This window comes from Oreochromis niloticus, linkage group LG18 (genome assembly GCF_001858045.2).
Source record: "Oreochromis niloticus isolate F11D_XX linkage group LG18, O_niloticus_UMD_NMBU, whole genome shotgun sequence".
NCBI lineage: Eukaryota > Metazoa > Chordata > Actinopteri > Cichliformes > Cichlidae > Oreochromis > Oreochromis niloticus.
In genome coordinates, this window is record NC_031982.2 from 34,644,051 (window position 1) to 34,712,206 (window position 68,156).

General features: G+C 46.2%; 6 protein-coding genes across 13 annotated transcripts in view; 3 read left to right on the top strand and 3 right to left on the bottom strand.

Moving 5' to 3' along the window:
* Positions 1-12,534: 12,534 nt before the first annotated feature.
* Positions 12,535-23,927, bottom strand: rpp40 (ribonuclease P/MRP 40 subunit). Of its 2 annotated transcripts, XM_003458114.4 has the most exons (8): positions 23,667-23,926; positions 19,458-19,602; positions 19,055-19,123; positions 15,734-15,829; positions 13,678-13,800; positions 13,436-13,601; positions 13,221-13,355; positions 12,535-13,143 (listed from the first exon to the last, which is right to left on the bottom strand). In XM_003458114.4, the coding sequence occupies exons 1-8, from the start codon at positions 23,784-23,786 to the stop codon at positions 12,945-12,947; spliced, it is 1,053 nt and encodes a 350-aa protein (XP_003458162.1). In that variant the 5' UTR covers positions 23,787-23,926; the 3' UTR covers positions 12,535-12,944. The 2 variants fall into 2 exon arrangements, with proteins under 2 accessions (XP_003458162.1, XP_005476951.1); XM_005476894.3 differs by lacking the exon at positions 15,734-15,829 and having other exon boundaries at positions 23,667-23,927.
* A 79-nt stretch (positions 23,928-24,006) lies between these two features.
* Positions 24,007-42,159, top strand: riok1 (RIO kinase 1 (yeast)). Of its 3 annotated transcripts, XM_019347870.2 has the most exons (18): positions 24,007-24,208; positions 24,811-24,982; positions 27,265-27,367; positions 27,679-27,748; positions 27,833-27,875; positions 28,042-28,134; positions 28,211-28,323; positions 28,436-28,516; positions 28,742-28,828; positions 35,845-35,982; positions 36,056-36,159; positions 36,262-36,368; positions 36,460-36,525; positions 36,603-36,719; positions 36,800-36,853; positions 37,053-37,181; positions 38,264-38,417; positions 42,063-42,159. In XM_019347870.2, exons 1-17 carry the CDS (start codon positions 24,156-24,158, stop codon positions 38,372-38,374), a joined length of 1,641 nt encoding a protein of 546 aa, XP_019203415.1. In that variant the 5' UTR covers positions 24,007-24,155; the 3' UTR covers positions 38,375-38,417; positions 42,063-42,159. The 3 variants fall into 3 exon arrangements, with proteins under 3 accessions (XP_019203415.1, XP_013121507.1, XP_013121508.1); XM_013266053.3 differs by lacking the exon at positions 42,063-42,159 and having other exon boundaries at positions 38,264-38,508; XM_013266054.3 differs by lacking the exon at positions 42,063-42,159 and having other exon boundaries at positions 24,811-24,970; positions 38,264-38,508.
* Positions 41,845-45,023, top strand: LOC100689806 (inositol monophosphatase 1). Its single transcript, XM_005476890.4, has 9 exons — positions 41,845-41,932; positions 42,063-42,159; positions 42,479-42,612; positions 42,820-42,924; positions 43,378-43,423; positions 43,494-43,602; positions 43,684-43,792; positions 44,306-44,457; positions 44,534-45,023. The coding sequence occupies exons 2-9, from the start codon at positions 42,100-42,102 to the stop codon at positions 44,680-44,682; spliced, it is 864 nt and encodes a 287-aa protein (XP_005476947.1). The 5' UTR covers positions 41,845-41,932; positions 42,063-42,099; the 3' UTR covers positions 44,683-45,023.
* A 4,422-nt stretch (positions 45,024-49,445) lies between these two features.
* On the top strand, positions 49,446-56,923 carry LOC100712427 (inositol monophosphatase 1). 3 transcript variants are annotated; one of them, XM_003458125.4, is made up of 9 exons: positions 49,464-49,579; positions 53,379-53,455; positions 53,914-54,047; positions 54,257-54,361; positions 54,769-54,814; positions 56,115-56,223; positions 56,319-56,427; positions 56,498-56,649; positions 56,719-56,923. In XM_003458125.4, exons 2-9 carry the CDS (start codon positions 53,393-53,395, stop codon positions 56,847-56,849), a joined length of 849 nt encoding a protein of 282 aa, XP_003458173.1. In that variant the 5' UTR covers positions 49,464-49,579; positions 53,379-53,392; the 3' UTR covers positions 56,850-56,923. The 3 variants fall into 3 exon arrangements, with proteins under 3 accessions (XP_019203420.1, XP_003458173.1, XP_005476952.1); XM_005476895.4 differs by lacking the exon at positions 49,464-49,579 and adding an exon at positions 49,637-49,792; XM_019347875.2 differs by lacking the exon at positions 53,914-54,047 and having other exon boundaries at positions 49,446-49,579.
* A 60-nt stretch (positions 56,924-56,983) lies between these two features.
* On the bottom strand, positions 56,984-65,734 carry si:dkey-181m9.8 (E3 ubiquitin-protein ligase RNF31). 3 transcript variants are annotated; one of them, XM_005476898.4, is made up of 17 exons: positions 65,556-65,734; positions 64,447-64,537; positions 64,286-64,351; positions 64,030-64,196; positions 63,708-63,832; positions 63,404-63,630; positions 62,931-63,328; positions 62,668-62,850; positions 62,494-62,592; positions 59,888-59,977; positions 59,683-59,785; positions 58,537-58,655; positions 58,088-58,201; positions 57,940-58,006; positions 57,775-57,868; positions 57,525-57,693; positions 56,984-57,389 (listed from the first exon to the last, which is right to left on the bottom strand). In XM_005476898.4, the coding sequence occupies exons 1-17, from the start codon at positions 65,598-65,600 to the stop codon at positions 57,267-57,269; spliced, it is 2,280 nt and encodes a 759-aa protein (XP_005476955.1). In that variant the 5' UTR covers positions 65,601-65,734; the 3' UTR covers positions 56,984-57,266. The 3 variants fall into 3 exon arrangements, 1 of the variants encoding a protein (XP_005476955.1); XR_003214821.1 differs by lacking the exon at positions 56,984-57,389 and having other exon boundaries at positions 57,679-57,693; positions 58,088-58,182; positions 59,603-59,785; XR_003214822.1 differs by lacking the exons at positions 56,984-57,389; positions 57,525-57,693 and having other exon boundaries at positions 57,793-57,868; positions 59,603-59,785.
* Positions 65,735-65,794: 60 nt separating this feature from the next.
* Positions 65,795-68,156, bottom strand: part of lg18h7orf25 (linkage group 18 C7orf25 homolog) — a 3,689-nt gene continuing 1,327 nt past the window's right edge. Inside the window, 2 exon segments of the mRNA XM_025900209.1 lie at positions 65,795-66,890; positions 66,893-67,287. Coding sequence (XP_025755994.1) covers positions 66,025-66,890; positions 66,893-67,271 — 1,245 coding nt within the window. The 5' untranslated portion in view covers positions 67,272-67,287 and the 3' untranslated portion in view covers positions 65,795-66,024.

The following is a 68,156-nucleotide window of genomic DNA, read 5'->3' on the forward strand; positions in this document are numbered from 1 at the left end:
TCAGCTCAGGTGTGCAGGGTTCATACGCCTTTTTCAGGGTCAAATTGAAGCACTTTTTAAGCACTTTCAAGGTCCCTTTTCAAGCTTTTCCAACACACACACACACCCCTGCAAAAAAAAGAAAAAAGAATGCATGTTTCAATTCGCATCACCTCAGTAAGACCATGGGAAAAATAAAACAAATCATCCTAGGTCAGGGGTCGGCAACCCGCGGCTCTTTAGTCCTTATACTGCGGCTCCGGGTGGTTTGGGAAAATAAATTAGAAGTATTTAGCTGAAGTGCATTTTATTTGTGTTTAGTTCTTTTTTTAAAAAAACTTGTAGTTCTAAATTGGAAGATTATTGTGATTTTGAAATATAAAAATACAATTATATAGATATATATATATATTTTTCATCGCTCAAAATAAGCGTCACACTCGGGGAGGCCGGTGTACCCGCCGAAACGCCATGCATTTATCGAGACTTTCAACCCCAGATAGGCCAATTATGGATCTTCGGATCCACATTATGTCAGCAGCTGTTCTCCACCGTGAACTATGTTAAAGACAAACACGCTCCCGCCTCACAGATGACAGCTTACAGTCCTGCGTAAAGATGAAAGCCCCGATTTGCAGACGCTGTGCGCCGAGGTTTGGGACCAGAAGTCTCATTGTAAACATATCACGGCAGACCCGACGATGTGTGCATGAACATGCTTTTCAGCATCTCTTTATTGACCACTTGTCACACACGGTTGCTGTACGCATACAGCCGGCTGTAGCTTTTCAGCTCACAGCCCGACAACACAACAGCAGAGAGAGCACAGACTTTAAGGCGGCGAGGCGTGATTGTGGGTTCCGCTCAGGTGCGTCCGACTCCCATTCAGCGGCACTGCAGACCACGCCCCGCCACACATATTAACCAGGTAAAATAAATATTTATGCAGAATTTTGCAGATATTTATTTTTCATTTTTTTTGTAGCATAGTGATTTTTTTTTCCAATTACTTTTTAAAAGGGACAAACAGTTTTTGTTTAGATCATTTTAGTTCAGCTGGGTGTCTTTCCTTTTGTTATATTTCTTTAAGAGTTCAAAATGTGTTAATTACATAAATAAAATGTAATTTTCTCTGTAGCACTTCATGGATTTCATAAGCAACACACCTTAGTTGCTCTGTGGATTCTTTTAAAAGCAGTTAAAAACTTTAATGTTCAAACAAGCCTTTTGTTGATCTACGTATTTTACATTATTTACATTTGATCTTTTACATTGTGTACATAGCTGGACTGGCCATCGGGCATACCGGGCATTTGCCCGGTGGGCCGCTCGTGATTTTTCGTTTTTATGGGCCGATGGGGTTTTATTTCTTTTATTTTTTCAACGGTATAAATGAATAGTGGTGTATTGGCCAGTTGGTCATGATCGACTCTGGGCTGGACCAATTACAGCCGAGGAGGTCGAACTTTAAAGTTGAGGTGAAAAGCAACGCGATTTGTCCCGATCAGCTGATCAATGATCAATGATCAGCTGATCGGCTTTTCTCTCTGCGTCAGAAAGAGCAAACCAGCGGAGGTCGCGTTAAACAACAGAAGCACCTTTAAACTTGATGAGCTGTTGTTAGAATTTATTTAATATTAATTTCTAGTATCAGCTGATGTTTGCTGGAGGGATGAAGGGTTGAAGGGAAGTTATGAACTGTTTCTGGGAGACAAATAACACCAGGATCCTTTTCTAGCTGACAGCTGGTAACTGTGCAGGGGCGGGTCTAGCAAAGTTTTGCCAGGGGCCAGGTAGGGCATTAACAGGGAAAGGGGGGCACAAAAAATACGTTTCTTTCTTATTCTCATTTAAAATTTCTAGCTTTTAACAAATAATTATCTGAATCATACAACCAAAGTTTTCATCTGATGTCAAATGTATAGAAATCCATTATTGTACATAGTAATTTTTTTCAGGGTCCCAACATAATTTCTTCAGAAGTAAGTACTGTATATGATGCCAGTATTTTCCCACATTTTCTAGATACTGTACCAGTACTGTGTGTAAAATACCATCAAAATTAAGTTTTGATGGTAAGTTTTGAGTGAGGAAGTTTTATTCTTTCTCACCTTTCTTTCTGTCTCCTTTCACTTTTTAAAGGTTGCCATGTTACAAAAATATTTTGCCCTGCCATGCTGTTTATTGATGTGGTAAATAAATAGTTTATGAAAATATCACTAAATCTGTCATTTATTATTTTTAATATTCAGTAATGGTCATGTCTCACCTCTAGGCTTCTCTGTCTTAATTTCAAGTTTCCACCATGTGTTGTAGAAAGTTCAGGAGGTAAACCAAGCAGTCTTTGGGTTTCGGCTAAGTACTGTTTAGAATACCAGAATAGGGAGGATGGTGTAGGTTTAAGTTCTAGATTGATACATATATACCAACAAGACAGTGTACATCACTGTCACAACGACGTTTGTTTTCATTCAAAGGCTCTCTAGTTTTTCCCATAATACCTGGTGGGCCGGTCTCTAGTCAAAATGCCCGGGCTAATTTTTTGTCCCAGTCCAGCCCTGATTGTGTATAATGTCTGTTGATTGTATTGTTTATTTTAATATTTGTGTACAGCGCTTTGTGACTGCCTGTCTGTGAAAAACGCCTAATAAATAAACTTTACTTACTTACTTTAGTTGTTCACACAAAGCAAAAAGGTAAAAAAAAATATATACAGTGTTATCTTCATTTAGATTTCAAAAAGTATTTGCGGCTCCCAGTGTTTTCTTTTGCATGGAAACCGGGTCCAAGTGGCTCTTTGGGTGTTAAAGGTTGCAGACCCCTGTCCTAGGTGAACTTAACAAAAGGGGACAAAGGTGTTTAAGACATAGAAAAACGCACCACACAAAAATACTGCAAAAGGAAACGGTCGCCTTATATGCATATAAACTCAAAATGCACATTTCACTTAAAAATTAAGATGTGAAAATGTGAACAAATCAACTTATTCTATATTCTATATTCTATATTCTTCTCCTGTTGAAAAAAGCCCCCAAAAATAAATAAGTCTTCTCATCAGATATTGATGCTTCTTTCCTGTATGACACAAAAAATAGGAGACAGATGTTTGTTTGATTATTTTTTAAGTTAATTCCCAATAAAACTGATTTATTGCTAACTACCTTGCTGTCTGTATTATTGCTGAAGTCCTAAATGATCACCTTTAAAGTGTTTGTGCTAATAACATCATGTACAGTCAGACAGGCATGGAGAACAGCACTGACTGGGAGGCTTTGAATAGATCACATAGTTCATTTCAACATATAAGACTTGAAGAATGCACAAGCATCTACTTAAAATCTATTTATTTAATCTGTCATCTATGATATTATTATGTACAATTCCATTGTATTTTGTTCATCTCCCTTAAATAAACAGGCAGCCTTAAAGTATGAAATATTCATATACAAAAACATATAAATGTGTGTACTGTCTGAGTGGCTGATAGTGCCCCACAGGCCTCAGTGTGAGCTTGAAGACATTTATAATGTTTAAGTAGTTTAATGTGTCGGTGCTGACCATAAACACATTTTGAATGAAAGCCGGGGAACTTTGGCAGCACAGAAACAAGTGGCTATTCTTTGTGACCATATGGATCGGCCCCTCATATTACCATTATTTCACCCAAAGGCACCAAGTTAATACTCAAAAAAGCTGCAGAAATACACACAAATATAAACAGTACTTGGTGACAACTTTGCTTTAACCCTCTGGGGTCCAGGGTATAACTGGCTGCTTTTGACTACTTTTGATTTGGCCTCTATATTTCACCTTTAAAAACTGTTTATCTTGCCAATCTGTTATTTTCTCATTTTGACAGACTGTATCAGCACAACTTATCTAAATTCAGACAAAATTTAAAATATGAGTAGAAAAAGTTATATTTTGACAGTAAAAACCACAAGCATGTTCAACGAATCATTTTCATAACTTGAAATGCAAATAGAAATTGTACATTTTTAAATAAATATGCACAAGTTTTGCAAACAACAAAATTATAAGGTACTATTTAGGGCTGGGCAATATGGCCAAAAATCCATATCACGGTATAATTTGAAACATGTGCGGTAACGATATATATCGGGATATATTATTTCTTCTGTACAGTATACAGTATGTTCCACATTATAAGTAAACTTAAAATCCTGCTGTGAGAGAATTCAACATTAATAATTCAATGGTACGGAAGTGGAGGAAGCGCAGTTTTTCGCTTTCCACATATTCCAAAACGTGTTTTGTCTCTTTGCTATTACTGTTGCCCGGCATAATTTGCAGATGATGCGATGCTTTGAACCAAAAAACGCACAGCTTGATGACACCATCAACATGCACTATCGCGGTAGAGCGGTACAGTCAAAATCTCTACCGCTGGCAAAATTTATATCGTTTCTACCGTATACTGTTTACACCGCCCACCCCTAGGACTATTTACCTAAAAATGCAGCCAAGGCCCAGACGTTTTCTATATAATCATTTAAAATTATTTACAGAACAATCGGGTGTTCTGCATCAAATAAGAAGGCACACAAATTATTCATGAAACTCCAAAAAATAGTTTGTGTCCACTATAAGACAGATGAGAACAGCACAGGGATAAACCTGCAGGTCTGACAGCAGGTGTGTCACACACGTTTTCGATGTGGGGACAGCGTTTACGCTGCAATCTGCCTTTGGTGGCTTTTTTGCAGCAACTGTGACATTCACTAGTAGCACTGACACACAAAACAAAACAACGACTACACCACACACTAACTACACAAGACAGCACACTAACTTGAGACTCCAAACACGGTAAACGTCACAAATCTATCACGTATCAAAACTCTCTCTCTCTTGCTTTCGCTCACTCTCGCTGGTGTCACTCCCAAAACGTCCCCTTCTTCCTAAACAACCAAATGCCACATGTTGCCATATCATTTTTTGATTGGTCGACATGGTACATTTTTCCACCAATAGGGAAGGAGTGTTTTTTTTCCACTCCCAAGCAGAGGCTGTGTCCCAATTCAGGGTCTGCACGCTTGAAGTACGCGTACTACGTACGGTGCGTACTACTAGTACGGGAAGTGCGGAAGTGAGAGGCTTGTGAAATGGGACGGTCTAGCCTTCGTCGCGCTGTTCAGGTTGCCTAGCAACCATGATACTAACCGCGAGAAATGTTTCATACAGCTTTGTGTGACAGAAATGAAGGAGAAAAATGTTTTGTTGGTCATTCATTTTTGTCATGACATCACTTTGATTAGTTGAGACCACAGGACTGTAAAACATGATAGTTGGGCTTCATTTCTGTACTGAACAGTCATTTCAAGATTAGTTAGTAAATAATAATTAGCTAATGTTGTTCATGAGACTAAAGTCATCTCACTGTGGTAATGTTAATATAATATGGACAATATTATATGTATTGTCAGATTATTATGATATATATACATATTATAGCAGTGAGCTTGAACTCTGGGTCAAAGATGCAAGTTGCAGTTATTTATATTTCCTATCACCTTAGATCTTCAGTCAAAGACAAGTATCTCTGACAGTGTATATACAGATGTATTATATATAAGAGACAAATATTGTTCGTTTAATATGTTGGCATTATTACATTTGGCTCAATGCTTACATATATGTGTAAAAAGGAAAACGTACGAGCTGTGATAACTGTTTCTGATAGAATGAAGATCAGACTGATATATGAAATATCCATTTATTGGGTGAGAAAATCAGACCATGTCATAACTGCTTTAAGTCATACAGAATAGATATCAGAGCCTTAAACAGGCTGACTTCTGCTAAATGGGTCAAACTGGGCAGAAAGTCTACAAACACATAACATCCTTATAGAATATGATGTAACACTATAGATCAACTTAGCTCAGAATATATAAAGCATATAAACAATTACAGCAATATGATGCAACAAACACAGCAGTGCTACTAATCCAAAATACTCAAAGCTTCATAGAACTGAAACAAACATTTATTTTTAGCTCCATTCTGCTGCTGATACATACTTTAGGTTTCTGAATATTAAACTTGTTGCTGCCTTTCATAGTGTGTAACTTGAAGGCCCTGAGTACTTTCTCCCACACTGAAAACACTGGGATGATAACATTATTTGAACATTACCTAATAAGACTGATTCAGGGCAGACAATTAGTGATGTTAAACTTTCCTAGCAGTCCTTCACAAACAGGGAACAGTCTGTCTATTCTCCCCATCTGTCAGCTGCTGCTGGCTCTTCCTCCTCCTCTTCCTCACACACTGCTGAGTTTGGCCATGAGTCCCATTCACAGAGAGTTGGGGAATGGCTGCAATCACAGCGTTGTTGTTGTTGGCCATTGATCAGTGTTCTTTGATCAGTGGGTTTTGGTCAGTGATTGTTGATCAATGGTCATGGGAATTTGCATAATTATGATTAAGGAACTGACCTCACAGCCCATTGTTCCTTCAGTGGGCTGGTTTCAGTCATTATGCAAATGTACTGTTTATAAGGTTTGGGGAAACCTGCAGTCAGCTGAGACTGAAGAAGTCACTTGGATGAGTGACGAAACGTTTCTCCCACAAAACGCTACGTCCAGATGAACAGATTCAACTTTTGGAGATAATATTCAGTACTTACTTCTGACAGTTCACTCTTCGGCCGCTCCCTTCTGCCGTATTTTGCGGCGAAATTATCCACACCGACCACCGCGCTATGGATTGTGGGATATATGGAACCACAAAGCGTGCACCGGACCACGCTTGATATTTGGGGAAATCGACGACGCATTTGGAGTACACTTCAAAGTCAAAGTCAAAGTCAAAGTCAACTTTATTTGTCAATTCTGCCATATGTACAGGACATACAGAGAATAGAAATTCCGTTACTCTCAAACCCTAGAAGAAGTAGCAATGAACATTTAAATATAAGAGAGAGATTAAAAATGCAAGTAAAATAATTAAAAAGTAAAATTTGAATAAATACAGTACAAGCTATACAATATACAATATACAATATACAATATACAATATTCAGGTAACGGTAACGGTAGATGACATTCAGTGTAGACCAGGCAGGGTAGTGCAAATAGGCAAATAGTGCAAATGGAGATTTGGTAATGTACGGTAGGAGGTAGTGTAACAGAACAAAGTCTTATGAGGTAATGGCAGTCCAATGCTCCACAGGTGGCTAATAACTGGTGCAGGCCAGTGAGTGAGTCAGAGAGTGTGTGTGTGTGTGTGTGTGTGTGTGACAGAGTTCAGTGAGACCGTGGAGGAGAGAGGGGAGAGGGGGCAGAATCGGGAGGGAGTTAAGCTTCCTGACAGCCTGATGGATGAAGCTGTCCTTCAGTCTGCTGGTCCTGGCTTGGAGACTCCTCAGTCGCCTCCCTGACGGCAGCAGCTTGAAGAAGCTTTGCATTGGGTGCGTGGGATCAGCCGCTATGCAAAGGGCTTTTTTAGTGAGACGGGTGCTGTAAATGTCCTGGAGGGAGGGGAGAGAGACACCAATGATCCTCTCTGCAGCTCTCACTATGCGTTGGAGGGTTCTGTGACAGGACGCATTGCAGGCTCCAAACCACACAGTGATGCAGCTCGACAGGATGCTCTCTATGGTGCCTCTGTAGAAAGTGTACATGATGGGGGCTGGTGCTCCTGCTCTTCTTAGTTTGCGGAGAAAGAAGAGACGCTGCTGTGATTTCTTGGCCAGTGCTGTGGTGTTGTACGTCCAGGAGAGATCCTCTGTGATGTGCACACCCAAGAACTTAGTGCTGCTCACTCTCTCCACAGACGCTCCGTCAATGGTCAGAGGAGCATGTTGGGTGTGCATTCTCCTGAAGTCCACAACAATCTCCTTCGTCTTCTCCACATTCAGAGAGAGATTGTTGTCAACACACCACTTGGCCAGGCGTCTCACCTCACTTCTGTAGTCGGTCTCATCCCTGTTGCTAATGAGACCCACCACCGTTGTGTCGTCCGCAAACTTGATGAAGAGGTTGGAGCTGTATGATGGAGTGCAGTCATGGGTCAGCAGAGTGAAGAGGAGGGGGCTCAGCACACATCCCTGCGGGGCCCCCGTGTTTAAAATGATGGTGCTGGATGTATTACTGCCGACCCGTACTGCTTGAGGTCTTCCGGTGAGGAAATCCAACAGCCAGTTGCACAGAGAGGTGTTAAGCCCCAACTGGACCAGTTTTTGAGTGAGCTGTTGGGGGATTATAGTGTTGAATGCTGAACTGAAATCAATGAACAGCATTCGAACATATGAGTCTTTTTTGTCCAGGTGTGTGAGTGCTGAGTGGAGAGCAGTGGAGATAGCATCATCGGTTGAGCGGTTGGGCCGATACGCAAACTGGAAGGGATCCAGGGAGGGGGGCAGGACAGTCTTGATGTGTTGCATGACTAGTCGTTCGAAGCACTTCATCAGGATGGGAGTAAGTGCAACCGGACGGTAGTCATTAAAGCAGGAGGGAGATGACTTTTTTGGAACCGGAATGATTGTGGTGGCTTTAAAACATGTGGGGACGACAGCCTGGATAAGTGATATATTGAAGATGTCTGTGAAGACATCAGTGAGTTCCACCGCACAGTCTCTCAGTACACGACCAGGAATGTTGTCAGGACCCGGAGCTTTACGTGCATTGATCCTGGTGAGGGATCTCCTCACGCTGTCCGGGGACAGAGTCAACACCTGGTCGCCAGGAGGGGGTGGGGTCTTCTGTGCAGTGGTGCTGTTTTGGACTTCAAAGCGAGCAAAGAAAGTGTTCAGCTCGTTCAGCAGGGGGGTAGTGCTATCACAGGTCTGTGGTGGGGGCTTGTAATCTGTGATGGTCTGAATGCCCCGCCACAGGCTCCGTGAGTCTCTGCTGTCTTTGAAGTGATGAGATATTTTCCTGGAGTACTGTCTCTTAGCCTCTCTGATGCCACGGGAAAGGTTGGCCCTAGCTGTCCTCAGGCTCGCTTCGAATTGGGACAGCTGTCGTCGCGTGGCAGTGACGTAATCACACTTAAAATGCGTACTTCAAGCGTGCAGACCCTGAATTGGGACACAGCCAGAGACCGCTAAGGCCGGAAGTGAGAGGCTTGTGAAATGGGACGTCTAGCCTCCGTCGCGCTGCCCAGGTTGCCTATCAACCATGATAGCTGGAAACGTGTGGTTGACAGAAATGAAGGAGAACATATTTTGTTCATTTGTTTGTTTCTACACGAGCTTTGTGTGATTTAATAAGTATCTGAGGCTGAGACCACAGGACTGTAAAACATGATTGTTGGCCTTGTACATGTCTGTACTGAACAGTCATTTCGCAGTCAGTTCTTCTTTTACTGTTATGGTGTTTTGTGGATCACAAGGTTTAAAACTACTTATAAACACACACTCACACACACAAAGTAACTCCACCAGAGTGCCAATTTCGGGTCACTTTTGCCGGTCCAAACCCAGATAAAGGAGCAGGGTTGGAATTGTGACATTAAAAAACAATAATTACTAAAAGAAATTTAATTTGTAGATCTAAATAAATTCTAACTGCATTTAGGACGTTTTTTACTCACTTTATGTCTCTTCCACGATGTTATTTCTCTCTCCAACAACGTAGGTAGGTAGGTTACAATTACATCAGCGTGACCAATTATGCAAATTAGGCGATGACGTCATTTAGCGACTTTTAAGATAAGATAAGATAAGATAAGATAACCTTTATTAGTCCCACACGTGGGAAATTTGTTTTGTCACAGCAGGAAGTGGACAGTGCAAAAGTTATGAAGGACAATTAGAATAAAAAAAAAATAAAAAAGAATAAATACAGTACACAACTGTACAGAATAGAATAAAAATAGAATAATATATACAGTAGAATAAATAGAGTAAAATATACAATAGGATAAAAATAGAATACAAATGTTATATACAACAGAGTGAAAAATACAACGGTTGCCAGAAAGATTATTGCACATTGTGTTATTGCACATTTGTGGATGTGTGTGATTGATCAGTTAAATGCTTTATTGTGGAGTCTGACAGCAGTGGGGAGGAAAGACCTGCGAAATCTCTCCGTCCCACACCGTGGGTGCCGCAGTCTCCCACTGAAGGAGCTGCTCAGTGCTGTCACAGTCTCATGCATAGGGTGGGAGATGTTGTCCAACAGGGATGACAGCTTAGCCACCATTCTCCTGTCACTCACCACCTCCACTGGGTCCAGAGGGCATCCTAGAACAGAGCTGGCCCTTCGGATCAGCCTGTTCAGTCTCTTCCTGTCCCCAGCAGAGATGCTGCCTCCCCAGCAGACCACACCATAAAAGATGGCTGAGGCCACCACAGAGTCATAGAAGGTCTTCAGGAGTGGGCCCTCCACTCCAAACGACCTGAGTCTCCGCAGCAGGTACAGCCTGCTCTGCCCTTTCCTGTAGAGGGCGTCTGAGTTATGAGTCCAGTCCAGTTTGTTGTTCAGATGAACACCAAGGTACCTGTAGCTGTCCACAGTCTCAATGTCCATACCTTGGATGTTCAGTGGTTGCAGTGGAGGATGTTTGGGCAGCCAATAGCGATTTTCCTTACTGAGGAGTTGGCAACACTGTTTCCTAGTGCTGTCTGTAGAAAACGCCGTTTTTACTGTTTCTTCCCGCTGTAAATACCACCATTATTCAGAAAAAAAACATCGCGTGTATTTTTTATCATAACTGTGGTTTTATGTGGCCTATCAACACAATTTAAAAACTGGTATAAAGTTTGAAGTCCGCACTTTCAACCCAAGTTGAAATGTGACTCTGGGCCCGTCAACCACAGAGGGTTAATCAGAAAGCCTTAAGTTAGCTAGTTATGTAACGGGCTAATGTTTAAAGCTTTCACCTGAGTAGAGTAACTCATATTACTGCTACTGCTAAGTAATGTTAGCTAGGTTCACAGCATATTCCATAAATCTCCATGCCATAACTAACTGTATAATAGCGCTGCTGTATTGCATCACACTCAGTGCATTTCAATCATTTCTCCAGCGAGTTTGATAGCTAGCAAAATAATAATCATAATTTTTAAAAATTAGGGGTGCAACAATACTCGTATCGATATTGAACCGTTCGATACAGTGCTTTCGGTTCGGTACGCATATGTATCGAACAATACAAATTTTTTTATTTATTTTATCAACTTTTCTTCTGACGATGCTGTCTGTGTTGAGAGCTGAGTGGATCTGCGTTCGACTTATCCGCCTAGGCTGCACTGTCGAGTGCAGATCCACTGAGCGCAGTGCAAGTGAGACAGAAGTTAAGCTCGTTGCAACATGGCAAATTGAACCTCCCCCACCCTCATTCAGATCTGGCCTTTGGAACTATTTTGGTTTTCATGTGAAGCATGACCCTGAAGGTAAGCGTGTCATGGACAAAAGTAAAACAGTATGTCGGATGTGCCACGCAATCCTCAATTACATTGTTGGGAACTAGTGCATTAGCGCAGTTAGGTTGTTAACGTGCTGACGCCGTCCAGCCCCACGCACGGGGCGATCCGCGGTAGGTCGTTAACGGAGATTTGCTGTGTTGTGGCATTAACGTCATTTCAACGAGGTTAATGCTGACAGCACTAGTGGGAACACAACGAATATGACTGCACATTTACGCCGATGTCATCCTAGTGCAAAGACAAGTGGAAGCAGACAAAAACAACAAGCACGCATGCTACAAACTTTACCCGAGTCGTTTAGACAGCCGTTAGCACATGATTCTGCTTATGGGGACCTGATATTGTAACAGCAGTCTGGCGAGGCGGGAGCGGCTAGCAGGTCCAGCGGGCATGTGGTGTGGAGGTTAGCCGAATAACCCGAAGCCAGTCGGTTAAATCCAATAACAGACCTTTATTTGGTGTGGCAACATTACACCTCATAAGCCAGGTCTCCACGGCTCTACTCTGTCCGTACATACATGGTAGTCGCCGTCGCCAGTTGGTCACAACAGTAAGGTTTCTCAGAGAGAAAAGAACATGAGCAGCATAGAATGGCTGCCGCTAACAACACACACCCACTAGGAGACTCCCACAGCTACTACAATAGTAGGGCAACCCCCCCTAGTGGTGCTATAACCCAAAAGGGTTGTTACAATATGTTTAATATGCTGCTGAGAATATAGCCCAGAAGAAGCGTATAGTATAGCTTTTATTTTGGAAAGAGACATTTCTCTGTAATAAACTCTCTTTTCCAAAGATGAGGGATTTCTCCATCAGATAGATGTATTTTTTTATTACTTTGTTTCAGCAACATTAAATTTAAAAACTGTACTTTTGAGTTAAAATATATATTTATAATTTTAATAAATGACAAATTAAAAAGGCATGAACATTTTTTTGTATCGAAAAAATATCGAACCGTGACACCAAAGTATCGAACCGAACCGAACCGTGAATTTTGTGTATCGTTGCACCCCTATTAAAAATAGCATGTGTAACGTACACATATTGGGAAATTATTTACTAGGACTCACCTATCATGCGACAGGAGAGTGCAAACTCCGCCATTGTCGTTTTCCATCAAACACTCATTAAAACAGCAACCTACAGGTATGTTAGCGCACTCATCCCCGACTGTTAGGGGGAGGGGCGGGGTCACACGTTCAAACAGACAGAGGTGCGAGGCAGCCCAGGCGGGGAAATTTTGCTTTTACATTTTGCAACTCATTTTATTTTTTTATCTGATAAGAAAACTATTCAGTCAGATAGTTATTTGTGGTGAATGAAATACAGTTACACTTTCAAGCACTTTTAAGCACCACATCTGAAATTCAAGCACTTTTCAAACCTTGAAAAGACAATATTAAAATTCAAGCATTTTCAAGGATTTCAAGCACCCGTAAGAACCCTGGGTGTGACGTTGAATCTGACTTTATTTAAACCAAAGTTTGTTAATCAAAACGTTTCTACAACGAAACCAATCAGAGTGGAGGAAATTATGCCCGTGCACAGGTACGCAAGTGCGTCAGGGCGGGCAGACATCATGCGCTCCCATGGCAAGGTGGAGCTGGTAGGTGTGGTCGTGGAACATCATCAGCGTGTAGAAGTTCTCTCCGCCCCTCAGGAAACCGTGCTCGTGGTTGCTGCAGGATACCGGACTGTCAGCAAACCCGCGAACCGTCATGGAGACCCAGGACGCCAGCCGAGGCTGCTCCACGTAACGCCTGCGGGACAGGTGAGCACAGGTGAGTCAGAACAGTCCGACAGAGGGCAGAGGTCACATGGTCTGACAGGTGATCACCTGAGCTCCTGCAGCAGACGGTGGATGTCGTGTGGCAGTAGCAGGCCGCTCACGGACACGCTCAGAGCGTGGCGATGCATCGTGTTCGGTTCGGGACAGACAAACGACGACAGGAAGCTGCTGGACGAGTTCTCGCTGAAACCACAGAAGAAGAATTGTCAACACTGAAAACGTGACAAGCAGCGATGAGGTCATAGCCCATCAGAAGGTCTCACCAGCTGATGCCAGCGTCAACGGCTCCTAGCCACTCCAGGAAGCTGTGAGGGTCACATGACAGGGGTGCAGGGCAGGGCAGGTTGGTCAAAACACGGCAGTTGACCTCAGGTCTGTGCTGCGACCAATCACATCGAGACAGGAGAGGCTGAATAGAGGCCCCGCCCCCTAAAGAACACAGAACTGTGAGCACAGTATTGTGGGTAACACAGGGCAGGCTCACCTTGGTGATGAGGTCACTCACCTGGATGATGTGATAACAGGAAGTCGGTCTGCAGCTGAAGGCGGGACTTAAGACTTGTGAGGAGCCTCAGGTAGCTCCGCCTACCAGGAGCCATGCTGCTGTCAGTCAGATCCACAGATACCACTGCAGCAGACAGAGGAGTAATCAGATTACAGGTGACCAGCAGTGTTGGGACTAACGCGTTATTAAGTAACGCGTTACAGTAACTACGTTATTATTGTGGTAACGAGCACGGTAACTAGTTATTATGCCAAAACCAGGAACGCGTTACTCGTTACTGGGATTAGATAGGCTCGTTACTCGTTACTTCGTGTGGTGGATATCGCGGAGCTTCCACAGATTCAATAACATTAGCAAGTGGTGGAGGCCAGCAGGTGGATGAAGGAAAAGGGAGGCAAGAGGAGAGACCCGAAGCGGCCGCCGGTCCGAGTGTCAGGTGAACTGAACTTCAGGTAAGAAGTTATGACCTGCAGTCTATCGGAGTCAGATATAAACCAAGTTTAGGTGGAGTTTATTTTCGGTATGCTGACATTTTCGTACTGCGTGCTAGCTAGCATGACGGAGTTTCTATACAGCTGGGTGGGTGCTATGTTACTGATGTTGAACTTTATTTTGTTCATACGGTTAATTATTAGAGTTGCCAACCGTCCCGTAAAAAACAGAATCGTCTGGTATTCAGAGAAAATATTACGCGTTTCGTACTGAGGTGAAAAGGAACACAGTTTGTCCCGGACTTCAGCTACAATGAAACAGACACAAAGCTGAAGCTGCACAGCTGCCTCTTCTTCTCTCATTCTCTCCTGTTTCTACTTCAATCATGAAACTGATCAATGATCAGCTGATCGGCTTTTCTCTCTTGTTTATTTATCGCCCACTTTGCGCCAGAAAGAGGAAACCAGCGGATGTCGCGTTAAACAACAGCAGCACGTTTAAGCTTGATCAGCTGTTGTTAGAATTTATTTAATATTAATTTCTAGTATCAGCTGATGCTTGCTGGAGCCACAGCTGTAAAGCTGCTGGTCATGATATCGGTTTGGATATGTGGTGAGAGGGAAACATGCAGATGAAACCAGGAGATGTCCTTACTGAATCATCAGAGCTGAACAGGTGATGGAGAAACAGGTTTACCTTTTAGGTGACATGGATGAGTTGAAGGGAAGTTATGAACTGTTTCTGAGAGACAAATAACACCAGCATCCTTTTCTACGTAGCTGACAGCTGGTAACTGTGCAGGGGCGGGTCTAGCAAAGTGTTGCCAGGGGGCCAGGTAGGGCATTAACAGGGAAAGGGGGGGACAAGGAAATACTTTTCTTTATTATTCTCATTTAAAATGTCTCGCTTTTAAAAAAATAATTATCTGAGTCTTACAACAAACGATTGATAGATTGATACATATATACCATCAGAACAGTGTACATCACTGTCACAACAGTGTTTATTTTCATTCAAAGGCTTTATGATTTTTCCTATAATGGTGGGCCGGTCTCTAGTCAAAATGCCCGGGACGATTGTTTTGTCCCAGTCCAGCTCTGTATGCAGCTCATCTGCAGTCTGGTGTTACCTACATCTTCCTATTCAGAAGGCAGAATTTCCAAGTTCTGAGTACAATCAAAAGCACCACGACTGCAGTTTTTGTGTTGGATGTAAAAAGCAGGCTAGAATCATGGCGGCGGTCAACGACGGTCCAGGCGTGGGATTTCTCTCGTGGAAATGTGCACATTATTTTTTCCTTTCTATTGGTAGGTGGCACAGTGCACTTGTGGCAAGTAAGCAAGTTAGAAGACTGGCAATCCAGTTACGGAAGCAACACATTAACAAGAGAATTCTGAGTAAAACCAAAGTTACTTTCCCTAGTAACTAGTTACTTTGAAAGTAACGAGTAACTTGAAGTAACCGTTACTTTTTTAGAGAAGTAACAGGTAATGTAACTAAGTTACTAATTTAAAGTAACTTACCCAACACTGGTGACCAGTAATGAAATTATATGCTAATCAAAAGTAATCGGATTACAATATCTTTTCAGAGTAATGAGATTACAAATGGGAAGTGGACAGACCGAATCTGGTGGCAGTTCTGTGCTTGAATCTGGACGGTTTCCCTTCGAAGCCCAAAATCTCAAACGAGTCTTTATCCAGAGAGAGGGTCAGGTGACCTGCAGACACACGGCATACTTTAAGCAGGAAACAGGAAGTGATGTCACATCCCTGCAGCAGACAGTTTTCTGTGTCAACTAAAAACATACTGAGTGTGCAAATTACCTTATTAATTAGATTACCATCAGTCAGTAATTGGATTACCATTTACAGGTTACTGATCGAGTCACAGCTGTGCACCTGTCGCTCTCTTTAGACTGCCGCACTTCGATTCTGTGGTCACGGCTTTATGACAGTATGCACTAACAGAACAATACAGCAACTTCCTTTTAAAGGCGGAGTCAGGCATCTGCTGAGGTCACAGGTTACAGAAAAAGCAACGTGTTGTCATTGAGTCGGAGGAAAGTCCACATTGAAAATGGCAGCTCATTAGAATGTAATCCATTTTTGTTTTCCTCGCTGCCATGTTGTCATTGCATCACTGATTACATCACCAGGTTGGTTAGAGGACGGCACCCTGGCTCTAAATCAGCAGTCAGGCTAATTACTCAGGAAAATGGCAGCAGGTGAAGGCGAACAGGTGACTGATGACACCTCTCGAGCCAGTGAGGAGGCGGAGTCAGAACACTCATATCTGTTCTTTGGTTTGTCTGAAAATGACCAAAGACCAGGAGAACGACACGGCAAACTTTGGAGAGCTACAGTTCAATCGTCAGCTCACTGAGCGGTTCCTCCACACTAGAAGGAAGCACAGAAAATGGTGACAGAGGCTGAAGGTGGAGGTGCTGATGGATGTCAGGACTCCTGATTGTGCTTCAGTAAGAAACGGTTTATGATGTAGTAACGTGTGTGAGAAACCGATATAATCAGGGTTAAACCATACTTCATCATACAGTGCTGACTGGATCTAACTGGATCCGTCGGTGATTGGTGTGCTCGGGCCGCCTCACAGCGTGCAGGTACGTCTGTGCTAACAGGGCTGTGTGGGAGGGCCTTATCACCCAACGAGGAACAAACCCATCAAAGACTGCGGCACACTCCGCCTCTCCTGCACACCGTCCTCCACAAACCCCAGCACGAACTGCGGATGCTCGTGATTCAGTGCAGCTCTCCACCAGCAGCAAACCGGCCCACCCGCCAAGCGAGCAATCTCCATCTCAGAATCAGAATCAGAAACTTTATTGTCATTGTCACCAGTACAACGAAATTAAGAAAGGTCCCCGATCATTGCGTCATCCCTAACAATATCAGAAAATAAATAAAACAATAAAATTTCAATAAATAAAAATAAACAAAATAATAAATAAAATAAACAAAATACTTAAAATACTAATAAGACATATCAGTAAACATTCACGTACATTCCCACATACATGCCTCAGACAGCGAATGGATTAACACAAGAGTGGCGTGATGGACATTATTTTGCAGTATTCAGATGTGTTATTGCGGTTGGATAAAAGCTGTGTTTAAGTCTATTAGTCCTTACACTGATTGCCCTGTACCGTCTGCCTGAGGGCAACAGTTCAAACAGGGAGTGACCAGGATGTGAGGTGTCTTTAATGATGTTTTGGGCCTTTTTAAGACAGTGGATGTTGTGTAGAACTTCCAGTGTGGGGAGTGGGCAGCCAGTGATCTTTTGGGCGGTGTTAATGATCCCTTGGAGTGCTTTCCTCTGGGCTCCTGTGCAGCTAGTGTACCAAATGCATATGCAATAGATTGGTACACTCTCGATGGTGGCTCTGTAGAAGGACACCAGCAGTCTTTGTGTGATGTTATTCCTCCTGAGAATTCTCAGGAAGTCTCTGTTGGGCCTTTTTCAGCAGCTCGGAGGTGTTCACACTCCAGGAAAGGTTCTCCTCTATATTGACTCCCAGGAAGCGGAAGCTTGCCACCCTCTCTACGCAGTCCCCATTAATGAATAGTGGTTGGATCTCTGCCTTTTTCCTTCTGAAGTCTAATATGAGTTCTTTGGTTTTTGAAGTGTTGAGGAGGAGGTTATTGGCCTTACACCATGACGTCAGCTGCTCCACCTCATCTCTGTACATAGACTCGTCACTCTTGGAAATGAGCCCCACCACGGTGGTGTCGTCTGCGAATTTCACAAAGATGTTGCTGTGGTGGCGAGGAGTGCAGTCGTGTGTGTAGAGAGAGTAGAGCAGTGGACTGAGAACACAGCCCTGGGGTGAGCCAGTGCTGAGACTCAGGGCTGAGGATGTGTGATGGCCAACTCTGACTCTCTGTCTACGGCCCGAGAGGAAGCTATAGATCCACGTGCAGGTGCTGTATGGAAGCCCCAGGTCTTGTAGCTTGGCCACCAGTTTGTGTGGGAGGATGGTGTTAAAAGCTGAGCAGTAATCCACGAAGAGCATCCGCACGTAGCTCCCATGCTCTTCCAGGTGTGTTATGGCAGCATGGAGTGCTGTGGCTACAGCGTCTTCCGTGGATCTGTTTGCTCTGTAGGCAAACTGGTGTGGGTCCAGGCTGAGGGGCAGTGCTGCTGTGATGTGTCTGCGGACCAGCTTCTCAAAGCATTTCATTACCACCAGAGAGATCTTTTATTGGCGAATCAGCATGCAGTATTTCTGTGAGAAGCTCTGTCACATATCATGGAGTCCAGCTGACTGAGGAGAAGGTCAGAGGTTCTCATCTAATCAGGATCGACTACAATTTCCTGCAGAGCTCTGCGGCTGAAAGGAGGAGGGTCTTTCATCAAACATCAAACATCTGTTCTTCTGAACCCTTACAGGGTGGCGCAATCCTGTTTGGAAGTTCATCCTGCTCCCTGACGACTCTGCAGCTTTCCTCAGCAGCTTCTCGCAGTACAGCTGTTTTAACCACAGATCCAACAAGCCAATCAGTGATTTCAAACCTTTATGGCATGACATCACATCGCTGACAGACACCGCGTGATTTAAAAACGCCAGAGCATCCCGCCTCCACGCTGGAAAACACGCCTTTGTTCCAGCTCTGCTCAGGTTCTCCTCTGGATCTTCCCGTCGCCACACAGATGTGAAAAACCTGCCGCTTCGGTCTGATGTCACTTCCTGTAACACTCCGCCTTCGCAGACAGACATTTACGAATGTAAAGACAAAGTTTGTCGTTTTCTCGGAGGAACCGTTTCTGCGACGTCTCTGAACGAGGAGCATGTGTCCGGGTGAGCGCGCCCACTGTCTCAGTTTCCTGTTTCGCCCCGCACCGTGACGATGACCATGATGTTCATTGTTAATGGGAATGTTGGAAATAAAGGTTAGTTTACAAAAAAAGAAAAAAGAAATGTTACCGTTTGGCATCAGTGCGACGCAGTTATCTTCATCGATGCGAGTCCTGTAGGACAGACCGAACACTGCACCTGAAACACAGACAGTCACAGCAGGGGGACAGGTGAGGGCGTGTGTGTGTGAGTCTGTTGCTATGGGTAACTAATGTCAGGCTGGAGCTGAGTCATTGGATATAAATTAAAGTTCAGAGCTGAAACTCAAAGTCGTCACGATAACTTTGTGACGATGACGTGATTCATATTCCTGCTCCTCTGGGTTAACATGGAGCCCGTGCTCTTTATTCACCCGTTGCCATGGCGAAATTATGGAACTAACTCCGATCAGCTGTTTGGGAACCTTAGAGGTTTCTTTTAAAACTTTGTTCCTGGAATGGAGCTCAGGTGTGTGTGCGCACAGGTGTGTTACCGTGGTACACGGCCGTCTCCAGGAAGTGTCGGTCCAGCAGCTCATACACCGGCAGCTTCTTGATCAGGTAGAAGCTGCTGAAGTTGTTCAACACAGAGTCCAGGTGAGAGGGGGCGGAGCTACACTCAGGAAGCAGCACAGACACCTGCACAGTTGAAACAGCTGATTAGGGCTGCTCAATTAATCGAATTTTAATCTCGATTACGATCTGGGTTTTCAACGATCATTAAAAATGACTGAGCCGATTATTAGCACCTCCCTCGTGCTTTACTCTCGTGCTGCTCCGTGTGGCAAATCGAGCGCACCTCTCTGCGTTTCGAACACGCGTCACAACAGTGAAGAGGACCCGAGGGAAGCTCGGAAAGCTAAGCAGAAGTTATTTGGAGAGGAGAGGATAATGGCTGCTGAAGAAAGAATGCCGTTGGTTGAAAAGAGGTAAAACGACTTCAGTGGTGTGGAAACCAATGTTCCCTCTAAGCTGCGCACGTGCGCAATTGCGCACTGCTGGCACGGTCTCTGCGCACAGAAAATCTGCGTTGCGCACAAAAAAAATCTAACCCGAATTGAAATTAATATTAAAACTTTAACAATTCTGTTTTGCAGTGTTAGTCAGTGAGTGACTGGCTGCTCCTGTATGGGATTAGAACGATGCCACCTTATCCTATAGTCCAGCCAATAATGCGATTCACATTCGTATATACGCAGCCAATCAACGTCGCTGACAGGCTATGACAGCGTCCTTATGTGCCGACACCGGTGTTTTAGCTAGCAAAGCGGCGTGGCTGATGTGCAGTGAAGCCACGTTAATGACAACGTGTACAACCATTGGAGATGTGAGCAGGGCTGGACTGGGACAAAAAATTAGCCCGGGCATTTTGACTAGAGACCGGCCCACCAGGTATTATGGGAAAAACTAGAGAGCCTTTGAATGAAAACAAACGTCGTTGTGACAGTGATGTACACTGTCTTGTTGGTATATATGTATCAATCTAGAACTTAAACCTACACCATCCTCCCTATTCTGGTATTCTAAACAGTACTTAGCCGAAACCCAAAGACTGCTTGGTTTACCTCCTGAACTTTCTACAACATATGGTGGAAACTTGAAATTAAGACAGAGAAGCCTAGAGGTGAGACATGACCATTACTGAATATTAAAAATAATAAATGACAGATTTAGTGATATTTTCATAAACTATTTATTTACCACATCAATAAACAGCATGGCAGGGCAAAATATTTTTGTAACATGGCAACCTTTAAAAAGTGAAAGGAGACAGAAAGAAAGGTGAGAAAGAATAAAACTTCCTCACTCAAAACTTACCATCAAAACTTAATTTTGATGGTATTTTACACACAGTACTGGTACAGTATCTAGAAAATGTGGGAAAATACTGGCATCATATACAGTACTTACTTCTGAAGAAATTATGTTGGGACCCTGAAAAAAATTACTATGTACAATAATGGATTTCTATACATTTGACATCAGATGAAAACTTTGGTTGTATGACTCAGATAATTATTTGTTAAAAGCTAGAAATTTCAAATGAGAATAAGAAAGAAACGTATTTTTTGTGCCCCCCTTTCCCTGTTAATGCCCTACCTGGCCCCCTGGCAAAACTTTGCTAGACCCGCCCCTGCACAGTTACCAGCTGTCAGCTAGAAAAGGATCCTGGTGTTATTTGTCTCCCAGAAACAGTTCATAACTTCCCTTCAACCCTTCATCCCTCCAGCAAACATCAGCTGATACTAGAAATTAATATTAAATAAATTCTAACAACAGCTCATCAAGTTTAAAGGTGCTTCTGTTGTTTAACGCGACCTCCGCTGGTTTGCTCTTTCTGACGCAGAGAGAAAAGCCGATCAGCTGATCATTGATCATTGATCAGCTGATCGGGACAAATCGCGTTGCTTTTCACCTCAACTTTAAAGTTCGACCTCCTCGGCTGTAATTGGTCCAGCCCAGAGTCGATCATGACCAACTGGCCAATACACCACTATTCATTTATACCGTTGAAAAAATAAAAGAAATAAAACCCCATCGGCCCATAAAAACGAAAAATCACGAGCGGCCCACCGGGAAAATGCCCGGTATGTATGGGCTCAAAATGTGGTCATAAATATTTTGTACTTGTAAATCAGTTTTGTATGTGTAAAAAGAATTTGTGCGTGCGTAAAAAAGATTTGTATGTGCAAAAAAGATTTGTTTGTGTGTAAAAAAGATTTGTATGTGTAAAAAGAATTTGTGCGTGCGTAAAAAAGATTTGTATGTGTAAAAAAGATTTGTGTGTGGACTTAGCCAAAAACCCCCCTGCAAGTTACAAGTACGAATTTTGACCCTATTTTTCTTCCTGTCATCTGATTGGTCAATGTCATGTCAATCACAAATGTAACAATCCAATCAGAGAACAGATGGGTTTGGCTGTCGGAGGGGCACTTTTTTGAACTGCAGGTCCTTGAAGGGTAATACAGTTTGAAGCTGGAGGATCTCTATATAAATATCCGATAGCAGCTAGGTCCCCTAACTTTCAGCAGCTGTTGAAAGGATAAAGTTGTGGTATGTCAGTGGTTAGAAATACCATTATTACTTTAGGATTAGTTTAACACAAAGTCAGGGCTGACCCGGGACCATTGCTGTGAGTCACAGTGCGCAGCATAAAGGTCCTTTCACATCGGACGCAGGATGTGCTGCTAATGCTAACTGCTAACTAAAAGCAAAGGATCCAGAATTTGTTGCGCTGGCTGCTGAGCTCTGTGGGTTTTTGCAGCAGCTCTACCTGTACTAGATGCACCTGCTCCTTGTCGTTTCTGTCTCTGACTTTATGTCCTCTACAAGAGTTTGGTTTTTTTGCTAGTTCTTCAAATGTTCAATAAAAACATGTATGCTAATTCATAACGAAGAAAGCTTTGTAATGAAGACTGTCATTTCCAAAACACTGCCCCCCCGGTCCGCAGCGCTGTTGAAAAGGCTGTGGAAGTCCCTGTATAAAGCACGTAGACCTGTGACACAAAAATCACCAAACTCGGATGACCACAGACTGTTTTCCTTTGTGGTGATGAAGGAAAACGCTGGGTTGGCATGTAAAAGGGCATTTATTCCCTTCAAGGACCTGCAGTTCAAAAAAGTGCCCCTCCGACAGCCAAACCCATCTGTTCTCTGATTGGATTGTTACATTTGTGATTGACATGACATTGACCAATCAGATGACAGGAAGAAAAATAGGGTCAAAATTCGTACTTGTAACTTGCAGGGGGGTTTTTGGCTAAGTCCACACACAAATTCTTTTTACACACACAAATCTTTTTTACACATACAAATCTTTTTTTACACACGCACAAATCTTTTTTACGCACGCACAAATTCTTTTTACACATACAAAACTGATTTACAAGTACAAAATATTTATGACCACATTTTGAGCCCATAGGTATGCCCGATGGCCAGTCCAGCTATGGATGTGAGCAGGACAGACGGAACAATTGACGGACAAAGTGTGGACTTTATACCAGTTTTTAAATTGTGTTGATCGGCCACGTAAAACCAGAGTTATGATAAAAATATCTGCAATGTTTGGTTTTCTTCCTGAATACTATCGTTGTTTATATTTACTGCCGGAAGAAACGGTAAAAACGGCGTTTTATAAGGAAAACGCTCGAAAGCACTCTCAGCCTGTGAGCAAAAACAAAACCAAAAAACCCCCCACCCTTTCCTATTAGTCGAAAAAAGTACCGTGTCGACCAATCAAAAAAATGATATGGCAACGTGGCATCTAGTTGTTAAGAAACGGGGGGAAGTTTTAGGAGTGACGGCGGTGTTCTGAGATGTGAAAGATTTGAGAGGTTTGACCTCTCAGAGCAGCTCCCACGGGTGCTGGGTGGGGTTGAGGTCAGGACTGCAGATCCATACTCTCCACTCCCAAATCCTGAAGTTAGTCTCTGGTAAAGCCGCTCTGTGGGGGCGACTGCTGACTCACCTCTGAACACGCAATCCTTCCACCTCAATGCTCTGAACGGTCATCCACAGAACCACTCGCACACTGAGCCCTGCTGCTCCACCCGCATACTCAGCACTGCTCCACTCGTGACTGCTCTCCTTGCACTCGATCAAACACGACTTTAAATTTACATGAAGCCGTCCGTGAGCCCGACGCTGTGAAGCTAACGGCTCGGAGGTGAAAGGTCAGAGGTGAAGGGTGAGAGCGTCACCTGGTGGTTGAAGTGCAACTGCTGCACCTGCGCGCTGATCCGGTTCTTCGGGTCCAAGAAGCTGGAGCTCTCCGACACCAACAGAGTCCGCGGAGTCCGGTCCAGCTCCGAGGACGTCATCTTCTTCGGCTGCGAGCTAACTACACGTGTTTCCGGCCGCGGCTTTTCAGTTTAAAAGCTCCCGGTAGCGAACCGGAAGTGTTCGTTGTTTTTATTTTGGAGGATATTCCGGCTGTTGGGTGAATGGGGCGTTTGTGTGTGTGTGTGTGTGTGTGTGTGTGTGTGTGTGTGAGAGAGAGAGAGAGAGAGAGAGAGAGAGAGAGAGACGGATCGGTGGATGTGATGTGACGTCATCCTCCGACCCGCGCCGCTCTCCGTAGTCACGTGGTCGAACCCGGAAGTGGAGCAAACACGAGGAGCGGCGCAGCACAATCGGTCTCGAAGGTTCAGCGCTTACCTGTGTTTACCTGTGTGAGAGGCTTTGACGTCATGGCGGAGCCGGCGTGTGTACCTGGGCAGTTTGATGACGCGGAGGAGGACAGGTGAGTTCGTTCGTTTGTTTTGATGCTGCGGTGTAAACAGTGAGGCTGTACCTGGCTAAATCACCATGGTAACAGGTCACCTAAGGCCTGCACTCCATAGCAGGATTCAGTCTTGTCCAGGTAACCTCAGGTGTAACCTGGGTTTCTGTGCTGTGAAGCAGCAGCTGATGCTTTCATGTGTGAGCTTTTCTGTCATGTTTACTGACGTCACCTTACACACACACACACACACACTCTCAGTGTAAGTCTCCATGGCCGTGCTGTCGGTGTTTCAGTCCCATACACAAACCAGCCTCTCGCCATCAGGGCTTCTTGTTTCAGGTCAGGTAAAATTCAGCTCATCATATTTACTACATAAATACAATCAGCAGGCTTCAGGCCACAAGAACAGAACCACGACTTTAACCCACAGAGGAGCTCTGATAGCTCCACAGAGGGGACCAGTTCACAGCTCAGGCCTCTGCCCTCCTGACCATCGGGGCACCAGGGCTGCCTCCTCCCTTATCATTACATCTTGTTTGCTGTATGAGTAACTTTCACAGAGATTTCAGCAGCTCTGACTGTGTTTTTGTTGTTTGTTCTTTTGTTTTTTTGTTCTGCAGTGTCAGGTCAGTGGAGCTGACTCGCATCAGTGATGCACTGCCTTCATCAGAGCAGCAGGATTTCAGTGAGGAGGAGGATGTGGATGATGAGGATGAGTGGGCCTGGAGCTCAGCAGCAGATCTGGCCAAAAGATACAACCAGGCAGCGGGTGGCTTGCAGGTGAGACAGGAAGTGAGTAGAGGTCAAAGAACCAACAGAGTCTTCCAGGTCTAAAAGATGGAAGGATGGATGATGTATGTGTTGAACACCTGATTATGCAACAGAGGAGCTAACAGAGGGACTAACAGAGGAGCTTACAGAGGGACTAACAGAGGAGCTTACAGAGGGACTAACAGAGGAGCTAACAGAGGGACTAACAGAGGAGCTTACAGAGGGACTAACAGAGGAGCTAACAGAGGGACTAACAGAGGAGCTAACAGAGGGACTAACAGAGGAGCTAACCGAGGGGCTAACAGAGGAGGTAACAGAGGAGCCAACAGAGGGGCTAACAGAGGAGATAACAGAGGGACTAACAGAGGAGCTTACAGAGGGACTAACAGAGGAGCTTACAGAGGGACTAACAGAGGAGTTTACAGAGGGACTAACAGAGGAGCTAACCGAGGGGCTAACAGAGGAGGTAACAGAGGAGCCAACAGAGGGGCTAACAGAGGAGATAACAGAGGGACTAACAGAGGAGCTAACAGAGGGACTAACAGAGGAGCTAACAGAGGGACTAACAGAGGAGCTAACCGAGGGGCTAACAGAGGAGGTAACAGAGGAGCCAACAGAGGGCTAACAGAGGAGATAACAGAGGGACTAACAGAGGAGCTTACAGAGGGACTAACAGAGGAGCTTACAGAGGGACTAACAGAGGAGCTTACAGAGGGACTAACAGAGGAGCTAACCGAGGGGCTAACAGAGGAGGTAACAGAGGAGCCAACAGAGGGGCTAACAGAGGAGATAACAGAGGGACTAACAGAGGAGCTAACAGAGGGACTAACAGAGGAGCTTACAGAGGGACTAACAGAGGAGCTTACAGAGGGACTAACAGAGGAGCTTACAGAGGGACTAACAGAGGAGCTTACAGAGGGACTAACAGAGGAGCTTACAGAGGGACTAACAGAGGAGCTAACCGAGGGGCTAACAGAGGAGGTAACAGAGGAGCCAACAGGGGGGCTAACAGAGGAGATAACAGGGGGGCTAACAGAGGAGGTAACAGAGGGACTAACAGGGGGGCTAACAGAGGAGATAACAGGGGGGCTAACAGAGGAGCTAACAGAGGAGATAACAGGGGGGCTAACAGAGGAGATAACAGGGGGGCTAACAGAGGAGCTAACAGAGGAGATAACAGAGGAGGTAACACAGAGACTAACAGAGGAGGTAACAGAAGGGCTAACGGAGGAGATGAGTAGTTCTTTGGAGGACTATTTCTGTGGAAAGCTAACTGAACCTTGTGCTACATTAACATAATTATAAAATGATAGATAGATGGGAATACAAACTTTAGTCTATCTTTGTTTATTCTAATTGTTCTCAGCTTGAATCAGAATAAAAAGCATAGAAATAAAAACAAGTCTCTATTTCCTGTTGCCTCCATTGTAGAAGGTGACTTTGTCTCCAAACAGGAACGTGTACAGTCAGAGGTTAACGTGGATTCAGCAGGTGGAGGAACCTTTAAATCAGCTGTAATGTCTGAGTGTGGGGAAAAGACTCAGTCATTTCCACTGAGAGCTCCAGTAGAGTTTCTTAGTGTGCAGGCTGTGATCAGCTGACCTGCTGCTCTCTGTGGATGTACACACCTGGATTCATCCAGATGTGAGCAGATGTAAAACTCATATTCTTGAGTCATATTTCTTTCCATTTTAATTCATTACTTAAACATTCAATTAATTATTTAATGGGCTATTTAATTGTTTTTGGTACTCCTGGCCCTCCATACACTTGCTGTAAGCTAACTGTGAGCATGAACCCACAGCCACTGTGCAGCAGTCACAGACTCTACTGTAAACCAATCACAGTGCAGCAAACTCACCTGTTCATCCTGCAGAGGATTCTCATGCAGCCTTTAAATAACACAGTCAGTCTGCCTCAGTTTGATTAGCAGCAGGTTTATGAACAAACACAATGTGACAGATTTAAAACCATGAGGACTTCCATGTGAGCTTTAAATGAGCGTCCTTCCTTTAACTCTAAGCTGTCTTCTTCCTCTCCTGTCCTTCCTTCTTATCTGTCTCCATCTCTGAGTGAACTTAGCTCTCTGTCTTTCTCTCTGTCAAATACAGCAGCTGAACCTTTAGCTGCAACACACTGAGACAAACTGCACAGTTTGTGTTTGCTGATGTTTGTTGAGCTGATAAGTGTCAGCTAATAGAAATGAGCTGACAGCATTGCTCCTCTTCTGTAGTGCTAGCTTGATGCCGAAGAGTGTGTGTGTGAGAGAGAGACGTTATAAACTGAGTCATTTTTGTGCACAGAGTCTCCGTCTGCAGTCCAACAGACAGAATCCGTCCAAGAAGCTGCCATCATCAACACCATCTGACAAAGCTTTGAGGAAATATGAACACAAGATCAACCTGGGTACCCCACACACACACACACACACACACACACACACAGCTTTTTAGTTTCGTGAAGCTCTTAAACGACATCGATGTGACGTTTCATCCGCCTTTCAGAACGACCTGTCTGCTTACAGCTGATTGCCAGTATTGATCATATTGATCATATTGATTGATCACCTGCACCCAACGGCCTGCTATAAGCCGCTGTGGAGGTCTGGAGCCATTGAAGCATCCTCCAGTCTGCGTCTCTGGTCCAACGTTGGTGTAGGCTTTTTAGTTATGATCAGGAATCGATTGCAGTGATTGATCGTCTTTGTTTTCTGGCAGACAAACTGAACTACGCAGACTCGGTGATTAATAAAGTGACGACGATGCAGAAACAGAGGGAAGCCGACACGTGAGTCTGAGAGCAGCTGATGATGCTGACATCAGCCGGGGTGTTCCTGCTGTGACTCACATCCTGATTGGCTTCTCTCCACAGGTACAGAGTGAAGGACAAATCAGATCGAGCCACAGTAGAACAGGTGAGTTCCTGTAGCGGCTCTGGCCTACAATCTAGAGCACCTTAAGGCGACTGTTGTTGTGATGTGACGCTTCCACTTTTACTGAGTTCTTTAGGAAAGAACTGCCAGGAGGTTAAAGATAATAAGGTGAAGATCAATAAGCAGCTGATGCTTTCTTCTTCTTCAGGTGTTAGACCCTCGAACTCGAATGATTCTCTTTAAGATGCTGAGTCGAGGAATTATCTCCGAGATCAACGGCTGCATCAGCACCGGGAAGGAGGTCAGACCATTCAGTAATCGCTCGATCAATACGCTGAATGGTTACACATGCGCTGATCAATACTCGTCCCTCTCAGGCAAACGTTTATCACGCCAGCACAGCAGCTGGGGACAGCAGAGCCATCAAGATCTACAAGACGTCCATCCTGCTGTTCAAAGACCGCGACAAGTACGTCAGCGGGGAGTTCAGGTGAGTCCGGCACCACAGAAGAACAGCGCTCAGGTACACCGCGAGCACTTCCTGTTGGCTCCAGGTACAGCAGGAGGCTCCTTCAGGAACAGTTTGTCCTGTTGTTCTGCAGGTTCCGTCATGGGTACTGTAAAGGAAACCCCCGGAAGATGGTGAGAACATGGGCAGAGAAGGAGATGAGGAACCTCATCAGGTCAGAACCTTTGTAACCACACCCAGAACCAAACAGAACTGGTTCTGACTGGTAGAACCCAGTAAAGCCTGTGTTGAGCGTTAGAGTCCATTAGAGATGTTCTTACTGATAACATGGACCCGCTCTGATTGTATAACCTGTTAAAAACATGGAACCTGTCCCATTGTCAGAACTTGTTCTGATTGCTAGAACCTGGTAGAACTCGCGGGTTTGTGTGTGTTTCAGGCTACAGACGGCGGGAATCCCGAGCCCAGAACCTCTCCTCCTCAGAAGCCATGTTCTGCTGATGGGGTTCATTGGAAAAGACAACGTGTAAGCATCGGTCCGATTAATAATCAATCACATCAGCAGAGTCTTACACTGACTTTAAGGTGATTTTACAGTTTAACAGTTTTCAGTTCTAACTGCTGTCTTCAGCTCAGCAAACTAACCTGAACTTTGATAAGGCTGCAGAAACCTGCAGTCACCTGACTCTGGAAACTCATCTGGATGATAATGAAAGGTTTCTGACAACGCTGCGTCCAGATGAACACAATCAGTTTTTTAGGACTTACCTGGATGATTGAACATGCATCAAGACATGTTCACATTGGTAAGGACTGCCTAAAGCTACTGTGCACGTGTGAGCAAACACCATATAAGATGGCTGATTGCAGGTGCTGCCTGAGATTCAGCCTCAGATGAAACAGGAATCCACATACAAGGGTCAGTTCTACAGGCAGAAATATGGGTGTGCCATGGGTTCCCCAGTTTCACCCATCGTGGCCAATTTGTACATGGAAGAAGTGGAAAAGAGGGCGTTGCTATCCTACCCTGGAACACCACCAAGTCATTGGTTCAGATATGTGGATGACACCTGGGTGAAAATCAAATCTCAGGACGTACTACCACATTTCACGGATCACATTAACTCGGTGGACCGACACATCAAATTCACCAGGGAGGATATGAAAAGTGGCAGGTTAGCCTTCTTAGACTGTGAGATTTCCATCAGTAATGGGGGACATCTAAATGCTGACGTGTACTGAAAACCTACGCATACGGATCAGTATCTAAGGTTTGACTCTCATCATCCACTGGAGCACAAACTGGGTGTCATCAGGACGCTACAACACAGAGCGAACACCATCCCCACTGACACAGCGGCCAGGGAGGCAGAAGAACAGCACATCTAGAAGGCCCTGAGTAAATGTGGTTATCCCAGCTGGACTTTTGTCAAAGCTGGGAAGGCACCTAAAGAAAGCTCCAGTCGATCCAGGAGAGAAGGACAACTGCTGCCTAAGTGGAAACCCTCAGTGATCCTGTACCTGTCAGGAGTATCGGAACAGCTGAGACACATTTTCTCTAAACGCCGGTTCTCTGTGGCTTTTAAACCCCAAAACACGCTGCGATCGAGTCCCCCGACACAAACAGAGTAATGTACTGTACGCCGGGGGTCGCCAACCTTTCTGATGATGAGTGCCATCTAAAATTTCCTCAGAAGTCAAAGTGCCACATCAACCATTGCATTAGCAGTAAATGTGTGTGAATGGGTGGATGACTGAATGTGTAAAGTGCTTTGGGGTCCTTAGGGACTAGTAAAGCACTATACAAATACAGGCCATTTGTCATTTACCATGTAATAATGCTCTATATCAACAGTTACACACTAGAACAGTTTTATAGAACTGTATTTGTTCACAGATGTTGGCAGATCACCTATTTGAAAACAACAAACACTTTTTCTCCATAACAAGAACACCAGCACCAGGAACTGCGCAAATGCAAATGCTATTTATGGTCTCCTCACAACAATGATAAGAGAAAATAAAGTGGACCAATATGGCATGGTTGTTAATACAAGGATGTTAATGTGATCTCTGGTCTCCCACTCAGAGACACAGGTGTCCGAGTGTCCAGCAGTCAGACCTGAGGACACTCTGCGTGTGAGAGAAAAAAATGCCAGCTAGCAGCATCCCTCTCACCGGTAGGCTAAGTGATTTTTCGCCAATTACAAGCTGAATCTAGTAGTCGGGGTTGTTAGCTAAGATACCGTCATTAAGAAGCGGCACAACTTATGTGTCTACACGAACTAATTTGCGATGTGCACTGGTGGCCCGGCCATTTATTTTTTTAATGCACCTTCTCAGATGAATTCACTGCATGTCGTGGCATCAGTTAACCCTTCGCATGCCAGCTGTGGCAGGAGTGCCCCGGGTTGCCGACCCCTGGTGTACGCTGTTAAGTGCCAGGAGGATTGCCAGCATACATCAGGGAAACCAAACAACCTCTGGCTACAACACATGAGAGCCACCTCATCAGGCCAGGACTCTGCAATCTATTTAGACCTACAGGCCAGTGGACACTGTTTCAATGATGAGGATGTACACATCCTGGACAGGGAGGAACACTGGTTTGAGGGCGGAGTCAAGGAGGCCATTTACGTGAAAAGGGAAAGACCGTCTCTGAATCGAGGAGGGGGCCTAAGGGTACATCTGTCACCATCTTACAATGCTGTGATTGCAGCCATTCCGCAGCTCTCTGTGAATGGGACTCATGGCCATTGATCAATGATCATGACAATCTGCATATTAATGATCGAGGAACTGACCTAAGTTGATTCAGTGGGCAGGTTTAGGTCATTGTGTAAATGTGCTGTTGTAAACCTGCAGTGAGCTGACACTGAAGGAGTCGCCTGATGAAACGTTTCTCCCACTGTGGACGCTACGTCCACTGAATTATACGAATTTACATTTATTTCAACCAACACTAACTCCTAACCAGTCCCTTACTCCAGTATTGATCGCTGTCTCCTGCGTTGATCGCTGTCTCCTGCGTTGATCGTTTTCCTGCGTTGATCGCTGTCTCCTGCGTTGATCGCTGTCTCCTGCGTTGATCGCTGTCTCCTGCGTTGATCGCTGTCTCCAGTGTTGATCGCTGTCTCCAGTGTTGATCGCTGTCTCCAGTGTTGATCGCTGTCTCCAGTGTTGATCGCTGTCTCCTGCGTTAATTGTTTACCTGCGTTGATCGTTTTCCTGCGTTGATCATTTTCCTGCGTTGATCGCTGTCTCCAGCGTTGATCGCTGTCTCCTGCGTTGATCGTTTTCCTGCGTTGATCGCTGTCTCCTGCGTTGATCGTTTTCCTACGTGATCGTTTTCTCCTGCGTTGATCGCTGTCTCCTGCGTTGATCGTTTTCCTGCGTTGATTGTTTTCCTGCGTTGATCGTTTTCCTGCGTTGATCGTTTTCCTGCGTTGATCGCTGTCTCCTGCGTTGATCGTTTTCCTACGTTGATCGTTTTCTCCTGCGTTGATCGCTGTCTCCTGTGTTGATCGCTGTCTCCTGCGTTGATCGCTGTCTCCTGCGTTGATCGTTTTCCTGCGTTGATCGCTGTCTCCTGCGTTGATCGCTGTCTCCTGCGTTGATCGTTTTCTTGCGTTGATCGCTGTCTCCTGCGTTGATCGTTTTCCTGCATCGATCGCTGTCTCCTGCGTTGATCGTTTTCCTGCGTTGATCGCTGTCTCCTGCGTTGATCGTTTTCCTGCGTTGATCGCTGTCTCCAGCGTTGATCGTTTTCCTGTTGATCGCTGTCTCCAGCGTTGATCGCTTTCCTGCGTTGATCGCTGTCTCCTGCGTTGATCGTTTTCCTGCGTTGATCGTTTTCCTGTGTTGATTGTTTTCCTGCGTTGATCGCTGTCTCCTGCGTTGATCGTTTTCCTACGTTGATCGTTTTCTCCTGCGTTGATCGCTGTCTCCTGCGTTGATCGTTTTCCTGCGTTGATCGTTTTCCTGCGTTGATCTCTGTCTCCTGCGTTGATCGTTTTCCTGCATTGATTGTTTTCCTGCGTTGATCGTTTTCTCCTGCGTTGATCGTTTTCCTACGTTGATCGTTTTCTCCTGCGTTGATCGCTGTCTCCTGTGTTGATCGCTGTCTCCTGCGTTGATCGTTTTCCTACGTTGATCGTTTTCTCCTGCGTTGATCGCTGTCTCCAGTGTTGATCGCTGTCTCCAGCGTTGATCGTTTTCCTGCGTTGATCGCTGTCTCCTGCGTTGATCGCTGTCTCTAGTGTTGATTGCTGTCTCCTGCGTTGATCGCTGTCTCCAGTGTTGATCGCTGTCTCCAGTGTTGATCGCTGTCTCCAGTGTTGATCACTGTCTCCTGCGTTAATTGTTTACCTGCGTTGATCGTTTTCCTGCGTTGATCGTTTTCCTGCGTTGATCGCTGTCTCCAGCGTTGATCGCTGTCTCCTGCGTTGATCGTTTTCCTGCGTTGATCGCTGTCTCCTGCGTTGATCGTTTTCCTACGTGATCGTTTTCTCCTGCGTTGATCGCTGTCTCCTGCGTTGATCGTTTTCCTGCGTTGATTGTTTTCCTGCGTTGATCGTTTTCCTGCGTTGATCGTTTTCCTGCGTTGATTGTTTTCCTGCGTTGATCGCTGTCTCCTGCGTTGATCGTTTTCCTACGTTGATCGTTTTCTCCTGCGTTGATCGCTGTCTCCTGTGTTGATCGCTGTCTCCTGCGTTGATCGTTTTCCTGCGTTGATCGCTGTCTCCTGCGTTGATCGTTTTCCTGCGTTGATCGCTGTCTCCTGCGTTGATCGCTGTCTCCTGCGTTGATCGTTTTCTTGCGTTGATCGCTGTCTTCTGCGTTGATCGTTTTCCTGCATCGATCGCTGTCTCCTGCGTTGATCGTTTTCCTGCGTTGATCGCTGTCTCCTGCGTTGATCGTTTTCCTGCGTTGATCGCTGTCTCCAGCGTTGATCGTTTTCCTGTTGATCGCTGTCTCCAGCGTTGATCGCTTTCCTGCGTTGATCGCTGTCTCCTGCGTTGATCGTTTTCCTGCGTTGATCGTTTTCCTGTGTTGATTGTTTTCCTGCGTTGATCGCTGTCTCCTGCGTTGATCGTTTTCCTACGTTGATCGTTTTCTCCTGCGTTGATCGCTGTCTCCTGCGTTGATCGTTTTCCTGCGTTGATCGTTTTCCTGCGTTGATCTCTGTCTCCTGCGTTGATCGTTTTCCTGCATTGATTGTTTTCCTGCGTTGATCGTTTTCTCCTGCGTTGATCGTTTTCCTACGTTGATCGTTTTCTCCTGCGTTGATCGCTGTCTCCTGTGTTGATCGCTGTCTCCTGCGTTGATCGTTTTCCTACGTTGATTGTTTTCTCCTGCGTTGATCGCTGTCTCCAGTGTTGATCGCTGTCTCCTGCGTTGATTGTTTTCCTGCGTTGATCGTTTTCCTGCGTTGATCGTTTTCCTGCGTTGATCGTTTTCCTGCGTTGATCGCTGTCTCCAGCGTTGATCGCTGTCTCCTGCGTTGATCGTTTTCCTGCGTTGATCGCTGTCTCCTGCGTTGATCGTTTTCCTACGTGATCGTTTTCTCCTGCGTTGATCGCTTTCCTGCGTTGATTGTTTTCCTGCGTTGATTGTTTTCCTGCGTTGATCGTTTTCCTGCGTTGATTGTTTTCCTGCGTTGATCGCTGTCTCCTGCGTTGATCGTTTTCCTACGTTGATCATTTTCTCCTGCGTTGATCGCTGTCTCCTGTGTTGATCGCTGTCTCCTGCGTTGATCGTTTTCCTGCGTTGATCGCTGTCTCCTGCGTTGATCGTTTTCCTACGTTGATCGTTTTCTCCTGCGTTGATCGCTGTCTCCTGTGTTGATCGCTGTCTCCTGCGTTGATCGTTTTCCTGCGTTGATCGTTTTCCTGCGTTGATCGCTGTCTCCTGCGTTGATCGTTTTCCTGCGTTGATCGCTGTCTCCTGCGTTGATCGCTGTCTCCTGCGTTGATCGTTTTCTTGCGTTGATCGCTGTCTCCAGTGTTGATCGCTGTCTCCTGCGTTGATCGTTTTCCTGCGTCGATCGCTGTCTCCTGCGTTGATCGTTTTCCTGCGTTGATCGCTGTCTCCAGCGTTGATCGTTTTCCTGCGTTGATCGCTGTCTCCAGCGTTGATCGTTGTCTCCTGCGTTGATCGCTGTCTCCAGCGTTGATCGTTTCCCTGCGTTGATCGCTATCTCCAGCGTTGATCGCTGTCTCCTGCGTTGATCGTTTTCCTGCGTTGATCGCTGTCTCCAGCGTTGATCGTTGTCTCCTGCGTTGATCGTTTTCCTGTTGATCGCTGTCTCCAGCGTTGATCGCTGTCTCCTGCGTTGATCGCTGTCTCCAGCGTTGATCGTTGTCTCCAGCGTTGATCGTTTTCCTGCGTTGATCGCTGTCTCCAGCGTTGATCGCTGTCTCCAGCGTTGATCGTTTTCCTGCGTTGATCGCTATCTCCAGCGTTGATCGTTTTCCTGCGTTGATCGCTATCTCCAGCGTTGATCGTTTTCCTGCGTTGATCGCTGTCTCCTGCGTTGATCGTTTTCCTGCGTTGATCGCTGTCTCCTGCGTTGATCGCTGTCTCCTGCGTTGATCGTTTTCTTGCGTCGATCGCTGTCTCCAGTGTTGATCGCTGTCTCCTGCGTTGATCGTTTTCCTGCATCGATCGTTGTCTCCTGCGTTGATCGTTTTCCTGCGTTGATCGCTGTCTCCAGCGTTGATCGTTTTCCTACGATGATCGCTTTCCTGCGTTGATTGCTGTCTCCTGCGTTGATCGCTGTCTCCTGCGTTGATCGTTTTCCTGCGTTGATCGCTGTCTCCAGCGTTGATCGTTTTCCCGCGATGATCGCTGTCTCCAGCGTTGATCGTTTTCCCGCGATGATCGCTGTCTCCAGTGTTGATCGTTTTCCCACGATGATCGCTGTCTCCAGTGTTGATCGCTTTCTCCTGCGTTGATCGCTGTCTCCTGCGTTGATCACTGTCTCCTGCGTTGATCGTTTTCCTGCGTTGATCGCTGTCTCCAGCGTTGATCGTTGTCTCCTGCGTTGATCGTTTTCCTGCGTTGATCGCTGTCTCCAGCGTTGATCGTTGTCTCCAGCGTTGATCGTTGTCTCCTGCGTTGATCGTTGTCTCCTGCGTTGATCGTTTTCCTGCGTTGATCGTTTTCCTGTTGATCGCTGTCTCCAGCGTTGATCGTTTTCCTGCGTTGATCGCTGTCTCCTGCGTTGATCGTTTTCCTGTTGATCGCTGTCTCCAGCGTTGATCGCTGTCTCCTGCGTTGATCGTTTTCCTGCGTTGATCGTTTTCCTGCGTTGATCGCTGTCTCCTGCGTTGATCGTTGTCTCCTGCGTTGATCGTTTTCCTGCGTTGATCGTTTTCCTGTTGATCGCCGTCTCCAGCGTTGATCGTTGTCTCCTGCGTTGATCGTTGTCTCCTGCGTTGATCGTTTTCCTGCGTTGATCGTTTTCCTGCGTTGATCGCTGTCTCCTGCGTTGATCGCTGTCTCCTGTATTGATCGCTGTCTCCTTCATTGATCGGCCAGTCCAGCCCCTCTGCTGAAGAACACCTCACTTTCGGAGTCGAAGGCTCGGGAACTCTACCTGCAGGTCATACAGAACATGAGGAAGATGTTTCAGGACGCTCGACTCGTCCACGCCGACCTCAGCGAGTTCAACATGCTGTGAGTTGACTCTTTCAAAGTAAACTTCCTGTGGACCCTTTGGTGTGTTTGATGTATTTCCGGCTGTCTGCAGGTATCACAGCGGAGACGCCTACATCATCGATGTGTCACAGTCGGTGGAACACGATCATCCTCACGCCCTGGAGTTCCTGCGGAAGGACTGCAGCAACATCAATGGTGAGAGGGGCTTTTTTCACAATAACAGGTTGAAAGTGAAGAGTAGGTTCTTCTGAATATGTCGTGCTCTGGCCTCTGACTGCACTGTGTCTTCTTTCCCAGAGTTCTTTGTGAAGCATGGCGTGGCTGTGATGACGGTCAGGGAGCTCTTTGACTTCATCACTGACCCGTCCATCACCAGCCAGAACATCGACCAATACCTGGACAAGGTGCTAAAAGCTGCATCGGTCATGTTTTTAGAAGAACGTGCGGAACTTGTTTTATTGACACCTCCCCGTGCACTTCTCTCTGATTGTGCAGGCGATGGTGATTGCAGCTGAGAGGACGTCGGAGGAGCGATCGAGTCAGGATGGCGTGGACGAGGAGGTGACGCCTCACAGCTGCTTACACTGATGAGTTTGCCCTTTCTGAGCCAGTCTCACTTCTGACCTCTGACCCCTCAGGTGTTTAAGAAAGCCTACATCCCCCGTACTCTGACTGAGGTGAGTCATTATGAGCGTGACGTTGACCTGATGAAGAAGCAGGAGGAAGAGTCGGCCATCAGTGGACAGAATGACAATGTAAGAACCCGAAATCGATGATGCTGATGATGACGTTGATGATGATGATGATGATGATGAAGGTATTTTGCGTCTCTCAGGTTCTGTACCAGACGCTGACAGGGCTGAAGAAGGACCTCTCTGGAGTTCAGACGGTACGTCACTAGTCAGGCTGCCCTTAGCGTAGCGTAGCATGGGCGTGGAGTATTTTAGGAGGAAGGTCTCGTTCCGTGGCTACCGCCTTAAAACCACTCTAGGCAGTTAAACAGCTCCACAGAGAGGAGAACTGAGTGGGTCAGATGCTGAAAGGGCCTAAACAGCTCAGGTGATCTCACCTGTCTGGTGTCTCCTCAGGTTCCCGCTCTTCTGGAGGACAACTGCTCCTCCTCACAGGAAGAGGAGGAAGAAGAGGAGGATGAAGAGGAGGAGGTGGAGGATGAAGAGGAGCAGCAGCAGAGTGAAGATGCTCCGATAGACAGAAAGGTGAAGCAGCAGCCGATTCTGGTGTTCAGGGTTTATGTGTTTCTGCAGCTGGCTCTTCTGTTCAACAGAAGGAAGGTTGGCCTAGAATTAGCTAAGACAGCTGGGGTGAGTGCTAGTGTTTCACCGTCAGGTGCAGCTGACTGTGGGGTATGTCGACACCCTGCTGGGTGGGCGGGCGGTTTGCACACCCAAGATTGTGAAAGCGACAACTTGAGATTGAGACAACGTTCACCAAAAATGTCCAACGAGTTTGAAGCGACTTTGAATTCAAGGTCAGAGGCCAGTTTTCTGAAACTGGTGTGAACACAAGAAATCTGAAAGATGTCACCTGGGATTTTACAAATGATACCAGAGCTGAACGTACAAGCAGGCTAGGAGTGGTTGCACTGCCCACTGCCAGCAAGGTTAAACTACTGACAGCCTGAAGGTCTGCGGTGCCTCCGTTTGTTAGAGAGAGGCTGAGCGTGTTTATGGGTCCAGCACTGATTAATGGCAGATGATGATCATTTTTTGCTGCAGGGCTTCGTTTAAACTGATAGCACTCCGTCATCGTCATGGAAACACGACTAAAAATAGACCTGCAGTAGAAGCGTGTCTATGAGCGGTGTGTGACATCATTAAGCCCACAAACACACAGCAGCAGCAGTGATGTCATAGTTTAATGAGTCTGTCTACACACGGTGAAGAGCAAAGAGGCGGAGCTTAAATGGCACTTAAATAAAATCAAAGGTTGTGTCTGAGAAGTGTGAAAGTCTTCTTGTATATGCTCCTCTTCAGTGTTATTTACTCCGACTGTGTTTACCTCCTGCATGTGGAGCTTTGTTGCACATGTACAAACACAAGGCCAATTATTAGACGTAGTTATTCGGGCTGGAGGAGTAAATAACAAACACACATACAGAGCTATAAACAAACAGGAAGCACACAGCAGAAGAGCAGGTTGCTCCTCAGAAAACTTGGTTCAAACAGTCTTTCTGAGCACTGGGAACTGTCATGTTATTAATAACAAGATGGCTGCTGCCACAAGTCAGAGGTCAAAGTGTTGTGTTCCTGACATCACGTCTTGCCATGTTTCCTTTCAGGAGAGGAAGAAGATGGTGAAGGAGGCTCAGCGAGAGAAACGTCGAACCAAAGTACCCAAACACGTGAAGAAGAGGAAGGAGAAGGTGGCCAAGATGAAGAAGGGCAGATAATGAGTACTTCCTGCCTCAACCTCCACCTAACAGCCAATCACCAGTGAGTAGAGCTGAGAGCAGCTGCTGGTGAACTTTATGAACAAAAGAAACTTTATTCAGTTAATTTGTACAAATAAAGTTTTTTCCCATGATGGTGTCGTGTTTGCAAGAGTCATGTGACCAAACTGCTCGCAGTTTCTGCTCTGATTATTCATTGGTTGAAGCCCCACCCCCTTGCTGGGTTTGGTCTATAAATAAAGTCCTCCCCACCCTCTCCCTCTGACTCCTCCCCTTCTGCATTGATCGTCAGTCGTCAGTGGTGACAGCTGGATTTGCCATGGCAGTGGAAGATGAGTCATGTTCGGGAACATTGTTGGGAAAACTTAAGCCGCTGTGAGATGAGCTGGATCAGCCTGAATCTGTGATCCTGATTCACCTTGGAAACGCCCCTCCGTCCAGGTGAACTCGGACCCGGTTTGTGGATCCAAGTTGACCTGCTGAGGCCAATTAAGTTGATACTCAGGCGCTTTAAAATGTGTTCTGACATCATTTCATGACTGGATCTCAGTCTGCCATCACATGTGAGCATGAAATGTAATCAGATTACAATTAGGCTGTCTGCTTTTAAAACGTGAACTATATTTATGCCAGCTGTAGCAGAGCTTGTGCTTTAAACACAGTCATGTGACAGGGCTGTCAGCGTGTTTAGCCCCTCTCTTCAATGACGCCTCTTTATACCTGAAGGTAAAAAACCCCTTTCAGATAGGACTCAGAGGTCACTCCTACAGGAAGTCCGTCCTCCAGCTGTCATAAACACTACACTACCCATAATCCTCGGTGAGAGTTCGCACTCTCAGGCTGTGTCCCAATTCAGGGTATGCACGCTTGAAGTACCCACACTACGCGTACTACGTACGGTGCGTACTACAAGTACGGGAAGTGCGGAAGTGAGAGGCTTGTGAAATGGGACGGTCTAGCCTTCGTCGCGCTGTTCAGGTTGCCTAGCAACCATGATACTAACCGCGAGAAACGTTTCAAACAGCTTTGTGTGACAGAAATGAAGGAGAAAAATGTTTTGTTGTTCATTCATTTTTGTCATGACATCACTTTGATTAGTTGAGACCACAGGACTGTAAAACATGATAGTTGGGCTTCATTTCTGTACTGAACAGTCATTTCAAGATTAGTTAGTAAATAATAATTAGCTAATGTTGTTCATGAGACTAAAGTCATCTCACTGTGGTAATGTTAATATAATATGGACAATATTATAGTATTGTCAGATTATTTATATATATATATGAGCTTGAACTCTGGGTCAAAGATGCATGTTGCAGTTATTTATATTTCCTATCACCTTAAATCTTCACTCAAAGACAAGCATCTCTGACAGTGTATATACAGATGTATTATATATAAGAGACAAATATTGTTCCTTCAGTATGTTGGCATTACTAAATTTGGCTCAATGCTTACATATATGTGTAAAAAGGAAAACGTACAAGCTGTGATAACTGTTTCTGATAGAATGAAGATCAGACTGATATATGAAATATTCCTTTATTGGGTGAGAAAATCAGACCATGTCATAACTGCTTTAAGTCATACAGAATAGATATCAGAGCCTTAAACAGGCTGACTTCTGCTAAATGGGTCAAACTGGGCAGAAACTATACAAACACATAACATCCTTATAGAATATGATGTAACACTATAGATCAACTTAGCTCAGAATATATAAAGCATATAAACAATTACAGCAATAGGATGCAACAAACACAGCAGTGCTACTAATCCAAAATACTCAAAGCTTCATAGAACTGAAACAAACATTTATTTTTAGCTCCATTCTGCTGCTGATACATACTTTAGGTTTCTGAATATGAAACTTGTTGCTGCCTTTCATAGTGTGTAACTTGAAGGCCCTGAGTACTTTCTCCCACACTGAAAACACTGGGATGATAACATTATTTGAACATTACCTAATAAGACTGATTCAGGACAGACAATTAGTGATGTTAAACTTTCCTAGCAGTCCTTCACAAACAGGGAACAGTCTGTCTATTCTCTCCATCTGTCAGCTGCTGCTGGCTCTTCCTCCTCCTCTTCCTCACACACTGCTGAGTTTGTCCTGGTGGATCATCAGGGGTGCAAAGCCTCACAGATGATGTGCAGCAGTGGGTCCCTCAGTCTGTCCTCACTCTGGACACTTGCAGTTGTCACACATGGAAATCAAATGTGTGATAAGCTGCAGGATTCAAACACAAGTGTAACTTATAAATACATGTTCATACTTTTATTCCACAATCAGAGAGAAAGAAACAGAGAGAGAGTGCAGGACAGACAGACAGGTGACAGTCTCAGGTGTACACACTGCTACAAAACAGCACAAGAGAAGGAGGATTTAGTGTTTGTGTTATTACGAGTGCTAAACAAGAAGAGTTCCCAGATGGTCCAGTGGACACATGTGTGACTCCTGTGATTAAAGCATCTTTCTTTCAGCTTAACGAGTGAACCGTCAGCTCGTTCAAACACACGTTAAAGTCCGTTTGGCTCGACACCACCGAACAGAGGCAGCAATATAACATAGCTAACATTAACAGTGCAGTGAATCCTGCTTGTGCCGTCATATTCAGGACTGCAAACCGAGCAGCATCACTGACTTTCAGCTTGTTGTGTTTGTGGATATATGACTGACTTTAATTATCCAGAAAATCATCACGTTCTCTGTAAGATTAAAGTCAACTATATATATATTTAGAAGTAAAGGCTTTAAAACCAAGTTACCGCTGAAAGTACAAACATCACTAATGTCACACAACTTTGCCGACATGTGGCCAACAGTAATGTTTTAATGTTCTTAAACATTTGCACATAAATAAGTGACATAATATTCAGTACTTACTTTTGACAGTTCACTCTTCAGCCGCTCCCTTCTGCTGTATTTTGCGGCAAAATTATCCACACCCACCGCCGCGCTATGGATTGTGGGATGTATGGGGCCAGGAAGCGTGCACCGGACCACGCTTGATATTTGGGGAAATTGACGGCGCATTTGGAGTATGCATTTGAAGTACACTTTGAATTGGGACAGCCGTCGTCGCGTGGCGGTGACGTAATCGCACTTGAAATGCGTACTTCAAGCGTGCAGACCCTGAATTGGGACACAGCCTCAGGTAATTCTGCCTAAACAGTCTGAATGGCCCAGAGGAAGCCCTCTATAATTCTGCTGTTATGGCACCAGCCCTGCAGCACAGACATGAAGAGAAATGCACTCTGGGAGTCGTAGGCAGAACCTCCAGAGTCTGTTTGCTCCTGTTCCAGTGCCCCCAAGCTTCTCACACACATACACAGCATGCTGTACTCCGTGTTCCTGATACTGATTCTGAGCACGCTCACATGGAGTGTTAGTGGATGAGGTTGATATGAAGGGGAGGAGCCTGGTGCTCCTAGCAGAGCTTGCATTGGTCAGCTGTGCTGCAGGTGGTGGGAGGTGAGCTCTGATTGGCTGTTTGTATCATAAAAGAGGAATAAGCTGAGATGTTTGCAGCAGTTTTCTTCTTCTTCATGTCACAGGTGTGAACACTGCTCCTGGGTTCTTCTCCTCCTGCTCGTCGTGTGTTTCAGTCTCTTCTTTCTTTCATCTTTTGATTTCTTCTTTTCTCTCTGGTTTCATTGCTTTCTCTCCTTCTCTTCGTGTCCTCAGTGTTGCTCCTCCTCCTCGCCAACACCGCCCACTCACCATGGCCGACTGGACTGACTGTCTGAACTTCGGCATCTCCGTTGCTAAACAGGCCAGTAAGGTAAGTGACACAGCAGCCAATCACAGCACAGCATTGAGGTCACAGGTCATGGTGTGGTGTTTTTAATTGTAACAGGTGCTTCAGGTGTGAATCCTGACTGAGCAGCCGTCCAATCGGCTACGGGTGATGTCACTGAGGTTCAGCGAGCGGTCAGGTTTCCTAGGGACATTCAGGAATGTCACGGAGCAGAGTTTACACACACACATGCACGAGCGCACAGACGTGCATGAGTGGACACATACACACGTGAAGCGCATGAAGAAGTGCGCGCGCACACACACAAACGTTTGTGTGCCATTACCTGCGTTTGTGCCACCAGGTGGTGCTGACGGCGTTCCAACAGGAGAAGGAAGTGAAACTCAAAAGCTCTCCGGCTGATCTGGTGACAGAAACGGACCAACGAGTTGAGATGATCATCTCGTCTGCCATCAGGAGCCAGTATCCTCAGCACAGGTTCTACTGAGTTTTACTGTCACAACTGTCTTTATTTTGTTTCATTGTGTCACAGTCGACTAATTAATCCAGCATGAACTCTGGGGAGTGACCTGTTACACAAACTGGATTCAGATTGGACGCCCAGGCTGTAAACTGTTTTAAAGTCTGCCTAGTGACAGCAGGCAGGAAGTTAGCAGGTAGATGATGTTTCACCTGTGACCTCAGGTTCATCGGGGAGGAGTCTGCGGCTGCAGGTGAGCGTGTAGAGCTGACTGATTGCCCCACCTGGATCATCGACCCCATTGATGGGACCGTGAACTTTGTCCACAGGTGAGTGGCTCCACCCACATTATGAACTCATACACATATGGTGTCCCCAGTTTAAAACCCCACAAAGGTTTGAGAACCTGAAAACATGAAGTCTTAGGACCGTCGTTGCCCTTGGAGAACGTGAGGTAACAGAGGTTAGAGCAGTGCTTCCTAAACTTTTTTTTTTTTTGCTAGGCCCCCTTTTGTTTTAGAAGAACCCCCCCCCCGGCACAAACACATCGTCCAACCACACACGCATATTTTGTTTTCAAACTCTACTGCAGTTTGTTTTTATTGTAAACTGCAATAAATTAAAGGTAGCAATAAAATAAAGCGAAAAACAAACCATCTTTATGCTGTAATTATTTTCAAAAACCTGTCCATTATGCTAGCAGTGTCCAAGCATTCCCCCCGCAATGCACCCCCCACTTTGGGAAGCACTGCTGTAAGAGACCCTTTGCTGTCTCTCATCAGGTTCCCGTTTGTTGCCATCTCCATCGCCTTCACTGTCAACAAGCAGGTAGGCTGAGCCATCAGTCTCAGGGGTCGGGGGTCAGAGTGGTCCGACTGACTCGTGCTGTTGTTCTCAGACGGAGTTCGGGATCGTGTACAGCTGTGTTGATGACAAACTGTTCCATGCTCAGAGAGGAAGAGGAGCGTTCCTGAACGGAGAGCCGCTGCACGTCTCTGGACAGGAAGGTGACATCACACAGGACATCATGCTTGTGTGGCGTGCATTTAAGGTGGATCCAGCTTCATGCTGACCTTTGTCTCAATCAGATATCAGCCAGTGTGTGGTGGTGACAGAGATCGGGGCAGAGCGTGATGACCTCGCGTTGTCCACCGTGACATCCAACATCTTCAAACTGCTGAAGCTTCCTGTGCACGGGTAAGGCCCTGGCCCCCCTGGCCCTGCTTTTTGAACACGCTCAGTGTACCTGCAGTGAATCTGAGGTTTGAATCCTGATTTTGTTTCTTCTTAATTTCATTGGTGTACTGATTCAAACTTTATTTATACAGCACCTTTCTTCCAGCTCAGAGTGCTTCATTGATCACTGATGGGATCCATTACAGAGCAGCTCAAAGTGCAGGAATAGCTGAGAGGTCTGAGGTCAGTCTCAGGGTTGGTGTGGTGTTCAGGTCCGACCAACCTTCCAACCTCTGTGGGCTTCACACCCGAAGCTTTCCTAAAAGATGTGAAGGTCACATGACCTCTACATCTGTACTGATCATGCTCTCTGACCTGTTGGCACACCTGTACCTACCTACTTACCTCTTTGGTCTCTTCCAGGCTCGTTCAAAGCTCTTTCTGCGTTTTGAACTTTGACCTTTACGGGATGTCTCTTTAAATGTTGGCGACACTTTTTTTGCCGCATTTGTGTTGACATGTTGCGTGTTTCAGAGTGCGTGCACTGGGCACAGCAGCGGTTGACATGTGTCAGGTGGCGACAGGCGGTGCCGACGCCTACTATCACATCGGGATGCACTGCTGGGACATCGCCGCCTCCGCCATCATTGTCCGGGAAGCTGGAGGAGTCATCATAGATACGGACGGTCTGTATCTGCCACATGTCATGATGTCACCTGTTTTAGGGGCGGGGCATTGTCTAATTGGTCAGTGTGTCCTCAGGCTCAGAGTTTGACATGATGTCCCGAAGAGTCATCGCTGCCAGTTCCGCTGCCGTAGCCAGTCGCATCGCTCAGGTGATCCGGCCATTCCCCTGTAGCCGTGACGATGATGACCAACATAGGTGTGTGTGTGTGGGGCGACAGGTGTGAACAGACTGTAAGTCAGCTGACAGGAAGTGTGCTGCTGGAGACAGTAACGTATTCTGTGATCAATGAACCAATAAAAATCTGCGCGCAAACATTCCTGTTCCTGATTGGTGAGCTCAAACCTTCTGAACACATGACTGATTTAGACTAAACAAGTGTCTCTCAGATGACCATGGTGATGTCAGACTTCAATGATCCTGCTGAGGCCAATCATTAGACGGAAGGCGGAGCTTAAGTCGGGGGGCGAAAGCCATCGGTAACAGGAAGTGTTTATTGAAAGTGTGTTTACCAAAATGATATGCCAGTGCTAAAATTAGCACAATTAAATCTCAGTGGAAAGCGCATCGCTGTGAGTCGCTGAGGGTAATTCTGCAGCGTCATGTCGGAACACTTCATCCACATCAGGCAACGTTTTCCCTTCCCTGGGAATGTGATCCAGCTCTTCATATCCTGTAGGCCACAGAAACGTGAGGAGAGAACCCCGCTGTTATGCTGCTGTGTCTCCGCCTCCCCCTCGCCAGTTTAAACCCTGTTTCATCTATGAGGGTATATTCATGGGGCCAGTTCCAAACTCTCTAAAACAGACGCGCAGTAGTGTCCTGTAGGTGATACAGAGACTTCTGAGAGTCTCTACAGTAGATGCACTCCAGATTTATGTACATTACAATAATGTTTACAGTTCAGTAAAAGCAGCAGAGGCTGCAGCAACAGGACAGACATGGATTACAATAGCTGACAAAATATCAGTGATGATTGTTCTTGGTCTTCTTCGTTCCCCTCCTCTTCCTCCTGTGCCTTGCTGTCTGTCTACTGTAGATGCACCTGTGCACTCTGAACTGGCTCTTATCCTGATCACCTGTTGCTGTGGGTAACAAGCAAATATGCTTCATTCACGGATTGTTTCACATTTTAAGCAGAATGCCTGTAATCACCTTCATCACCACCAACATCATTGTTATCACCTCCACCAATCAGGCCTGAAAATGCTGAGCGATGCTAGGGAGAGCAAAGTTAACCTTCTTGATACTGGTTCAGAGTCGGTCATTAAAGTGGGAAACTATGTCTGACTTGGAGCGATATGGTCGATGATGGAACCTAGCTCTCTTCCACAGCACGTCCCCCTCCCTGAGCCTGGTTCTGCCGGAGGTTTCTTCCTGTTAAAAGGGAGTTTTTCCTTCCCACTGTCACCAAAGTGCTTGCTCATAGGGGGTCATATGATTGTTGGGTTTTTCTCTGTATGTATTGTTGTAGGGTCGACCTTGCAATATAAAGCACCTACAGGTGACCGTTGTTGTGATTTGGCGCGAGAGGTGAAACGTCCTCAAGCAACTTAAAGAAGTCCAGACGCTTTTCTATCCAAGTCCCTTAGACTCTTTATCCAGAAAGGCTTCAAAGAGAATATTGATGTCAGCTGCAGCCTATGTTCTGATCACGCTGAAACATCTGTCCAGCTGTTCTGGCTGAGGCCCATCATTCAGTCCTTCTGCTGTCAAATTTGTAATCTGATTTTAAAACAAAGTGCTGAAGTCTTTCTTTTATTCTGGAAGGATGTTTGGCCTTACAGAAAACTGTACAGATCTACAAAAGAAGCCTGATAAAGTAAATATAACTGACCTGGTTATTATTATGGCCAAGTTTTATATACATAAGTGTACATTCAGAGGCACTAACCCTGCATTATGTCCTTTAAAGATGAATTCAAACAGGACATTCAGTGTGTTCAACCATCAGAAACCCTGAAAGCAATTAAAGCTGTAGAAGCCTGCATGAGGTTCAGCCTCTTTCTCTAGTCTGTTATCGCTCCCTAGTGCTTAAACAATCCTGCTGTAAACTGCTCTTTGCATAGAATTATTTTATTTTACTTGTTTATGTTTGGCTTTTTTCTCCACTAAGCTGAGTGTGACCAAGAAGGGCTTTACTTTATATCATTCACATACCTTTATTTCTCTGAATATTATCTTTGTTTAATGTCACCTGCCTGGAGCTGGACTCTCTCAGGGTGGTGTCGGAGAGGTGGATGTTGTCCAAGATAAAGGCGATGCTGGAGAATACTTCCCACACACTCTATGATGTGCTGGTCAGCCACAGGAGAACGCACACTGAGTGCATTATGAGATACCCCATAATGCACCACTGAACGACACAGGAAGTCATTCTTGCCCATGGCCATCTCCCTGTACAACTCCTCCATCTAACACACTGTAAACACTGCAGTAGTTACAGCCTTTTGCACATGCTCTTTTCCAGGGGCGATTCTAGGATTAGAGCTTTGGGGGTGCTGAGCACCCAGAGAGCTGCCCAGCCAGGCAAGATAAACTTTACACGTCACGATGAGACTTCTTCCCCGTCTCTGTCAGTCCCTGCATCCTTAAATGTCTCCAGTTGTACCGAGTTCCCTCTGACTGTCTCCTTGGTGCATTTAAACCCCTGTTCCTCCCTGTCCTCATCCTCTGTTGTCTTCATCTCCGCTATCAGTCATCATAATTTTACCAGTTCTGTGCAAGTCTGCAAATTTCTTTACTAAATCATAAGATTCTTAAATTCGTCAAGTCTCTCTCTGTGCCTGGGTCCTCGTCACAAAACATGACATCACTGTTTTGTACATTTTAACACAATTGAATCCCCACATTTGTGAAAGAAAAGCAAAACACTTTTTTGAGAAGTCTGTAACAAAACCATCAAATCTGACAAAGGTTATTTAAATGATGCTCATAGTGAGTAAGAAGTAAACTGAGTGCATGTTTTGGACAGAGATTCACTTTTAATGTGTATGTATAATATAATACAGATACATAAAAAACACTCCCAAAACAGAATAAATTATTACAAAATATTAATAAAAAACTATAAAAATGGAGGCAACTTTGCCTGTGGTAGAATGTATACAATGTATGAAAAAATCTTTACTGCAGATACTAATTTAACTAATTTAATAATACTAATTTTGTGTTGTAAGATTTATGAGTTTCATGCTTTCATAGTGGTACTTGGGAGAGCTTGACATTTTCTCAGGTGGTACACACTGTAAAAAGTTTGAGAAACACTGATAAGTGTTTCTCTGCCGCATAAATCTGTATGCGGCAGTCATACAGACAACTGGACGGTCCAAAAGTTGGTCTACCTATTACTGGCTGAGGTTTTAGTAGAGTTGTGGCTGAACCACATAAAAATATATCATTAATTTTAATCTCCCCAATCAATGATAATGTTATGTTGGAATGTTGTTGAAGAGGGTCAAAAATGTTTCAACCCAGTTTGTTTTGCAGATTCTGTATAGCAGCTTTAATATAGGGAGGACACAACTTCCAGACTGTGTGAGTAAAATCAGGTTTTTTCTCTTTGTCAGTTTAACAGTTTCTGTTGTGCCTGTCACTGTTCCCTGTCTGTTTTCTTACCTGGTTCTTCCTGACCTTGTACTTTCTCCTCATGTTCCCCTCTTTCCTCTCTCCCTCTTTGGACTGACAATCATACACAAATAGATTGTATTCAATTAGATGAAAAATTACATTAATATGAATTTTTTTTTTATTAAGATCACTAACGAAAAGTCCTCTCTCAGTGTACTTTCAACCAAAAGGCAAATAACCAAACCACATGAACATCTAATAAAAGATATAAAATATTGAAACACTGATCCAACATTATCCTTTATTGACGGATCATTTGTTCTTACACTTTTACCTGAATGTGGCTCATGTTTTTAAAAAAAACTTCCTTATATCCATTATGAACCTGGCTGTCTCTCTCTACACACACACACACACACACACACAACAGGAGTTATAAGATTAATGGGCATTCAGTCAGTTAGCTAGTTAGTATCCATTTCAAACAGGACAGTGGTAACAACAGCAGGCTACGGACAATTTTAAGTTTTAGATTTTAAATAGGCTGTATACATTTCAGTGGGAGCAACAGGACGGTCAAATGTCGCTGAATTTACTACAGAGCAGGACGGATTGTAGGGTAGCAAACATCATTGGAAAACACGTTTTCAACACTGCAGGTTACCTGGTGTAAGGTTTTTCAGCTAAAAAGAAACATGACTCCTATCTAACTACATAAAGAGTAACTGAAGGTTAAATGCTGCTAATATGTCCTGTTTTAATCCAGGCACTCCACCTCCGCTCCGCTGCGTCTCAGCTACCATCGCTCTGGCAGCAACGACCCTAGAGCCAGTGTGGGGGCGAGCTGGAACAAACCATTTTAGGAGGGGGGAGGGGTTATCTATACTTTTGTTGTTAAAATGTTCCGTCTCAACCAAGTACTGTATGCTTTTTATATTTTTAGTAGTGTGTCACACAAACAGCAAATATTGTCAAAAAAAGGTAAGAAATCTTTGGGGGTGCTTTGATTCATTTTTGGGGGTGCCAAAAATCGCCCCTGCTCTTTTCTATTTTTCTGTAATATTCCTGTCAATGTTCTTGATACTTATTTATAATCACCTCTGTCAATCCTTGATATTTATTACTGAGTGATTTGTATATATTGTGCTTTTTCTTAAATCTGTAACATATTGTATTGTTAAAGTTTCTGTTACTGTACTGGAGCAACTGTAACCCACATCATTTTCTGAGTGATTAAAAAAGTATGCTGATTCTGATTCTAACATTGCTTATCTGGATGTGTACAAGATCTTTGATCTGTAATGTTCTGAGTTTGAAATAAAGTACAGGTACTCTAAAAGCACCAGGTACTATGACCTAATGGAAAACACAGAAAACCGTGCCACGCCAGTAGGTAGTAGCAGGGTTTACTTTATAGTGATGTGTTGTTGTTGTGACAGTCAATGTCCAGTAGGAGGCGGCAGCGCTCAGTCGTAGAACGTAGAAGAAGAAACCCGGACGTGGAACTGCTAACCCGTTACGGATTACCTTCAGACCGACCTCGAGAGCCTCAGGTGCGTTTTCAGGGTTCGCGCTGTTCCTCTTTACTTGTTTTCGAAACGTTTCGTTGATCCGCTGCCTTACTTCCGGTTTTGGAATTTGTTTGTGGCGGGAACTAGTGCTGTAGTACTTACGTTCAGAAATCAGCTGATTTCATACGGCGCGGCAGTACCGGCACGCGCACGGATAGGTGTCGGCGCTCTTGGCACTTCATCACGTGCCACCAGGTACCACTCATTGATAATCAGTATATATATACTCGATTAGTGACCGTAACGTGATGAGAGGAAGCACTGAGACAGCTACCTAGCGGTCACCTGTGGTCAATTCAGGACCCGCTGTGATAGGTCAGGATTGGTGTTACTGGATTATCGATCCTACACCTCCCAGATTGATGTTATTGATTACTGATGTGGTTCTTATGATCAGGACTCTGGGCATTCCTGGTGCATTCCAGAAGTTCCTCATGTCTCCTATTCCTGACACGCTTCCTTGACCTCGATGAAAACGTCACTGAGGTCAAGGAAAGGTGGGAAGGAGAATTGCTGAGGACTTGAGAAAAGAGAAGAGGTAGATGCACTTAGAACTGGAACGACCTTACACTGGTGTCTCTTTAACAGGAAGTCCGCTGTGTTGAAACTACACTGTGCAGAAGACGAACTAATCAACTAAGCTGGAGAGGAAATGGCGTGTCACAAATTTAGAGGATCATCATTTAGCCTGGAGAAATAGTTTGCTGCTTTATAAGAAAGCCCTCCGCAAAGCCAGAACATCTTACTATTCATCACTGATTGAAGAAAATAAGAACAACCCCAGGTTTCTCTTCAGCACTGTAGCCAGGCTGACAAACAGTCAGAGCTCTACTGAGCCAACAATCCCTTTAACGTTAACTAGTAATGACTTCATGAACTTCTTCACAAATAAAATTTTAATCACTTGAGATAAAATTACCAATAATCATCCCACAGATGTAATATTATCTACAGCTACTTTTAGTACCATCGATGTTAAGTTAGACTCTTTTTCTCCAATTGATCTTTCTGAGTTAACTTCAATAATTACTTCCTCCAAACCATCAACATGTCTTTTAGACCCCATTCCTACAAAACTGCTCAAAGAAGTCCTGCCATTAATTAATGCTTCAATCTTAAATATGATCAACCTATCTCTAATAATCGGCTATGTACCACAGGCCTTCAAGCTGGCTGTAGTTAAACCTTTACTCAAAAAGCATCTCTAGACCCAGCAGTCTTAGCTAATTATAGGCCAATCTCCAACCTTCCTTTCATATCAAACATCCTTGAAAGAGTAGTTGTCAAACAGCTAACAGATCATCTGCAGAGGAATGGCTTATTTGAAGAGTTTCAGTCAGGTTTCAGAGCTCATCACAGCACAGAAACAGCTTTAGTGAAGGTTGCAAATGATCTTCTTATGGCCTCTGACAGTGGACTCATCTCTGTGCTTGTCCTGCTAGACCTCAGTGCAGCGTTCGATACTGTTGACCATAATATCCTATTAGAGCGATTAGAACATGCTGTAGGTATTACAGGTACTGCACTGCAGTGGTTTGTATCATATCTATCTAATAGACTCCAATTTGTACATGTAAATGGAGAGTCCTCTTCACCCACTAAGGTCAATTATGGAGTTCCACAGGGTTCAGTGCTAGGACCAATTCTGTTTACATTATACATGCTTCCCTTAGGCAGCATCATTAGAAGACATAGCATAAATTTTCACTGCTATGCTGATGACACCCAACTCTATCTATCCATGAAGCCAGGTAACACACACCAATTAGTTAAACTGCAGGAATGTCTTAAAGACATAAAGACCTGGATGGCCGCTAACTTTCTGCTTCTTAATTCAGATCAAACTGAGGTTATTGTACTCGGCCCTGAAAATCTTAGAAATATGGTATCTAACCAGATTCTTACTCTGGATGGCATTACCTTGGCCTCCAGTAACGCTGTGAGGAACCTTGGAGTCATTTTTGACCAGGACATGTCCTTCAGCGCACATATTAAACAAATATGTAAGACTGCTTTCTTCCATTTGTGCAACATCTCTAAAATTAGAAATATCCTGTCTCAGAGTGACGCTGAAAATCTAGTTCATGCATTTATTAGTCCCCTCCTGTTTACGCTCTACACATCCGACTGCTCCCCTACCCATCTCTCAAACACCATCATAAAGTTTGCAGACGACACCACAGTGGTTGGACTCATCTCAAGGGGGGATGAGTCGGACTACAGAGATGAGGTCAACAGACTGACTGAGTGGTGTTCAGTTAACAACCTCCAACTGAACACCACGAAAACTAAAGAACTTATCTTGGACTTCAGGAAGGGCAGGGCAGACCCAGCCCCTCTTTACATTCACGGGAACCGTGTGGAGAGGGTGCACTCCATGAGGTTTCTGGGCGTGCAGATCTCTGATGATCTCTCCTGGACTGCAAATACCACTGCGGTGGTAAAAAAGGACCAGCAGCGTCTCCACTTTCTGAGAGTGCTCAGGAGGAACAACCTGGAGGAGAGGCTGCTGGTGACATTCTACAGAGCCACCATAGAGAGCATCCTAACGTACGGCATAACAACATGGTATGCAGGGTGCTCAGCTGCAGACAGGAAAGCACTGCAGAGGGTCATCAACACAGTCCAGAAGATCACTGGCTGCTCTCTGCCCAGCCTGGAGGTCATTGCAAACTCCCGGTACCTCAGCAGAGCTGGCAATATCATCAAGGACCATTCTCACCCCAGCAATCAGCTGTTTGAACTATTACCATCAGGCCGACGGTACAGGTCACATAAAACCAGGACAAACAGATTCAGGGATAGCTTCTTTCCCAGAGCTATCACCGTTGTAAATAAGCACAAAAACAATTGAACCTGCTTAACTATACCATACTGTCACTGTCATCATATTATGCTGCTATTCATACTATCATTATGTTAATGCTGCTATCCTCTAAATATCATACATACTTTTGTTGAGTACTTACATTTGTTTTATTGTACCTTTTATATTTTACATTTATATTTATTATTGCATTTTTGCACCAAGGGAGTGGCACTCCAATTTCGTTGTACCCTGTACAATGACAATAAAGGCTATTCTATTCTATTCTATTCTATTCTATTCTATTCTATTCTATTCTATTCTTCTATTACTTCCAGGCTGGACTACTGTAATTCTTTATTATCAGGATGTCCTAAAAACTCCCTGAAAAGCCTTCAGTTAATCCAAAATGCTGCAGCAAGAGTCCTGACAGGGACTAGAAAGAGAGAGCAGATTTCTCCTGTTTTGGCTTCCCTTCATTGGCTTCCTGTTAAATCCAGAATTCAAAATCCTGCTCCTCACATACAAGGTCTTAAATAACCAGGCCCCATCTTATCTTAATGACCTTGTAGTACCATATCACCCAATTAGAGCACTTCGCTCTCACACTGCAGGGTTCAGCTGTGAGTTTTACTGCTGCTGATAAAAAGCTATAAATAAATATATATACAGGTTCTGGATGAAACGGAAAAAACACTTAGATTGGACATTTACATGATCTGCTCCGCTTTGGTTATTATGAATATGTTTTCATGAATGGTCGGATGGGCCGTCGCAACGTATTATGGGACGCCATTTTCGCCTCCCTTTTCATAAAGATGGTCCAGTGTCTCCTCTGCTAAAGAAGATCATAAAGGAAGCATTGAAGCTTCTTCCCCTAGTGTTTGGACAACTGAAACGTATGTCAGCGAGGAACCTTTCTGATCGAAGTGGAATATTGGAACACACCTCACGTAGTCTTTCCTCTCTCCACAGGAAGCTCCTCCAACATGGCTGACCCCTGGCAGAACGCCATGGACCACGCTGTCGCCGTGGCACGAAAAGCCGGAGAGGTCAGTCATCTTCTTCCTTTTTCCTTCCCACCTGAGACTCACCTATCAGGGCCTCCAGGTGATTTCATTATGAAACAGAGGAGGAGTATCAGGAAGTTCATTCTTTTTACCTGGACGTGAGCGTCACTCGCCCATGAGCGCCACTTCAGGGTCAGCTGACGACTGCTTGACAGTGAGCTGCACGGCCGTCACAACTGTTGATTGGTGACCAGAATCCGCTTCCTGCCATTACTTCACTTACTGAGCACGCTCCAAAACAGAGGGGGTGGAGTCACTTTCTTCTTCTCTGAAGCATTCTGAGCTCAAAGAGGAAACAAAGGCTTTTATTTTGAAATCTGAGGTTAACCCCTGATGACAGACTTAAAAATTGAAACTATTGGCTGATCAGCTTCTGATTGATAAGCTATCAGTGCATTGATCAGGGGCATATATTAATCAGTTATTGGTGCATTGCTCAGGTGGTGTGTGAGGCCCTGCGTGGTGACAGGGCAGTGATGACGAAGAGTTCGGTGGTGGATTTGGTGACGCAGACCGACCAGAAGGTGGAGCAGCTCATCATCCACTCAGTAAAAGAAAGGTTCCCCACCCACAGGTATAAAGCTCCACCCCCTCTGTGCATGTCCAGTCGGATTATTGATCATCAGTTTACAAAGACGAGCGTGATGATCAGATCCAGATGTTCAGGGATCCAGCTGTGTGCTGCTGAGTAGTAGAGATGACCTGCTGGAACATCTCTGGCTGCCGTCTCGTGGCTCTTCTGCGTTCAGCGTGTAACGGCTTCACCTGTTCTGTGCGTTTCAGGTTCATAGGGGAGGAGTCAGTGGCTGCAGGTGAGCCCTGCGTCCTCTCCGACTCGCCCACCTGGATCATCGACCCCATCGATGGCACAACCAACTTTGTTCATGCGTGAGTTTGCACTCTCTGACATCATCATTGCAGCTTCGTTTCCTGTGGGCGCTCAGAGAGCGAGGCGGGGTCTACGGCTCTTCTGATCGATTACCTCCAGATCTGAGGTTTATTTGGTCCAAATGACTCAGAGGGAATCGATCAGAGAGTCAGCTGAGAGATCGATGAAGGATGATCAATGTTCAGCTCGAGCCGTCCCTCAGCGGGTAGATCGATAATGTGATCAGCATGAATGTAAGCAGATGACTTCCTGTTTTGCTTGGTGTTCGGCACACTGAATCAGCTCATTTAAAACGCTGATGGGCACTGGTTACCGTGGTGACCTAACAGGTAAACAGACCTGCTCTGCAGGAACACGTATGACGGTGCGAAGACATTAACTTCCTGCATCTGTTTCTCCTTCACAGGTTTCCTTTTGTTGCCATTTCCATCGGATTCGCCATCAACAAACAGGTCCGAGTCCACATCAGCACCGACCTCCTGACCTTTGACATCAGCAGCGACATCACAGGGCTGCAGCCCTGACTTTAGTAATCGATTAAGATAATAGATTCAGATAAGAAATCCCTCTGTCTTATTAATGAGCAGTAATAAATACTAAAAAGCGAAAACAGGGGTTCGCTAACCCCGCCTCTGATGCACCTGTGTGCTGCTTCCACGTAAGACAGTCGCTGCCGCCAGCCTCGGTTTAAAGGTGAATCAGACGTTTCTCTGTAAAACAAACGGCGGTGGACGGAGCAGCTTTTCTGCAGTTTGTTGATGCTTCGATGAAGGAGTTTGTCCCTGTAAAGGTTTTAACGGGAACCTCCTGCCTCGTCTTTGATTCACTCTGACGCTCTCACCTGAGCCACAGTGAGTCTCAGGTGAGCCTCGGTTACTTGAGCCCGGGTCTCATCCCTCTGGTGGAAACTTTTCAGAGTGGCGCCGTTTCTGGTTTCGTCTTTCTTAAGTTGAGCTTTGCCCTGGCTCACAGGCGCAGCATCACCACTGTCTGCTTCACCTGGGAGTGTTTCCATAGGTGGAGAGGGGGCGTGGCTGTAAGCAAGCTGTTGGTTCACGGAAATGTTCCCACACACGCGTTAGCGCTCCGTCTGCTGCAGCGTATAAAATGACCAAAAGAGTAAACGCGGCACCTCACCTGCTCCTGACCAGGTGAGGTGCTCAGCATCTGTTACCATGGCGATTTGGCAGCTAAAAAGAGAAAATCAGAATCAGCATACTTTATTAATCCCTCAGGAAATGATGTGGGTTATAGTTGCTCCAGTACAGAAACTGTTACAGATTTAAGAAATAGCACTAATATATAGAAATCACCCAATAATAAATATCAAGGATTGACAGCAATTACAAAGTAGAAAGAGCGTGTGCAAAAGGCTGTAACTACTGCAGTGTTTACAGTGTGTTAGATGGAGGAGTTATAAGGGAGATGAGTGTGGTGCATTATGGGTAATCTCAGCCTCTCACTGAGCATGCTCCTGTAGGTAGCCAGCACGTCATGGAGTGGGTGGGAGGTATTATCCATCATTGTCTTTATCTTGGACAACATCCGCCTCCCTGACACCACCCTGAGGGAATCCAGCTCCATCCCTACAACATTACTGGCCTTGCGATCAGTTTACTGAGCCTGTTGGCAAAACGTCAGCGCTCTTTAAACTAACAGGTAGCTTGAGGTGTTCAGGCCACCTGAGGATGAACATGAACGACCTCACCTGTTCACCTCACAGCGGCCTCTACTCTTCTTCCCCTCCCTCAGGTGGAGTTTGGCGTTGTCTTCAGCTGCGTGGAGGACAAGATGTTCACGGCGAGGCGGGGAAAGGGAGCATTCTGTAACGGTGAGCCGCTGCAGGTGTCCCGGCAGGAAGGTCAGTGCTCAGCGAACTGATAACCAATAAATTGGTGACATCACTTATGCAGGCAGTCGGTCACCTGTTTGTTTATCTGTGTGTGATGTCATCAGCCGTGGAACAGGCGATGGTGGCCACGGAGTTTGGATCGAACAGAGACACTGACGTCGTCAATAAAATCTTCCAGAGCCTCCGAAACATCCTCTGTCTCCCCGTTCACGGGTAAGGCTGCCGCCGCGCTGACATCACTGCACGCTTGTTTTCCCGTAGCTGACGTGTCCATCTGCCTCAGGGTGCGCGGGGCGGGTTCCGCCGCCATCAACATGTGTCTCGTGGCGTCGGGCTGTGTGGAGGCGTACTATGAGATCGGGATCCACGTTTGGGATGTGGCTGCTGCGTCGTTGATAGTGTCCGAGGCCGGCGGCGTGCTGATGGACGTCGAAGGTAAGCTAACCCACCAACAGCACATTACCGTGCTCATGCGTTTCCAGCTAACGGTGTTTCCGTGTTCAGGTGGCGACGTGGACCTGATGTCCAGGAGGATCATCGCCGCTAACAGCAAAACGATCGCAGAGCGACTCATCAAAGCGATCGTCCCCTTCAGCGTGCCCAGAGATGACGCCGCACCACCGAAGAAGAGCTGAACACACACTGACAGGCGTGAGCAGGAGCACACCTTCCTGTTTGGAAAGTTTAAATAAAGTTTTCTATAAAAGCACCCGCGTGTTTGTGTGACTGACGGCAGGTCACCATGGAAACAGAAGACAGGACGCCGAGGTGTATGTTAGGACTCATTTATTCATTAAACTTGGTTAAACAGGTAAAGTGCAGCGAACAAAAACAGGATGCTCAAACTCCGCCTCCTGAAGTCTGCTCAACACATGCTAACAGATGCTAAAACTGGCAGCTTCCATCGTTAGCCACCTCTAGCTAACTCTGATTGGCTGCTCATATTTGGTCCCTGATTAGTATATTTGTGCTAAGCCAATCAAAACACAGGGCCGCCCTGTCATAGCAGCAGATGGGTGTAGTGGGAGGTCATACTTTAGGAGTGGGTGGAGTCAATCGCCTAGCAGCACATGAGGGGGCGGGGCTCCAGCAGGAGGGGGCAGAGGACAGAGGTTGTTAATGCGTTTAACCGGAGAGCAGCGCTGTTTCCTGAGAGGAACGCTATTGGTCAGCATCTGCAGAGAGACAGAATTCTGCACTGTGATTGGCTGAAAAGAAACATGGTTTAAACAGCACATCAGATTTTCAAAATAAATCTCAGATGTCATTGTAGATGACGAACAACACCATCATCTGGTGATGTCACTGACCATGCGGAGGCGATGAGTGTAGAGCGGCTCTGGCTCATCGGGTTTTCTGGTCGGCACGGTAACATGCCAACGCTGAAGCTCCGCCTTTATTTCTGCCAGACTGAAGAGGACAGCTGGGTCAGCACGGCAACGGTTAATCAGCTCCACCAAACGCTCCTTATAGTGTGACCTGTCAGGAGAAAGAAAGGGGCGGAGCCTCTAAGACCACACACATCTGGCAGAACATCTGTACTGGGAGCTGTGGTCTTACTGGCAGTATCCTCGGTGTTCAGGTAACGCAGGTCGACCACAGGGCTCCTCCCTCTGGCTGCCGTCGTCTCTCAGCTCCAGCACTGGACAGGACGCTGGAATGGGAACACACCTGTCAGTGACTCTTGGACAAAGGAGATGCCAGGTAGACAAGTAGAGGGCTCACCTGGCAGAGCGGTGTCAGGTGAGCTGGCCTTGGGCGGTTCCAACCAGGAGGGAGACACTCTGTAATGCTGAGACAGGAGACAGCACACCTGTAAACTACTGATCACAGAACAGCTGGGAACACCTCAGGTTGATCTGCTGGCTCTCACCTGCAGCAGCAGGTGGAGGCGGGTCAGGCTCCAGTCCCTCAGGTAGTACAGGCAGTCTCTGGGGTGGTGAGCATGAAGACCTTTGGTCGTACAGTCTGCGGAGAAGCCACAGGCCTGCAGAGGTTAAACAATACAGGTGTCAAGTCTCTAACACACCTGTCTCGTGCAACTGGCCCGGGCACTTCGGTGCTGGAAGCTGAACCATTTTCTCGTTAACTTCAAAAACATTAAAGAACTCAAATTATCAGCACGATGAATAATCAGAACAGGTGCCTTTACTCATAATCAGACCGGTTATGAGGTGAGATGCTGTGATTGGCTTGTTTGATAAGGTTGTAAATATGAAACCGAGGAACACCTTCGGTCGACTAACACTCGTTACCCACAATCCATCTCTCTCTGACCAAACACCTGGAGCTCCACTTACACAGAACACAGCTGGAACTCACCGAGCCCAGAACGAAGCGCTGACTGCAGCCGCCACAGAACTGATGACCGCACTGACTGCAGGTGAAGTGGAGACAACCCCCTTTGGACAGGCTGAAGACCAGCTGGCAGTTTGGACACTCTGAGGACACAGAGGGAAACGTTACACTAGGACAGATCACGCTGAGCTTTAACTCGACTAAACCTTGTTTGTCCAGGTGGGGAAATCGCTGGTTTGAGCGAGGAGTCGAGTGAAAAGACGTAAGGCCATCTCTGAGTCGAGGAGGGGGCCAGAGGGGGCCACCATCCTACAATGCTGTGAATGCAGCCATTCCCCAGCTGTCGTTGAATAGGACTCATGGTCTTTGATCAGCGTGGCAAATTGCATCTTAATGATCATAAACTGACCTCCTAGCTCATTGGTCATTCAGTGGGCGGGTTTCAGTCATTATGTAAATATAATAATAGGGTTGAAACCTGAAGAAGTCACCTGATGATGATGAAATGTCTCCCGATGGACAGAATCAACGTTTGGAGAGTCATTTGTAAATGGATGGTTCTTATACAACGCTTTTCTACTCTCAGCACTCAACGCGCTTTATACAACTAATTCATTCACCCATTCACACTTTTTCTAAGCTCTTAGTGCCTATCTAACATTCACACACATTCACTCTCCGATGGATGCATCGGAGAGCAACATGGGGTTAGTATCTTGCCCAAGGATATTTGGCATGCAGACTACAGGGAAGCCAGGAATCGAACCACCAACCTTCTAATCGGTGGATGACCTGCTCTACCGCCTGCCACCCCTCCCCATGTCCTGTTCATGGATGCTAAATGTTACTGGAACAGCTGGAGACCAGGACAGACCAGGTCCCGGCGTGTCAGCTGAGAGCCCCCAGACGTTGTTTTCTGGGGTTTTGGCGAGAACACCCACGCCGATCATTGACTGGACCAGTTCAAGTCCTCTGAGTGTCATGCTTTCGCTGATTGAAGGCCTTGTGTGTTAGTTTGTAAACAGCAGGAGTAAAAAAGCCTTCAGTCACTTGCTGACTGCTTCATTTCTACCTGCTTGCTTATAACCACCTGAGTGATGGGGTGAAACATTGGGTTCAGGTCCTGCAAGAGGCCCTCAGAGTCTCCTGGACCTGGTTCTGGGTTCGTACCGATGCTGCTGTACAGCAGGGAGGTGCTGTGAGGGTCCGGCTGGTTCTGCTGCTGCCACACTTGGAACTGCTCACAGGACAGACCCTGATGCTGGGGGGACCACTGCAGAACACAGGGACAGTGGTCAGGACCCGATCTGAGGCTGGTTCATCTGTGTGTGTGTGAGAGTGTGAGTGAGAGAGAGAGAGAGAGAGAGTGTCTTACAGGTGATCTGCACTGAGAACAGGTGCTCTTCTTACAGCTTGGACAGTCCATCCTGAGGCGCTGGGCCTCATGCAGCATCCCGAATGAACACTGAAACACCAAACAACAGTCGTCTCAACGAGGTTTATTCTTTAAGGTCAGCACCCCACAAAGAAACCCAACGAATGAACCCTTATAACAGGAAGAAACCTCTGGCAGAACTCAGGGGCTTGGTTGGGGGTTGGGAAGAGCCAGAGATGAATAATGACTAATGATTAAATACAGGGAGTGCAGAATTATTAGGCAAATGAGTATTTTGTCCACATCATCCTCTTCATGCATGTTGTCTTACTCCAAGCTGTATAGGCTTGAAAGCCTACTACCAATTAAGCATATTAGGTGATGTGCATCTCTGTAATGAGAAGGGGTGTGGTCTAATGACATCAACACCCTATATCAGGTGTGCATAATTATTAGGCAACTTCCTTTCCTTTGGCAAAATGGGTCAAAAGAAGGACTTGACAGGCTCAGAAAAGTCAAAAATAGTGAGATATCTTGCAGAGGGATGCAGCAGTCTTAAAATTGCAAAGCTTCTGAAGCGTGATCATCGAACAATCAAGCGTTTCATTCAAAACAGTCAACAGGGTCGCAAGAAGCGTGTGGAAAAACCAAGGCGCAAAATAACTGCCCATGAACTGAGAAAAGTCAAGCGTGCCGCTGCCAAGATGCCACTTGCCACCAGTTTGGCCATATTTCAGAGCTGCAACATCACTGGAGTGCCCAAAAGCACAAGGTGTGCAATACTCAGAGACATGGCCAAGGTAAGAAAGGCTGAAAGACGACCACCACTGAACAAGACACACAAGCTGAAACGTCAAGACTGGCCCAAGAAATATCTCAAGACTGATTTTTCTAAGGTTTTATGGACTGATGAAATGAGAGTGAGTCTTGATGGGCCAGATGGATGGCCCCGTGGCTGGATTGGTAAAGGGCAGAGAGCTTCAGTCCCACTCAGACGCCAGCAAGGTGGAGGTGGAGTACTGGTTTGGGCTGGTATCATCAAAGATGAGCTTGTGGGGCCTTTTCGGGTTGAGGATGGAGTCAAGCTCAACTCCCAGTCCTACTGCCAGTTTCTGGAAGACACCTTCTTCAAGCAGTGGTACAGGAAGAAGTCTGCATCCTTCAAGAAAAACATGATTTTCATGCAGGACAATGCTCCATCACACGCGTCCAAGTACTCCACAGCGTGGCTGGCAAGAAAGGGTATAAAAGAAGAAAAACTAATGACATGGCCTCCTTGTTCACCTGATCTGAACCCCATTGAGAACCTGTGGTCCATCATCAAATGTGAGATTTACAAGGAGGGAAAACAGTACACCTCTCTGAACAGTGTCTGGGAGGCTGTGGTTGCTGCTGCACGCAATGTTGATGGTGAACAGATCAAAACACTGACAGAATCCATGGATGGCAGGCTTTTGAGTGTCCTTGCAAAGAAAGGTGGCTATATTGGTCGCTGATTTGTTTTTGTTTTGTTTTTGAATGTCAGAAATGTATATTTGTGAATGTGGAGATGTTATATTGGTTTCACTGGTAAAAATAAATAATTGAAATGGGTATATATTTGTTTTTTGTTAAGTTGCCTAATAATTATGCACAGTAACAGTCACCTGCACACACAGATATCCCCCTAAAATAGCTAAAACTAAAAACTACTTCCAAAAACATTCAGCTTTGATATTAATGAGTTTTTTGGGTTCATTGAGAACATGGTTGTTGTTCAATAATAAAATTATTCCTCAAAAATACAACTTGCCTAATAATTCTGCACTCCCTGTACAGAGGGGTGTATAAACACATGTGAGTGAAGAAGAAACACCCAGGGCTGGATCAGGTGACCCCGAAACCTCCCTTACTCATGTTGCTATGGGTCTAGGCTGCTGGGGGATTCCCATGATGCACTGGGTGTATGCTTTAGCAAAAAGGAAAGTTTGAAGCCTAATCTTAAAAGTAGAGGTAGTGTCTGTCTCCTGAATCCAAACTGGAAGCTGGTTCCACAGAAGAGGGGCCTGAAAACTGAAGGCTCTGCCTCCCATTCTACTTTTAAATACTCTAGGAACAACAAGTAGGCCTGCAGTGTGAGAGCGAAGTGCTCTAATAGGGTGATATGGTACTACAAGGTCATTAAGATAAGATGGGGCCTGATTATTTAAGACCTTGTATGTGAGGAGCAGGATTTTGAATTCAATTCTGGATTTAACAGGAAGCCAATGAAGGGAAGCCAAAACAGGAGAAATATGCTCTCTCTTTCTAGTCCCTGTCAGGACTCTTGCTGCAGCATTTTGGATTAACTGAAGGCTTTTCAGCGAGTTTTTAGTCATTTCTCTAACAGTTAAGATTTTATTTGTCATGACGTCATGGCTCAGGACAGGCTCTGACAGCCGCACTGCTGAGACAAAAAGTAGCCCACAGCGTCACGGGTCTGAGAACCGAACGTCACGCAGCAGATGATCACAGTTTGTATTGTAGCCCCACCCACAATCCCTGACATCACTGATACCAGCAGCGGTATTTATTTCTTGCTTCTGTGAGGTTCTGGACTGCGAGGCTCAGATCGTTCGGGTTCTTACGTGAGCACACCAGCAGAAGTTGGGCATCTCCTGCAGAGCTCGGTCTCTGAGTTTCCTCTGGAACAGCTCGTGGACGTCAGCAGGCAGGAAGTGGCGGATCTACACCGACAAACAGACACGTGTCAGAATTGGTCATCACCACGCCGACACAAACTAGGCCGGAACGCGCCTCACCTGTGTATCCAGCAGGTTGAAGTAGTCCATGGACTCTTCCAGCCCGCCCTGACCTCTGACCTCCGGTCGGCCACACTGGGGACAGACCAGCTGATCGACACTGCGCTCCTTAATAGCCGTTGTGAAGAACGTCTTGAAGCACGTCTGACACAGGAAGCAGGAGCAGTGCGTCATTGTGATGATCTGCGGGAAATACAGAGAGAGAAGAAGAACATCAGCAGGCTGCGCACGCTCCGATTGGCCGGCTCAAACCTGCGGCTCACCTTGCTGAAGGACACCTGCTCTTGACAGATGGGGCAGCTGTGGCTCAGGAACCTGAGAGCTGATGCGAAGTCTCTGTTGATCTGGACCGCCTCCAAGACATCGGCCAGAGTGAAGCTCCGCCCCTCCATCGCCATCAGAGACAGAAAGACCGCCGCCTGGTCCGGAGGGAGCTGCGCCGCCGTCCGAGACACAGACTGGAGAAGCTGCCGAGATGCCAGAGTCCGGCTCACCTGGTCCGCTTGTAACTGAGATCTCTGAGGATGCTGTAGCTCGGGTGCTGCGGCGGATGGCCGTCCCGTACCTGGGAGGCGTCGCGCTGCTTCTGATTGGACAGATCGTGCAGGCGAGTCTGCATCTAGCCTCAGCTCATCCATCATCCTGCTGAGGGGTTCTGTACCTGCAGGAACCAGAACCAGGTGGGTTCAACGTTTCTCACGTTCACCTGGAGCTTGTTCATGTTTACGAGACTCACCTGAGGAGGAGTTTAGGAAGGGGTTGGTGTGGCGGTTGGAGGTGGGAGGCAGAGCACTGAAGTCAATCCCCAGCAGTTCATCGGTGTATGACCTCGCTGCCCTCATGTCCGCACTCTGCTCACACTGGTTGGCTGCGACAGAGTGGGTGGGACTTTGGTAGGTGACTTCAGAAAGTTGGCGACCCTGTGGGGAGGAGGAGGTGCAGGTGTGCAGGGGACTTTGGAGGCTGGAGAAGGAGAAACCACTCTCGTCAGTCCATCTAAGTAACGGAAATACAGACTGAGCACACAGAGAGGAACTGACCTGTCAGCTGACACCTGTCCACCTGCAGGGGGTGGAGTTTGCACAGGGCACCTGCTATAAAGGGGGGTATCCTTCTGGAAGGCCCGCCTCATCTCTGACACGAGTAGTGACAGGTTGGACACACCCTAGCAATAAGTGGCATATACATAATGTTTACAGTGTTTTTTAGCTCCGCCCTCTGCCTGTGTGGAGGCTCCACCTTGTTAAATGTGTGTTTTCAGGTATATTAACACTAATAGGTAGTTTTCAAACTGCTGGGTCAGAGCACAAATAACATGACAGAACACCTGTCCACTGAGTCAGCTTACTCAGCCCATCTTACCTCAGCCCAGTTTGTGAGCGCGTCCAGCCTGATGTCCCCGGCAGCGTCCACGCAGGGACAGGTCGAGTTTATCACCATGGAGACCGATGGGCAAACATAACAGCGAGGCCTCGATGACGGGTGCGTCTCATGGAGCCAGATGCATACTGGGATATTATACTCACTTCCTGGTATGAAAACCAAAGTGCCAGCGTGACCCTCATGATGTCACTACAAACAGTAAACAGACAACATGGCCGACAGCTAGCAGGCTCACCTTCGTACTGAACAGGAAGTGTCCCAGCGAGAAACAACAACTTCTTCTTCTGTTTGTTTGGGAAACCTGAAACACAAACTCTTATTCTGAAACAGGAAGTCGCCCTGATTTGCCAAGTCTGACAAAATAAAACAACAGGAAGTCAATTCTGAGGTACTCACAGTAAAAATCAACGTAGAGACGAAGATCAGGGAACAGAGACTGAACCGAGTGAAGGTCACACAGGGTCTCACCTGGATGCAGGTACCCACACTGAGGAAGACAGTGAGGAAGAGGAGTGTTAAACCACAGCGATAAGGATGCATTAGCCAGGGTGAGGAAGAAGAGGAAGAAATATTAGCCAGGGTGCAGAAGAAGAGGAAGAAATATTAGCCAGGGTGAGGAAGAGGAAGAAGAGACATTAGTCAGAGTGAGGAAGAGAAGGAAGAAACATTAGCCAGAGTGAGGAAGAGAAGGAAGAAACATTAGCCAGGGTGAGGAAGAGGAGGAAAGACAAGCCAGAGTGAGGAAGAAACATTAGCCAGGGTGAGGAAGAGTTGGAAGAAACATTAGCCAGGGTGAGGAAGAGGAGGAAAGACAAGCCAGAGTGAGGAAGAGACATCAGCCAGGGTGAGGAAGAGAGACATCAGCCAGGGTGAGGAAGAGTTGGAAGAAACATTAGCCAGGGTGGGGGAAGAGGAGGAAGAGACATCAGCCAGGGTGAGGAAGAGGAGGAAAGATAAGCCAGAGTGAGGAAGAAACATTAGCCAGGGTGAGGAACAGGAGGAAGAGAGACATCAGCCAGGGTGAGGAAGACTAGGAAGAAACATTAGCCAGGGTGAGGAAGACTAGGAAGAAACATTAGCCAGGGTGAGGAAGAGTTGGAAGAAACATTAGCCAGGGTAGGGGAAGAGGAGGAAGAGACATCAGCCAGGGTGAGGAAGAGGAGGAAAGATAAGCCAGAGTGAGGAAGAAACATTAGCCAGGGTGAGGAACAGGAGGAAGAGAGACATCAGCCAGGGTGAGGAAGACTAGGAAGAAACATTAGCCAGGGTGAGGAAGACTAGGAAGAAACATTAGCCAGGGTGAGGAAGAGTTGGAAGAAACATTAGCCAGGGTGAGGAAGACTAGGAAGAAACATTAGACAGAGTGAGGAAGAGGAGGAGCTTGCTTTTAGCATGTAGCTGCCGAGCTAACCCCGGTTGACCGGCTAGCAGCAGCAGAAAGTTGTTATCAGACTTATAAAGTTTGATTTTGAAGCTCAGGAGCAGCTTCACGGTCTCGTTCCCACCTCCGTCAGAGTGCGGAGCTCCGCCTTCCGCTCGACCTGCGGCATCTCCCCCACAAATGGTTCCCAGAAGCGGTGAAGAGCTTGAACATCCAGCCGCTCCCACAGTCACATGCTAACAAGCTAACTGACCCGACTGGAAAAACAGACGCGCCTTCTTCCGCCCACAGAATTTCAGAGTAAAAGCGTAGCCTCGCAGCTGGAGGGTTACTTTATTTAAAAAGGCTCGTGGTTTCAGTGAATTGATCAGTACATATACTTTATTGAGCAGATACATATACAGGAAATTTAAGCAGCACGTGACCACACAAAGGCTCAAACTAAAGATTTCCATTTTTCTCTCCTTCCTTTTAACTAAAACTTTTTTTCTCCACACTGTAAACTTAAATTTAAACCCAAGCTTTATTGACACAGACGTCTGATCAGCTTGATTGATTTAAACCGTCTGCCGCAGTCAACTGTGGGCGTGGCCTCAGACGGGCGTGGCCCTCCACTCTTTGCCCTCGGTCAGCGCTCTTGGCTGGTGGATGAACACGCTGTACCGGACACCCTGATTGGATGCCGCCCGGACGAAGCGGCTGTTTGCCGTCATGGTAACCGCCCTCAGCCAGTCTCCGGTGCCGAAGATCATAAGTGAACGGCGGTTGATCTTGGCACTGGGTGTGAGGTGCAGAGTGCGCTCCGACGGCTGGTCATCCACCACGTGGAGGCGGGCCAGCAGCTTCTGAGCGCGCTCCTTCTCACCGGGCCCGCCAAGCGTGTCCAGAATGACCTGGAAGTCGTGAACGGCGGCACGGCAGGCAAACAATTCCTTGCCCTCCATAAAAGCGTCGAGCTGCGGAAGCACCTGCTGGTGGCGTTCCTGGGCAGCCTGCTCTGTCAGCACGTGTTCCCTGAAAGCGAAGTGGCACCGGCCGTGGCTGAGCGATGACACATATGTGATGAGCGTCGTGATGTCCAGATTCACCCGCCGGCACTCTTCCACATGCACTTGTGCTGGGAACTCCAGGCTGGCCACCACTGTGCCGCGGTCAACCCGCGTGAGCTCTGACGTGTCCTCCTCCTCCTCGTCCACCTCCTCGTCATCCTCAGCTTGTTCCTCCTCCTCCTGCTGCTCTTCCTCCTCCTCCTCGATCACCACAGCATTCACAGCCACGATGTCACCGCGGACGGACACGCCCATGTCCCGCAGGCGGTCAGCCATGGGGCTGGAGACACCGTTGTAGAAGGCGAAGATGACGTGCGGGTGGCGGTAGTGTACGGGCTGCTGGTGGCTTGCCTGCAGGAAGTCCTCGGCCTGTCGTATGATGCTCTTGTCGCCATACTGGCCCCGCCCTGCCAGATGTTGTGAAGAGCCTCCGCCTTCCTGCCCACTGCCTTCACCCAGGTGTGTCCCCCGTTGGCGACCACGTCAACCACCAGGGTGCGGCGGCGCCCGGCAGAGTCCTGGTAGGTGAAGACGTGCAGCAGGGCCGTGATGTCATCTAGACTCTGTGCAGAGTCTACGATGGCTGTCAGGTGGGTGAGGTTGGTGCTGTGCAGGTGAGACTCCTTCACGTGCACCTCTCCTGCCTCCACCCGCCGCAGGAAGCGCAGCTCGGCTCGCAGCTTCCCACACAGCTTCTGGTGACCCTCGACGCCCGGACACAGCGTCTCCGCCCGCTGCAGCAGCTGCTGGGCGGAGCTAATCCTCTGTTGGAGCACAGCCTGCAGGGACATGGCATCTGCATCACACCTGAGGACAAAGAGCGTATCAGAGAGGTCACTTCCTGTTTGTTGCTGAGGTAACGGCTCCAAACACATCATTCAAAGTGCATCTTTCCGATTCACCTGCACAGGTCAGGAAGATCACCTGCAGTGACTCAGACAAGAAGTCAGGTAGCCACTGACTAAACCCAGTCCAACCTGTTTTATGATGTCATCGTAAGTGTTTATGTAACTCTCCGTTTACACCCAAAACCTTTGTAAGGCGCCCGTCTGACAAGACACCGTCTGCCCCTCCTCGTTTCACCTACCACTGACATCGCCATCCCTTCTACGCTCACCGTTTGTCACGGTTGGGGATAGTTTTGGGTAGGAGTGGGTTTAAAAGTGAAATCTTTTAGTTTGAATAATGTGACATCGCCTCATTGAATCAGTTTTAAATGTATTTTGAGTCTCAGCTTAAAGCTCACAAAACGATTTCAACAACAGCAAACAGCAGGTACACGCATTCCACACAAAGACGTAAACACAGAGCGTGAATCGTTCACAGACGGGGCTGAAAGTCGACACCTGAAAGATTCTGCAGGTTTCATCACTCTGAGCTAAACTGACTGAACCAGCAGCCAAAGAAGATCCAAAGTACACTTCAAACATCCTCATTCATCCCCTCTGACTTTGGCTCTTACTTCCTGCACAGCTCCCTCTCTCTCAGTGTCCTCACAGACCAGTTTACCATCAATGCTCTGCTATTATCACGCACCAGTCTGCTGCTGTGTTCAGTGTGTCGGCCTCTGACATCACAGCCTCATTTCTGCTCTACAATACTGAACACATGTAAACCTCAATGAGTGCTCAGCTGGGTCTGTAATCAAACCTCTGGGACTTTGGTCTGCTTCCCTT

Bases quoted from the DNA above. Each gene is read 5' to 3' on its own strand.
- rpp40 (XM_003458114.4), bottom strand. From the start codon at position 23,786: ATGACGTCCTCGGAGCTGGACCGGACTCCGCGGACTCTGTTGGTGTCG. The intron at 15,830-19,054 runs GTAACATTTCTT...GTGTGTCTGCAG, and splicing joins CGTCGCACTGATGCCAAACG to GTCACCTGACCCTCTCTCTG. The intron at 13,801-15,733 runs GTCTGTCCACTT...TGTCTGCTGCAG, and splicing joins CAGAACTGCCACCAGATTCG to TGGTATCTGTGGATCTGACT.
- LOC100712427 (XM_003458125.4), top strand. From the start codon at position 53,393: ATGGCTGACCCCTGGCAGAACGCCATGGACCACGCTGTCGCCGTGGCA. The intron at 53,456-53,913 runs GTCAGTCATCTT...TGCATTGCTCAG, and splicing joins TGGCACGAAAAGCCGGAGAG to GTGGTGTGTGAGGCCCTGCG. The intron at 54,048-54,256 runs GTATAAAGCTCC...TGTGCGTTTCAG, and splicing joins GAAAGGTTCCCCACCCACAG to GTTCATAGGGGAGGAGTCAG.
- si:dkey-181m9.8 (XM_005476898.4), bottom strand. From the start codon at position 65,600: ATGCCGCAGGTCGAGCGGAAGGCGGAGCTCCGCACTCTGACGGAG. The intron at 64,538-65,555 runs GTGGGAACGAGA...TGTCTTCCTCAG, and splicing joins AGCTCCGCACTCTGACGGAG to TGTGGGTACCTGCATCCAGG. The intron at 64,197-64,285 runs GTGAGCCTGCTA...TTTTCATACCAG, and splicing joins ACTTCCTGTTCAGTACGAAG to GAAGTGAGTATAATATCCCA.
- riok1 (XM_019347870.2), top strand. From the start codon at position 24,156: ATGGCGGAGCCGGCGTGTGTACCTGGGCAGTTTGATGACGCGGAGGAG. The intron at 27,368-27,678 runs GTACCCCACACA...GTTTTCTGGCAG, and splicing joins TGAACACAAGATCAACCTGG to ACAAACTGAACTACGCAGAC. The intron at 28,135-28,210 runs GTCAGACCATTC...CGTCCCTCTCAG, and splicing joins GCATCAGCACCGGGAAGGAG to GCAAACGTTTATCACGCCAG.
- LOC100689806 (XM_005476890.4), top strand. From the start codon at position 42,100: ATGGCCGACTGGACTGACTGTCTGAACTTCGGCATCTCCGTTGCTAAA. The intron at 42,613-42,819 runs GTTCTACTGAGT...CTGTGACCTCAG, and splicing joins AGCCAGTATCCTCAGCACAG to GTTCATCGGGGAGGAGTCTG. The intron at 43,603-43,683 runs GTGACATCACAC...TGTCTCAATCAG, and splicing joins GCACGTCTCTGGACAGGAAG to ATATCAGCCAGTGTGTGGTG.